The sequence below is a fragment of the Accipiter gentilis genome, chromosome 4 (genome assembly GCF_929443795.1).
Source record: "Accipiter gentilis chromosome 4, bAccGen1.1, whole genome shotgun sequence".
Taxonomy (NCBI): Eukaryota; Metazoa; Chordata; class Aves; order Accipitriformes; family Accipitridae; genus Astur; species Astur gentilis.
This window is the reverse complement of record NC_064883.1, coordinates 19,687,713-19,748,445: the sequence shown is the minus strand read 5'-3', so window position 1 is coordinate 19,748,445 and position 60,733 is coordinate 19,687,713. Positions and strand designations below refer to the sequence as shown.

The window sequence follows — 60,733 nt, the reverse complement described above, 5'->3', positions numbered from 1 at the left end:
CTGTGATGCCTCAAGGGTCCTTTGTTTAGGATGGTATTACAGACATGGGGATGTGGGTTTATTTAAGGAGGATAACTGGATGACAAGTGTTTTGTTTTTCCTTCTCTCAAAAGAGAAATGACTGTTTATTTAAGCAAACAATGCAACGAACATTCCTATTCCATTTCAGAAGAAACCTGGAATTCTGACTACTTAAAAACCACTTTCTGCAACACAAAGCACCATTCCGCTCACAGAGGTATTTATAGAGGAAATTAGCACAACTTCTTGATAAATCTGTTGGATTAAAAAGTGATGCGGCTGGCAAACGCGGTTTCCCTTTTAAGCTGTTTGAGCATTTCTGTCATAACAAACATTGTCCCCAAATTGTGGCACCCTTTCCTCTCACAAATTTTTGAGTGGTGCTGCAACACACTCTGATATGATTCCCTTTCATTTCTGACACCGTTATGTCATTTTATGGATTTGCGCTGACAGCATTTCATTTCGACATCATTATAGCATCTCAACTGACTTTCCACACTGAGCACACCAAGAGAGTTTTGTGATGATACTATACTAAGAACAGTTAGAATGCAAAATAACCCTGCTGAAGAGTAATTATTATGCATGAACATCATCAGGTTTTCTTGCTTAGATTTTCTGCTGTTGCAAAGTTTGATATTTTCTTTCTTATAAAAATGGCCAAGAGATTCAAGGTACAGGTGAATCTACCCCAAGGCTGGAGGATGCAGAGCCTGGTGGGTGCACAGCCTGCCGTATGGCTAGCAAAGGTGGGCACAGCGCTCACCAGGAGTCAGTCCATCGTCTTCACCCTCAGAAGTCAATTGCCTGAGCTGGGGCAGTGAGGTGCCCAGATGCCTCAGCTCCTGTCACAGGCAGCAGAAGGAATCAAAGGGGGATTGATCTGTCAGTGTTAGACCCGTCTCTTAAGACGTGATGAAATTTTGTTGGGACGTGGTGGTCCCAACTGCAGTGGGAGCCTAGAGAAGTGAATTAGCGTCCCTGCCTAACTTTTAGGCAGTTAAAGTTAGGAGAACCTAGTGGCACCCACAGGGGTACAGAAAGGCAGCTGGAGAAAAATACCATGGTGGAAAACACCAAAACCCCCGAAACACCCCAACACATCTCCTTTTATGCTTCTCAGTGCTATGTCTTATAGATTCATGGCTGTGCAAGGCAGGGTGTGCAGGGAGTGAGCTGCCTCTGTGGTGTGCGGAGGAGTCCCAGGTGACAAGTCAAGGCCAGGTGCTTCTCTGAGGCCTCTGTGATAAGGGGGAATTGATCCCACCAGAGATGCTCTTGCAGTGACATCCACACAGGCCAGCAGCGTGGCCACCCCAGGATTACATGTCTCCCTGTCTACTGCAGAGGGTGGCTCTGGTTCCCTGAACCCTGCTGCAAAACCTGCAACTGCACCTGCCTCTTGCCATGCTCAGGTCTGCTCTAAGCAAGGAAGGATACTCAAGCTTATGTACAATTACATTAAAAGTTAAAGAATATGAATTTAGTGGCAGCTCAAATACAGAAAACCTTGGATTTATCAACATGTACAATACTCAAAAAGTCTTAATTCATCTCCCTTACAGAAGTGTGTTCTAACACAGGCCTGAATTACATCAACCAATATATATATATATATATATATATTTTAATTGGAACATTTGTGTTGGTGAGGATATCCAAGGCATGCTTAGGAAGTGAGATAGGTCAGTACTTTCACTGTCATTTTAAAATCAGTGATCCTCTCCCTTAGCTACTGCATTTGGTACAACAAGTAGAGTCAGTCATTTCTTCATGATCATTTGCAGGCGTGGGAATTTTCTAGTCTCTGTTGTATGTAAGTGCCTTACTAACCTTGATAACATTTTTCCTCAGGTGAAACAAGATAATGAATAGCATTACCTCCCCTGTTTGAGATGGAAAAATGAGACAGAGGAGACTTGCTGGAGTCCAGATTAAAGTCAGCTCTTTGGGCTCCTACATCCATCCCACCAGCATACACGCCACTGTCTCCACCTGTGTGTGCATGTCCTCAGGCAGACAGAAAACCGGGGCCCTATTTTCTTCTCCTTTACATTTTGTGTATGTTTGACAGTGTCACACTGTAATGAAGTAGTAGGTTGCCTGAAAACAGTGTGTAGAAAAGTAGAAAACTTCCTGATGTGCTTTTAGTCAGTTAAATCCTCAGTTAAATGTGCCAGCAAGCCCTGGCTGCGTGGGACAGGGAGCAGGAGTGAGAGGAATCAGATGGGAAAGCACTGATCTGGGAATACAGCTCAAGACAGTGGCTGCATGTTTCTTATTTTATATTTACGGCTCAGCTGATGTAGATCAAAAAAGTTACCTGAGGGCAATTCCGATGAGAAATGCCAGGTAAGTGTGAAAGTCTGGAAGCAGAGCACGGGGAGCTCAGCAGCCCAAGCCCAGCCTCAGCAGACATTCCTCTACCTGCTTTGGAGACTGAGCAGCAGTAGGATGTATGACATCAGTGTGGAGTTGTGTGAGGGAAATGGGCATGTCACCTGTAGCCGGACTCATATAAGGCTTGTATTTTGTCACACAATTATTTTTTTTGTAAGGGATGACATTGGCATATTATTAAAGACAAGTTCTATGCTGTGGATGGCTCCTGTATTTGCAAGTGAGTTGATCTGTAGAACAGCAGGTGATGCTGCTGTGATCCTTAAACATGCCCCATGCATCTTACAGCCCAGAGGAAACCACTGCAGTACCTATGGGCCCCCACTGAGCATCCTTCTGCTCATCTGGTAGAAAGGTTTGGTGGTCTAGACAGCCAAATGGGTCCTCAGTTGCAGGGCCTCTCTGCCTACAGCACATGTCTCGTATCTGAACTTGGAAACAGCCACAGTTGCCATCCATGGTTGTGAATGCCCCATCACTGGAAGTGTTCAATGTCAGGTTGGAGAGGGCTCTGAGCAACCTGGTCTAGTGAAAGATGTCCCTGCCAATAGCAAGGAGTTGGAGGTGATGATCTTTAAAGGTCTCTTCCAACCCAAACCATTCTGTGATTGCTCCCCGTGCAAAAGTCTCCCAGGCCAGAAAGGGGTTTTGGTGTTTCCGTGAGCAAGCAAAGAGGACGAGCCACTGTCCTCATAGCTCCCATAGGCATTGCAAGGGAAGAATGTCATTTATCACAGCATCATCTCAGGTTATTCCTGAGCTACTTAAGCTTGAGCAGAGACATACTCATGGGATGGAGCTTGTCCTTCCAAATCCAAGCCCGCGCCTTTCAGCTGCCTCACCCCAACACAGATGTGCTGCGCCCAGCCTCCAGAAAACCTGATTCATGGCTTCATCCACGGCCCATTGCCAGCAAGCAAAAGATTTCCATTGACTTCACTCAGTTTTGTGGCTGGCCCCTGGGACTCAAAACACATTGCAGAAGGCCAGTTCTCTGCTGAATCTGTCAAGGGTCTCCTGTGTTGTTAGAGCCAGCGGAACCTTGCTGGTTGCTGCCAGTGAAGAATTTGGCCCTACGTGCCATTTCTGGCATGGATGTCGCAAGCTGACTTCACCCTCCCTTCCTCTTGTGCTACTTTAGCTTGAGAAATGAGCTGTAATTGAGAATGTAGCTTTTTAGATATCAAAGCCCATTTACATTCATTAAGTTTATGAAATGATGGTTAAAAATAAACCTAAAATGATGTATCTTGAGTTTTTGCTGATAAAAAATATGTTAGACTTTCTGGAAAAGCCTACCTCTGGGATGACTGCCAAGTGTTTGCTTCTCTATTGCTACCATATTTTGACCTCAAATGGACCTTTCTAATTACATCACAAATATTATTGTATCATGCAAATTAGGAAGCTGTTAACATAGTCCAGGATAAAATAGCTGAAAAATAACAGGCTGCAGCCACTTTTCATTACACTCTGAAGGTCTAAAAAGTTTGGAAGTATAAATCCTCAGTTTTGCCTCTTCGAGTATTGAAGAGCAGATTACCTCACAGCAAAGCAAGCTAGTTACTTAAAGAAGCTGGCTAATCCACGAGACGTTATTTCTGTCCTCTTCTGTTGGCATCTTTTGTAATAGTTTATTAACAATGATTTGTGTCCTGTTGAGTAAGCTGTGTTTGTATAACACCATTGGCACTATATTAGCTGAGACCAAGGGTATTCTGGCTAGTTAGTCACAGCTATCAAATGCTTGGAACTTAATTTTCACTCTTCCATGACTAAGCATCTTTAACAAATATTTTGCTGCAGGGTAGAAAAAGTCCTAAATAGTCAACAGCATTGTTTGCAGGACTGGATATGCATTTGCAGCCAGATGAGTATGTTTGATGTGCTCTTGCGGTGGAAACACAATGACATCTACTGGCCAATGCAGATGGCTGTAGAAGTGTTTGCAGGAGGATTATATGCAGAAAACAGTGCAGATTCGACTCTGTGAGGAAAGGGGATGTCATCCATCTGAAAGGTGGGATGATAAATCAGAAGAACATCTGCAGATATCTCAAGTAATACAATGGAAATTGCAAAACTGAAAATACAAGGTATTTTACTTATGTACCACTTGTTTATTGTTTGTTGAAAAACAAACAAGCAAAACACTGGCCAAATCCTATGATGGTGCAAAGCTTCCCTATTGTCTTCAGGAGTGGCTGCCAGATGAAAACAGGAGTTAAAGCAACTTACGCTGGGTGTAACCAGCTGAAATCCATAAACAAGAACCAAAATGCACAAACATGCCTCCTCTGCTCTTGAAAAAGAGATACATGTAAGCAGGGGTTTCTGATAAATGACACAGTCCTGATTTCTGCACCACACTATTAGTGCATTTTTCTCTTAACATGATGCAATCTCTGTAAGTCTTCTGCAGAAAATTATACCTAATCAACCCCAAATGCACGGTGCTCTAGCAGTAAGGTACTTCTCTTGCAAATAGTGTTATTAAAAATAAATAAAGGAGGCAATCAAAACACATCTGTTTCTGAAGGTGTGAATGCTAACGATAGCAAAGAGAATAAATTTCCTACCAGCTAACACTTCTTACGTTCAAAGTGTATCATTTTGAAATCCCTTGTCTTCCATCAGCTCTGCTCCTATAAATTTCAGTTCTGTTGCCTCAACAAGATGACGCAGTTCAGGGGAATGATCACCTCTGAAAATCATCATACTTGATTTCTAAAATACAAGCAAATCAATCTAGAGCTGAGGGATACAGCATGGACTAGATCCAGTCCGGGGTTGTACAGGCTTCTAGATGGTGAGAAGAAAATCTAGGCTGTCCAAAAAGGGCCAATACTGTGCATGGAAGCAAGAGCAGCAAATACGAGCAATGCGTTGATATAAAGCTCTGCATTAAAGGCAGTCACCCTAATCCATGGAGACCTGAGTACTGATGTGCGTTGATTTTAGCGGGAGTCAAGAACGTGCTCAAAGTGAAGCATCATCCTGTAGGCTCTGTTTGTACTATAAGCGAGGGTCCAAAGCTCTGTACAATTTTGTATGTTACTCTCTCACTTAGATTTCATCCCTTGGAGAGCAGAAGAGGGAATGTGAGCAAAGGGGTAGGGAATTGACCCTAATGTCACAACCCCACTGCTCAACAATGGGCTTTTCACAGTGCTGTTTGGAAGGAAGAAAAGAAAAGGGGATGGGGGGGGGGGGGGGGAGAGGGAGGAGACAGGAGGAGAAAAGGCAGAACACAGAAAAGAAAAAAATGGTAAGGTGTTACTGGTTCAGTCTGTGATTATACCGATCTAAAAATGGTTTTCCTCATAGCAATAAAACAGAAATCAGTGATAAAAATGATCTGACAGTCAAAATATTACAGAAAGTTCTTACCAGACCATATACAGCAGATGTATCCATCTGTATATTGGATTTAGACATGCCCTGCAGGAGATGCAGAGATGCTAGCAATGGGACAGCTGTGGGCTGGATTTCCCTCCTCAAATAATTTCAGAATGTCAGAATTGGCATTTAATTCCTGACTGGCAGCATTCAGAATACAGGACAAAACAGGAATGTGTGTATCTGCGAAGCTGCTTGTTTGGAGATCACATCCTGGGTTTTGGTTCTGAATAGTTATATTGTATTGAGAAAAAAAAAATCAAGAGCAAGAAAAAGTCTTCCATATTTTCTGATATGTGTAACTTCTTTAAATAGAGCTATTATGGGATGTGGACTTTCATGTTAAACACAGTGACACCTAATAATGAATAAAAAATAAATCAGATGCAGATTTCTGGGCTGCTGTCCTATGTTACCATGCCATCCATGACTTCTGCAAGTGGTCATGTATGTTAGTGATTTTCTTACTGCAGTAACTAAACGAGATGAAGCCTGAAAACTATAAGCGTGACACTTGTGTCCCTGTTTCGTGCTAATATAAACCCTCTGCCTTTTATGCTGGCAGGTGGGCGCACATGTGTATGTGTCCGTGGGTGTGTTCCACAATAACTCTGGGTAATAATCAAACACTCTGCGGAGTCCTCCTAGTTATTCTCTTCTCTTGTTTGACTGACTTACATTTCCCATGTACTTGGTTACACAGGAACTGTTAAAAAAATATTTGTTCAGATAATAAAGGGTGGGGTTTTTTTTCATCCAAACCCCCAAAATCTGCTGAGTCTCTTGACCAGCAAGAAAACAGTCAGTGGTAACCTTTGCTCCCCCTCTGAAAAGCATTGCATTGCCTGGGTTATTTGTTTAAAGGGACACCGTGACGTCAAACTGAGACCTAAAGATAGTAATTGTAAACACATTTTTTTTTAACAAACTGAAGACTCATGGAGATATTTCTATGTTTATCATTTCCAGTGGATACAGGAGATTTTGGTGTATCTTTATTACAAATAAACATCTTCCACTCAGCCAATGCATCCCAGACAATGCAGACTTATGCTTGTGCATGGGAGTCAGGGAGAGAAAATGATGAGAAACTAATTACTTAAACCTGAAATGAATCAACCCATTTTGTTTGTCCAAGTTGGGAGAATGAGGAAATACAGAGAGGCAGTTAAATACTTGAAAAATATTCATAAAGTCTCAGAAAATAAAGGTGGGAGGGTTAAGCACCTTGGTTAAAAACACAGATGGAACAACATTTGTCCTCAGGTGTGACAGATCACTGCTACTGCCAGTTGAACAGTGGGGAGGGGCCTTTTACATAATTTTCTGTTTTCTTGTTTTCAATACAGAGGTCTGCTTGCATATGTGGATGTATAAAGATGTATATTCTTCACATACATGTGTAGAGATGAATCAGAGAGCTTTGCATGGACAGAGCTGCAGTCTCCACCCGGACTCACTTCAGGAGCAAGCTGGCGTTATTCACCTTTGGGTGCTCACTTTGAGACATCCTGGAAGAACCTGCTTTTCGGAAGCAGAGCCTGTGCCATCCTTAGGACACTTAATTCAGTCACTAGAAGTGGTGAACACTTTGTTTCCAGCCTTAGAGCATCGTCTGCCAAGCCAAAAGACAGAACTCCTCTGGGACACGCAAAACTGGACATGGGAAATCCCAGGGTGAGGGATGAAGCCAGGAGAGGGAGGTGAGGCTGCTGAGGCTGCTCTGCTCTTGCCTTGACCTCTTGTTGGCCCTGGGTAAATCTCTTCATTTTCTTTAGCAAGCAGGCAAAAAGGAGACACTTACCCACTGAGGAAGGGATGATTACTAGGTAGTGAATGAGCAAACTGTGGAACGGGTAAACAGCATAGCCATATTAATTATTCATAGCAGTTTTCAGTCCTCATCTCCTTTTAAACATGCTTTGCCCTGTGGCAACGTTCAGCTGCCTTCCTCTGGTCCTGCAGTGTGGCGCAGTGCTGAGATTTGACTTACCACCGCCTGGAGGTGAGATGGATGGAATACAAAACTTCTATTTTGCTAAATGACCAAACACAAATAGCCATCTTTGACCCTTTTCTATCCTTCTCCACCCTGAAAAGACCAACCAGAGAACAGAAGAGGACGCAAATAAAATATCCTTAAACTTGTGAGCATCTCCCAGTTGGTGGTGTTCATACGACTTTTGAATGTTTCAGCATATCTTTAGTTCTCTTTGATTCTTCTGAGGTTATATGGGTGGTTACTGGCAGTATTATACAAATACCGTCTTCACAGCTCAGCAATCCTTGGATCCAGATTTGGAGTTCAATGTGGGTGGCATAGGAGTAAATGCCAATAAGAAGGCTAGGACAGGGTTGTTACAAAAACTAAATGACTCAGTGTAGAGCCTTTGCAAGCTGCAATTAAAGAGCCAGAAGAATATTTTGTAACTACTAAACTGTAAGGGGGAAACCTCATTTTTTTGTAATGCTGTTTTATTTTCCCTCTTTAATGAATGCTTTAATTTTGCCTTAAGACATATTTCTGTTACTCAACATCAATCAGAGACAACCAGTATCTTTCAAGTCTTTTGCTGCCAGGGGCATTTGCAACTCTGCTGTGGGAACATCTTTCAGTTCATTTTAGGGTTAAGATTTCAAACCTCAATAACTGCATGTTCCCTTTGTCAAAAGAGCCTCTGCAGTGTATATAGAAAGATTTTACTAAACTTCCCATAGACTTTACATTGGTTTTGTATGGGTAACTTATCACACGATGATGAGGTATTGTCCAAAAAGTTTTAAGTAAAAGCTGTCACATTGACACAGTGTGAATTAATACAAAGTTGTGCAAACCTCAAAGATAGTATGAGCTATTGGCTAAAGCACTGAACTGAGACCCAGGAATGTCTTAAATTATTGTCCTGTCTCTGCCACTGTCTTACTGAATGCTGGCTTTGCAGGATGTCTCAGTTTCTCAAGTTTCCCATCTGTTGAATGGGAATGTAGTACTCACAGGCAGCCTCAATGTAGCTGAAGGCACATTTTGAAATGCGAGCATGCAAAGCAATCGGTGAGTGTCAAGTACACATGTGCAGGGTACAGTTTATATTGTGGGAAGTACTGGGATGAGTTACCAGAAAGAAAAAAAAAGTCACCATATTAAAAACCTTAAAAAATCTGATTACAAAGTAAAACAAGGAAATATGTTTTTAGTACATTACTTCAGACCGCTACAATAACAAAACGGTTTTGTGTGCACTCATGCATGAGTATGTGTGTATGAGCATACATACGTGTGCTTGGAGGGGCATGGGGGTGTATGTATATGTATATACATTTATATAAAAATATGTATATGCATATATATGCACACACTACTGGTGTGGCATATCTGTGGCATACCTATTCGTTTTCTTCTATAACAGCACATGTATCATACAGACAATAGCTGAGCAGGAATTGAAAGCATTTACTGACAAGAAAAGTGATTTGTGTTCTAGAATCAGAAAAGCAATTTTTGACTTTGTTTTACTCTTTTCCTAATCAATCAGTAGTGTTAAATATTTCTAAACTGTTTATTTACCAAATTTCAGTAATGTCATTCAGTAAGCTCAAGAGCTGAGCTCAGTATCAGACCAATATATACACCTATTTGATGGGATTCATACCTCCAGATTTTGCTGAGCTGTTCATGAAAAAACAAGAATCAAAAATTGCTATAAGCAGTTCCACAGAGAGGGAGGAATGACCCCAAATTTGCCCCGCGAACTGTCCTGCAATCATTGTCACAACTGAGTTTTCAAGACAATCATCATATCCCAGTGGATTTCAGAGCATATTAAATGCAGTCCTTCCTTGGAAGGCTGAAAAGAATGAACATTATCTGAAGACCTGCTAGACCAACTGACTTCAGACCTGCATGGATAATGTTGCCCCTGGCTCTGATGAGGTATAACAATTTTCAAAACATGTCAGAGATGCCTGTGGATTTTAGAGCACTTTGAAATCCAGGTCTTAAATGAGAAGTTTTGCTCCCAGGGCATAACTTTGAAAACAGAGTGCAGGAAGACAGTAAATGAGTCACAGCAAAGCCCTCTGGAAGCTGTGAAGAGCACAATTTTGATATATGAAGCTGAACAACAGAATGGATACAATTCTTGTCCTTTTGAAGAATTTCAGGCTCATGAAGCATGAGATGTATGCTTGTGCTCCTCCATGCATAAAAAATAAAAAATGATCCCTTGAACATAGTAAGACTTGCCAGATATTAATGCTGGGATATTTTTTAAAGTTGGGCTTCATTTCAGGTATCCATTTCTTAAACAACCTGATATTTGAAATATAGACTGTATCCTATCAGCTGTCCTACAGAATGCTGTTTGCACTATAAGCTGCAGAAGTACATCATTGCACCGTTAAACACTCTGCTTTCAAGACTTGTTGTCAAGGATTTTAAAATATAAATTATTTTTTCTACACTATTAAGTTAATATAAAAATGTTATAATTTATATATGGTAAAAAAAAACAAAATAGGAGAATAAACAATGCTATTGTACTTTGTAGTTGCTATCTCCAATCAGTGGAAAGTCTCCAACTTTTTTCTTTTGAAGGGATTGTGACCATCCTACTATCTAACATGGTAGACTGAAATAGTTGATAATTTTTTTCCTACAGCTTGCTTTTGCAATTGAAGGGCTTTGTGCTTTCTATAGCACCTGGAGCTGCTACTGCTCCACAGCATACAAGAACAAATTATCATTCAACATCTCAGTGTAAAATCAAAGCTCAAAGAAGTAAAAAACCAAATGCCACTTTCACAAACCAGTGAGGAGTTTGTGATTGCTAACTTACTTGTTTTTCAGTCGAAAAAATCGTCCTGTGGCACCTTGTAAATAACTTTTATTTTGGTTTAGGAGAAGTGCAAAGCCGTAATTCACAAAGCAAACAGCAATAAACTCATTATTAAAACCCATATTTCACAGATGTGATCATTTCAATACTAAGAAACGCAGCATGTCTTTTGATCGCTACCGATCCTGCCTTCAGGTGGTTTGGGAAGGGGGCGGAGGGTGGAATTGATGAACAGTGATAGCACTGTTGGATGAAATGGGTTTAAGGAACCTTGAGTATTTATGTTAAAGCTGCCTTTTTTCATGTGGTATCCTATAGTTCCATCCTGAATCTCAACCATTAATACATGATGTAATATCAAGAAACCACAAAGGAAAATCCTGACTACCAAGAAATGTAACCTCAAATATTACCAGATCCAGTGAATAATAAACCCAGGATGAGTAACCATCCAGATACTCCCCAGCCTGCAGTGGGGTGCTGAATTTCAGGGTAGGAACACAAAAAACAGACATGAACAGTTACAGAGCTACACAGTTTCATGTTGGATTTATTCTCCTGATTGATTACAACATCAGAAACTGGATAGAGACAAGAGATGCCTATCCAGCGCTTCACATCAAGGGTGATGCCAAGTGTTTTAATGCAAGGCCAGTTAAGTATTCCAGTACCTGGCCAGTACGTTAAATTGTCCTGGACAGACTGGATGCATTCAGAGGGCTATCAAAGGGCTAGGAAGAGCCTGAGATGGGAAATTGTTTTACTGATAGCATATCGTTTATGCCAAAATGATGAATGACGGATAACGCATGCTTCATTTTAAAGAGCAGACAATGATCTGGATTTGTGAAATGCTAACACTTTTATAGCAAAGCCTTGAACCTGAAGACCCATAGCCTCTGAGGAAGGTAAAAGGAGAAATCCAAGCATCTTCAAAGGATGATAAAATTAATCTTTGGCTTCAAATTTTGTGGCTCAGCTCCGATTTCTGCTGTGAAGCATGCAGCACAGTCTGGGTGCTCGAGCTGCACGTCCTGTGATCAGTGCAGTCAACTGCTTCATTTCTCTCCCAGTGGGAGGGTATGGACTCTCATACTGGTATGACCCATAGGGCTCATGCTTCACTTGTGGCATGTACTCTGTCAGCTATATATCTTAAAAGAACGAGAAGGGATTTCCAATTGATCTGTGATTGGTTTACTCAGTGGAGGGAGGGAGGGAGGGAGGAAGAGAAAGCATAGTCTTCTTCCCAGTCCCCTTTGCCACAGTACTACTGCCAAAACTGAAGCAGCCACACAGAGAGCTGAGGAAACTTTTAAAACTTAATTAGGGAAGAAAGCAAACAAAATAATACTATAGTGTGTTTACTTAGAGCTGCAATGCTGCCAGAGAAACCACATAGCTTGCATTTGTAAGCTATGCTTTTCATATAAAACATATTTAATTAAAACAGGAGACGGGACAACAAGCTTTCTTCTAACTTTGTTTAAACACATGTTTATGTTGTGTTTTAAATTCCCCTTGGGTTAATGTGAAGCTGGGCTAAAATCTTAGAAGTGATGTAGCCTAGCTAGTTTTATTCCCCGAGTTTAGACTTTGGGGCCCAACGGCGTGTCGTCTGGAGCTCCCAGGATCCATGGACGCTGTTGTTCAGAAGCAGCTCACTTGTGCTCCCCTCCTGATGCTCTGAGGCTGAGCTATGGTTTTGCGTTCACACACATATGGTCTTTTCTGCAGCTTTTAAAAATATTATTTCGTTTGGCCATTTTTTCCCTTGTTAGGTTTTCCCCCTCTGTTACAACCATCAGCATAACAATTTCTGTGCTCTTTTTGTGTTCTTCTGGAAGGAATTTTAATGGATTTGTGGAAGCATCTTTGCATGGCTTTAAGTTTTACAATGACTAAGTAGACCGGAAAAACAAAGCTTACCCATGAATGGAGCACACTTTATACTATATTTGAAATAACAAAACATGTTCTTTCAAACTGTACTTGTGTGAATTAACAGGAGTATATTGCATCCTTTACAGAATTTTAATGTAGTTGAACAGAACAGCACATGGCAGAGTAACCAAGTGGATTAGTAGTGTATTTACCAAGAAGATTGTTCATAAAAGGAGAAGACACACAGTGATTCTAAATATTGACCTTTTCAGTTTCTGTTTGAATTTTCAAAAGTAGAAAAATTGTTTTGTAATATAGGCTACCTTTTGGGTGTTTTCTCTGAAAGTTGAAAACAGTAATAGCTCAAGGACAAAAAAAAGATTTCCAGCTCACAGCCTGATTTGGCACCACTGCCTATATATGAAGGTGGAGGATTTTTCCCCTAAAAATATCTTGCCTGTCTTTACATTGAGTTTTGATGCTCTTTAAACTTTCTAGCCAAAATTTTAATTTCGGATTAGTTCACTGAGTTGAACTCTTTTAGAAAATTTCAGCTGAACAGTAGGTGTTTCTGAAAATGAGATTAAACCCTCATAGGTTCTTCACAATCCTTCTTTCTTTCACAACCACTTACCTGAGTAGTGCTGGTGCCTCTGTGCTTTGAAGTCTGGCACTGGACTGGGGAGAGGAGAGTTGCAGAGAGGAAGGTGGGGAGATGGTGAGGAGGAGGGTCCATGTATAAGCCTGCCACTCCTCCAGCATAAAGCTGCCTGCATTTGGCTTGCTGCAAAGCTCTGCTCACACATGTTCAAGCATGAACTTAATAGAGTTTGGCAGCTAAATTCTCTGAAGATTTCCAATACACTTGGCATCTTTCAAGACTGCAGGAGGCAAGCAGAGCTTCCTCAGGAATTGCTTCTTTTGTCTGTCAAAAAAATCTGTTTTGGATGATACAGATCATATGCTTCAGATGAAAGAACAAGAAATCCTGCAATGAATGAACAGCTCAAGCATAAGCTGAACCAAAGCAGAACTTCCTTTTAATGTCCAAAACCTATCAACGCGCCAAGCATGCAATTGACTGAAGTCCAGAAACCGCTGGCTGACTCTTCCTTCCAAACTTGTCATGTACTGTATTTATTTCATAAGAAATACTTTCTATTATTTGGTTTCATCCTACTATGAGAGGCATACATGAGTACCTGAAGCCATCCTGATGAGTCATACCAAACAGCATTTATTATGGCATCTTTTTTCCTCACTGAAATGGCACTTTTGAATGAAAACCATCTGTCCTGCTCTCACTGTTCTGTCCTGCTGACCAGCCTGGGACACACCAAGCACAGCCTGTGTGAAGAACACTGCTTTCACCTGGGCCAGACATGGACAGGCTGTTGTCTCTGCAGCCAGCAGCAAACATGGCTTGTATCTTCATCAGCCTATGTTCTCCCAAGCCCTGGGGAAAAAGCCGGTCCATTTTTTAACAGCATCCATGTATAATTTGCACGTCCAGCTGTTTGGTGGGTTTTGAAGCAGACCGTCCCATGCTAGGACTGATTGAATCAAGGACAAAGCTCTACTCCACTTTGACAGAGGCAGAAGCATCCTGTGAATCTCCAGTTACCCGTAGCTTTTCCTAAGTCATTTACGAAACTACTCATTTTGCAGTTGTTTCCCACAAAGAAGGGATAATTCTGCGTCTTTATAGTTTACGAGGCACACTGGAAGATGCCACAAAATATTCAGCAGGCAATTTGTGCCATCATAACAGATCTTTGGCTTGGCTTCTGAATCAGAAATGGCTGCCTCCGTCTGGAATAGTATGCAAAAAGGAACTGTCTTGAACCTATTTGAATATTTAGAGAGTTTATTAATACTTTCATTTCATAGTTCTGAACTATGAGAACTATTCATAGTTCTGAAGTATGAGATGCAATTTTGTTGTGATCTCTACAATGCAAAAATAGGAAACATGGGACAGGACTACATGCTTTTTTATTTTAATAGCAGGAAATCAGACTGTACTTGAACATTTACCCACAGTTTAGAGAAGATTGCAGATTTTCCTGTTTTTTTAACAGAAGACAATACAATTTAGCTTCTTCAGGACTACCAACAGCTTTGGAAAGGAATAGCATGTCATTGCATTCTATATTTAATCATTAATTTTGATTCACAAAAAGAACTCCTCTCAGGATGCTCTTGATAATTTTAAAAATTACAGCAATTATAACAGCTCAATAAATACTTCACCTTCATCTTCTTTAGTCAACCCATTACCGATGAAAGAAAAAAATAAACATGGAAATGTTCCTCCAGTCTTTCTACATTTGGAGTTAGGACTGTAGCAAACAACATGGCCACTCTGGCAGATTCACAGGGTCAAAATCTGTCTTCTACTTTTTATTGATTTGCTGCTAGCTCAGAAGGATGGCTAAGCAACTACAGCACTTTGCATTTATGCTTTACCACAGATTTCTTGTGTATCCTTGCGAAAAGGCTGAGATGCTACTCACACAGTCCCAGCCACGTAAATAATTATTTCATATATCAGCTAAGCCACTCTGCCTGGCTTTGTGCTGTCCTATGGCAGAGCTGATGCTGCCTCTCCAGATCCAAAGGCACTATGGAGTATGATGGTACAGGGGTACTCTGGTATCTTTGGAGGATCCGCTCCGACTTTAGCATAACTAGCACTGAGCCAGTGCTCAAAAGCCCAGTTGGATACAGAAGAATCCTTTATGGGGTATCTAAATCACATATACCCCAGTACATCCTTCTATTGACAGCTGAAAAGAAATAGGGAATAATTGCCTCCACTTGCCCAAAAGGGGTGGGATGAATCCCTCTCCTGAGGTACCTCTTTCTTTGGTGTAAGCTAAGAGGCACTCCCAGGCCATGGAGCACCAGCAGCACAGATGCCCCAGTGCCCTGCACAGAAGCAGTGCTGCCTGGAAGCATGGGCAGGTGTCTGCAAGAGGCAAGCAGAGGAGTTGCACTCATGCACATTGGCTAAAATCGTGTCTGGACTCAAGCTGTGGCATGGAGTACTGAAGATTGAGAGGACATTATATGGAAATAATGCCTCTAATATCTTATTATATCTTAACGAGTTCTGATGGTGAGTCCTTTTGTGCCCATACACACTGGATATGGTGTTCAACTGCCTCTGCAGCCTCTCCACATTCCCTGATAGCGCAGAGGCCTTCGAGGACTTTGGGATATAAAAATTGTTAATGGGCAAAGGCTGACAACTTAGCCTGTTATCAAACAGCCTGCTGAGCCTACAGCTCTATCTTCTGCTCCATGGGGACTTTACTGGCAAATTCCTTGCTCCTCCGGCAGCGCCTAGGGAAGGCGCAAGGAGGAGGCTCAAGAGCTGCAGCTGAAGCAGTCCAGAGGTGCACTGATGCTGCGGGAATCCTCCTCTTCTGCCAGGCAGGAACCACCTGCCCCAGAAGATGGGCAAAATGGCTTTTGGTCTCTGTAGACAGAAAGATAAGGTGTAAAAAATATTGAAGGTTACAGAGCTGACTGACGCATCCTGAGCATTTAAGCCACAAAGCAAGTGCCCAGTAGAGGGCTTAAGCAGGCCACTAAGGGAACAGGACTTCTAAAAAAACCCATAGTAGGGATATAGCAAGGAGAAAGCTGTTAACATTAAGTACGGTAGTCATTATATTCAAAAGATTTAAATAAATTCTGTGAATGAATGCACCCTCAGATAATTCAGTGGAATTGCATTACCACAAATAAAATGGATAAAGCAAATCAGTTTTTTAACTTCAGTCTTTTAAAGATTTGAACATATTGAAGGACACAGGGGTAGACAAAACGCATAAAGTCAAAAAATCCTTCCCCAAAGAAACATCTGCAGAACATACAGTTTGAAAATATAGCAAAACCAATCAATTTGAGGATCAGGCCTCCCCTGCCATCTGCCCACCCTGAGAGCATCACAGGCATGAAGAGACCTGGAAACTGCCGGTAACAAAAAGTGAGACTATAACCGTTTTCTTTTATTTCAGTAACTTTTGTGTTACTGGGAACTTCAGTATTCCATCACTGAAGTCCTTGGGAGAATAATAAACATCAAGAAATGGTAGTGAGCAAAATAGTCTGTAGTCTGCTCTTTCCTCTGTTGCTCACATGTAATGACTTGGGCTTCTCAGGAGGCAGTACATTTTTGTTATGTTTCTGAGTATCCTGGGGAAGCTTAACGCTCCCTGGGCCCATAGAAATGTTTCTTTTTTGTTTTGTAGCGCCAGTGATTTGACTGGCCGGAAGGAACTTAACAGGCACCCGTGATGAGGCAGGACTTTTGCCACTGCTGCCACCGCCTGATTTTAAGACTCTTTGCTTTTTTTTCAAAATATCCATGACTGTTGACATATGAAGATTTTTCCATGTGGGTGGGTAGGATGTGATGTTAAACAGCTGAAAAACCCTTAGGGAGAGCTGGGGACTTGCAGCTGGGTCTGTAGGTGGGAGGTAACAGAAAGCGGGAGCTCGGTGGTAACAACGACGCGGTGGCACAAAGCCCCCAGCAGCCCCACGGAGGCAGTAAGATTTCTTACTACGTCTTGTGTCTCAGCCATGCTTAAAGATGCAGATAAATCAAGTTTAAGCGTATGAAGCTTGGTTTTAGTGGACTAATTCATTCGCGCCAGATTCCACCCAGGTATAAAGTGCACAGTTTGTTCGTCTGGTGGTGAAAACGGAGCTAAAAATTAACAGTTTTTTTAAATTTTTACCGTGATCCCTGCCATCCGCACGCACCTTTTCGAAACAACGCGGATTGCTCATTCATCCTCCGCCTTCTTTAAAAGTAGTATTTGCAACTGAATTTCTTGGCAACGTTTTAGGCACCGTGCGGATGAACACGGTGCAGCCGAATTTTCCGCAGAAAGCGGTCTCCGAGTTTATTCGGCATGATTTTCTGAGGCATAAAGCAGAGCTTTAGTTTCAAGACGCGCTGATACTCTGGTCACTGAATCGGCAACCGGCACGCTCCGCCCGCCGCCAGAAGAGCCCCGGCCCGGCCCGGGCCGACCGGCCGTAAGAGCCTCGGCCCGGCCCGGCCCGGCCTTGCCCGCCCCGGAGCTCCCTCGCCCCGCCCCCGGTGCGGCCGCCTCAGGGCTCCGCCGCCGCCGCCGCCATGCCGGGCGGTGCGCGGGGCCTGTACCGGCGGATCCTGCTGCTGCACCGGGCGCTGCCGGCCGCCCTGCGGGCTCTGGGGGACCGCTACGTGAAGGAGGAGTTCAGGAAGCACAAGGCCGCCGGGCCCGCCGAGGCCCAGCGCTTCCTGCGGGAATGGGAGGCAAGTGCCCGCCGCCCCGCGGGGGTCTGACCGGGGGGGGTGGGGGGAGGCCGCCTCCCGAGCCGCCGGCCCGTCGGGCGGCTGCGAGCCTGGCTCTCGCTGCCGGCGGGCGCCGCGCAGCCGCCTCCCGCCTCCCCCGGCCGGCAGCTGGCGAGGCCCGGGCGCCCGCCCCGCTGCCCGGGGGGACACACCGGCCTCTCGCAAGGCGCCCTTCAGGCGGCGGCCGGAGCCTCGCTCGCCCTCTCTGCCCAAGAGCCCCGCTGTTACCTGTGGCTGCGGCAGCAGCAGCAGGTCGCTGGGCTTGGCGTTGTTGCAGGACGCGTGTCACGGAAGGGGGGGTGGAAAACGCCCGTTGGCGCCTTCGCCGCGCACTGCCGCCGAGGGGCCGGCGGCTGCGGGTTCGTGTGCTCGGCCTCGTTCCCCTGGCACCCTCCCCTGAAGGGCAGCTCGCTGCAGGGCTACAAAGTCCCCTGGGATTCGGCGTCTCTGGGCAGCTGGTCTCCGATGGGTCTCGTTTCCTCGCCTCATCTGCGCGCGATTGTAAGAGCTATGCACGCACAAGTGTGTGGGACAGAACGACAACAATTACGTAATTAGCTATACAGACATGTATGAAATATGTACACGAAATGATCTGTATAATTTATAACAATACACTATATAAATGTGCATATATAGATTTAACTACATTTGTAGCTAATTGTATAATTACAATAAGCTAAATACATAGGTGTAAATAGCTTCCCCGTGAACTTGTATTTAGTTTTTGAGTGACAAGTTTTTCAGAGTGTTTCCTAAGGAAACAAGTCTTAGGTGAACGTTGCTTCTCTGCTCCCCCCCGGCCCTGAACTCGGTGGCTGGTTTCACCAGCGACAGAAAAGCAGGTGGATCACAAATGGTTCGGATGTAGCAAGTTTCAGGAGCAGCAGAGGAGGGAGACTCTTGAGGTGCTTCGTGCCTGAACTCCAGCAGGTGCTAGCATATTAATAGACCCCCAAAAATCCACACGGCAGGCACATGTTACAGACACATCACAGAGGAAAAACCTCAATTAAAGCATGAAAACAACTGCAAGAGACAGATCTACAGACAAGCTTCCCGTTAATTTTCATGCTCGTTGAACTACTGGTTTGATATTTTTGGATCTCAAAACTATTTTCCTTTCTGTGGAAGAAAATTGTATTCTGCTCTGCTCTGGAAGCTGGTTAGCATAGGTAGCGTCCAGTCTTTCCCTGTCTACCAGCAGAAGGGTAAGGGGGGGCAGATCTGACCCTTCCCTTCTACCCGCTGTGGCTGAAATCTTGGGGCTGAAGCAGCTCTGTTATCCTTGTGCTAGGGCATCAGGAGCCAGGAGGGAGAACACTGTCTGGTATTCTCTTCAGAGGGAAGGGATAAGTGTATTTTAATCGCCTCTTGCCAACTGATAGATCCTGAAATTGGGAAAGTTTGTATCTACCTCTCAAATGCCTGATACTGTTGTAATTCTCAGTTGCCATTTGCTTGATATTGCCAAGATGTTTCTGCATCGCTGCTTCCAATTTTAACGTGAACTAAAAAGACAAGTTGCAGGTCGCTATTTTCAGTGCTAAAATCTTCCTTCAAGTAGTTTTAGAAAAGGAAGAAAATGTTTACACTTAAATGTGTTTAGCCATTTCTGTGAAGTAAACAGATAGTGAAAATGTTTCTTGGTTTTAAAATGTTTTAGAAGTAGATTATAGGGAAAACTGGGAAAAAAATTAGACTACAAGGAACAGAAGTTGAATTTTGTAACCTGACATTTAGTGCTATTAGCTATGATATGCTCAAGGAAAGGAAACTAGTAACTGCTTTGAGTGTGAGCATATAAATAACTTTGCAAGTATGTCTGTCTTCTAACAAGATGCTGGGAGATATTAGCACATAGTTAATGTGGGTCTTCTCATCTTTAATTTTTATTTTGTTCAGGGATTTTTTTTTGCCTCAAATGATAATCTCTTTCAAGGGTGGAATTTAAATCAGCCTCTGACATTTTTGGCCTGTGGGACTCACTCTGCATCTTGCGCTATGCTGTGGTTCCCAGTCCCTTGAAGGCTTGGTAACTGAGGAAGGTGGACTGTAGACAACTTGGATTAGGTAACAGAGAAAGATGCTCTAATTAATTTTGGAGTCCTCTTTGCACCCTTTCTGGGCAGCAGGACACTCTTTTAATCAGAAATAGGCTGGAGGCTCTGGAATGGTTCTTGCAGAACACACCAGTGTAACTGCGAAGCCCCCAGTTCTTGAACGGCATAGGAACCACAGAGTTGGCAATGTGCGAAGCTGTGATGTGCTACTTCACACGCGTGAACCGTAACTATACTTCTTGCCTCCTGGGTCAACCCACCACATTAACAAAACAAAACCAAACAAAGCAAACAAAAAGCCCCTTCAAACAAATCACTACAACATTAATACAAAATGATGTTCACATTCCCTATTAAGTTTTAGCCATTTTGGGAGGAAAAATGCAAAGTTACAGCTCTGTTAACAGTATTTTGACATGTTGCACGTGTCAAACACTTTTCTTTCCAATTTGCTTGCTCATTAAGGTACGCGTATACCTTGCTGTATGCACTTTAGTGTCGTCGGTATTCAACTTCCATCTGGAAAAGTTCTTTCCTTATGTCTTCTGTTGCATGCAGGGTGTCTGGTACAGAGTGGTATGATGTCTCATGGTACAGAAAAATAGTATTCATAATTTTATATTAAAATAGTATATCTTAATGTATATTCCCCAGAGGGCAAAGATTATGGATATGATGATTGCATTGATGTTTCTTGACTTGGAATAAGAACTTCAATATGAAGTGTAATCTTAATAAGCCACCCCATATGCTTTTTGAATGAAAATTTCCAAGGATGACTTATTTTAACATGAAACTACTTGACTTTTGTTAAAACTCTTAAGGCTTTTTTTGGATAGTCAGACCTTCTGTGTGTGTTTGAATATACTAGTTCATAGTCTGTGTTTGTGGTATGGTTTTTTGTCCTCCAATTTAATTTGTATTTGCTAATTGTTTAGTTAACTGGCCTGGCATTTTAATTGCTTTATGGTTGTACCAAATGATATTCCCCCCCCCCCCCCCCGCCCTTGGTATTTAGATCATGTTGATTCAAGGGAACTGGGCACATTGATTGTCAAAGAAAAGCTGAACGAATACCCTTTATTTCTTGTGAAACATGGTGAAAAACCTATAGGATTTTGTTGTTAAAAGCATTAAAAAGAACTATTAAAGGAAGCTTAATTTTACAGGGCATTCAAGCAACTGTAGCTTCTAATATTGCCGTCATTCTTTAATATTAGGTTCTGTTCTGTGGCTTTTGGGAAGAACCCAAATCTCAGTGCAGGACCTGAATACTCAGCCTAATTCTCAAACAGGGGTACAGGCACTTTGAATATCCTTATAATCCACAAAAGCACAGCTGGAAAAATTAAAGGGAGATTTCTAAGATTAACTTTTAAAAGAAATGGGGGGAAAAAAGAGGTGAAAAGGCTCCCAAATGTTATTGTCTTAGAATGTGAATGTTTCGTATTGTTTTCATGTAAGGGAGATTAAAAGGAATCCCCTTGTTTGCCATGCACAAGAATTGAGGGGTTTAGTGTTAGAACCCAACTGTGTAGATGGCTAATGTAATTTTATGGGAAACCTAAACTGACCTCTTTGGGTTTACAACATAGGGCAACTATCCTTTGAATATTCTTAGAAGAGTTCTTAAGTGAATAAGACCAATAGAAGTAGTCTGCAAGTATGTGTACATTTATATAAAAGTAAAATAATGTAAATTTTGTGGTTTTCCTGTCATTGGTGCTGGATTGATAGTTTGCGTCTTAAAACTCCCTGGAAAGTATTAAAGGAGGATACAAAGAAAGCAAGCTTTGTTGTTCAGGAATTATGGTTGTTCAGGTAGATTCAAATTAAGTATATAAATTATTAATAAATGTTCCTTTCTATTTTCTAAATATTTAATATTTTAATTAAAATAATTGGTACTCATTTACAGGAGATGGCTGATATAATTAGATTGATAGTGATTATTACCTCGGAATGCTATTGAATTAATGTTGACAGATATGACAAGTGAATTAGTTCAACAGTCTTCTATATCATATGGTGGCTGGTGAGAATGCCTACTTAAGAATAGGTAATATTAAGATAATATTGATTACTTTATTCCAGGTTAAAAATGATATAATGTAGAATATTCAACTAAGTAATTTCAGTAATCATTTGTTTTACACCATTTAAATTAATTCTTCCTTTAATTTTTGAAAATGACCATTTCATACTTAGCTTGTTTAAAAAGCCTGACCCGGTAAATGGGAAGGTCTGAACTATCTTGAGATAAGCAGAATAATTCTGCAGAATTACATGACATTTTCTCACATCTAATAGATTGAATAAATTGCCTTTGAAATGCTTTGGCTGCTCTTGACTCTGAAAGCCTTTTTATAAGCTTTCAGATGAACTGAGACTGATTTGGGAGCTGGCATCTGCTGTTGTATACTCAGAAGAAAGGTGATGTTTTTTTCATTCCTGATAACAAATCTAGGCATTGTATTGGTAAAATTAAGGCAGAACTGTATCTCTTTCTGTCTGGGGAACCTGGTCACGTAGCCTCTCAAGAATGGCTATTTTTTTAAATCAGTCTGATGCTTGATATGATACAAATAATTATCATTCATCAAATTTGTTTTCATTTGCCCATGTCACTTGCAGTATTTAGTTTGCTGGGATGGTTGTGGGATGGTCTCATGATATCTCCCAGGACTTAGTTGTCCTGATTCTTCTTCTTCTGCTTGTGAGTGGATACACTCAGAGAATTTTTTGCTTCTTAATTCTTGGGTTAGTATGATCTTTCCTCCCTTCTTGATTTATTTTTAAGCTTCTGGCACTCAAAAATACATTGAGATGTTGAAAGGAGAATTTGAAGAGCAGATAGCCAAAAAAAGTTGGGACGGGTGGAAAAGGAAGCTGTGGCCAGTACTGGAGTCAGACTGGGATGGGAATGGGACATCTGGGTTGCCCTTTGTACTGTCTTTCAGCAAATGTATAGGTTGCATAAGTCTGAAACTGCTGCTGACTTTCTGTATTCTGCTCTCACTTCCAGTGAAGTACATTATATAAGTGATCTTTTCTTTGCCTGACAAAAAAATACATTTCTTTGGAAGTGAAATATGACTTTAAGTTTTTTGCCATTTTATGACTTTAATAAAAGTTGTGAAATAGGATTTAAGAGTAGTATTTCATTGTAACATTACCGGATACATTGGAATTTGCTTTTAGTGATTTTTATGGCTATCTGGATGAAAACCTTCTTATTAAGAGTAAATTCCTACTGAGACTTATGTATTTAGCCCCCACTTAGGGTGTTCACTGGGTATTAATTTGTAAGAACTAAATTGGAGACAATTTCCTCTATTTTCTTTGATATTTCTCAAAAGGCAGGAAAGAATTTCTCACTTTTCTGAGAGCCGCAGAGTTGTGGCTCATAAATTGAAGAGCATGTAGGTTTCGGGTATGACCAGCTGCAGGAAATCAGCCTACTGCTCTGACCTGGCGTTCCTGGTGGCCTGCTTTGCTGTAAGATTTGAAGTCTACCTGTGTAAGATGGCAATTGTGCCTTGGTGCACCCATGATTTGGTGAGTTTCCTGAACCAGCATTCATGTGCAATTGTCCCTTTGGCCAAAAAAATAAAGGTTTACCATGGATCCCTATAGCAAAATTTCACGGTAGTAACATCCTTTCCATATTATGGCATCACTTCCATCCTTTCAGTGGTCCTTCAAATTTGGGTTTAGAAGCAGGACCTGGTGTCTGCTCCTCTTCCATGGAAAATCCAGGTGATCTGGGATCTTTCTTATGCAGAGAGACCTGGGGTAACCTGGTGGGTACCTGCTGGCTTGTGTGTGGTGCATGCCCATCATGGGAAGGGGCATTTGATACTTCTCATTTGGAGACCAGCATCGTTCTCTTTCAGATTTATCCGCTCACTGCTAAGCCAGTGATTTCTTGTTCTTGGTTTTTTTCCCTGTGTACATATTGATATGAGAAAGCATTTGATTAACTTCTTTTGTTTAACTTTGTTATGTGTAAACACGCTGCGTTTTTTTCGTATTTCAAAAATGGTGTGGTCTGGGGTTGATGGAAAATAAGACTTAAAGGCAAATGTGAGGTTTTGTTTTAGACCTTTACTGTATTTTCCAAATTCAGAATTCCATAAGCTGTGGCATCAGTACTCTCAATGCTTCTGTCCAGTTACTATGCCAATTATCTCTACATTATTGTATCTATGATTGCATGTAGCTAGTCAGATGGCTGTCCTGATAACTGTGCGTGTCTGCTAGTTGAAGATTTTATTCACAACTGTTTTGACACAGCGGGAAATAATATCTGACTCATTGGGGTCACATCAGACAGTAATGTCAGTGACATGCATGTGCCGGTCACCTCAGGTTATAATACATTGCATGGTAAATGCCATTGAAGTGAGGGAACTTTGTATAAATACTTGGTGTGCAAATAGGTTTGTAAATTTCAGATGATTTGATCATTGCATGTGTTTGTAAAGTATATACCATGCCTTTGATATTTCAAGTATGGCATTAATTAAACCTCAACTGAAATTTCTTGGCAGAGCACAGCAATTTTTATTATTTATAATTTAGATTGAGAAGTTTAAATTGCTGTAGAAGTGGGGTAAATCTCTAATATGCGTTAACAGTTTATTCCTTGCATTGAGTAGCACTGTCTTGGGAAATGAGCAGGGCATATTTATGTTAATGCTCTTAGATTCAAAGACACGGTAGAAGTTTTGTGGATGCCTGCTCATGGACTTTCCAAGTGAGTACAGGTTTGTGAGCCAGTGTGTGATTAGATCCCTAAATAAAGAAATAGGAATGGTCAGACACAGTAGAAGCAGAACCAGCAATGGAGCGTTTACAGAATTGTCAGTTTAAAAGGTAATTCAGGTTTCCATCTAGTGGTGGTATAAAATTCTGTCCAAGCTATGAGACAGCATATGCATAACCATGCTAGCTAACACACTGTAATACTTGTGTATCTGTTTGAAACTTAGGAAATCGAAAGCCTTTATTATGTATAAATTATATACATAATAGTACGTAATTCTCAGGGCCTCTAGAGTTTTTTGAGTTAGAGCTGTAATGATCAGGGATCCATTATTTTGGCAGTGCACATTCAGATCCCTGAGTACTCTTTGATTCTAACAGTTTATCTTATTTGCTGCAAATTAGCCTGCTTTTTCAGTGTTCCTTGACAGCCATTTCAAAAAGTTTAACTTGGGACAGGTTACAGAAAGAAAATCTATGTCTTAAAAAGTTGTCTTTAAGTTGTATGTGTGCAAGTATGAGTCTTTTTAGATTTGTTGTTTCCTCCTAGACTTTAAAAAAAAAAAAAGAAGAAAAGAAAGGGAGATAGATTGCTTTGCCCCCATCCTGATGTTCCAGCACTGCCTATTTTTATTATTTGAAGTACTTTACAGTAGAATTTAGAGAACCTTTAGAGAAGGTTAGGTTTTCAGATGAAGATAATATCGAGGTAACTAATCCGTAAATCTTTTGAACTTTGTTGTATTTTAAGACAATGTTGTGGGTCAGACAGACAAACAGTATGAATTGGAATTGCAAATTTATAAGGATTATATTTTATTGACACCTTCCTTCTAGCATTTGTTTGGTACTTGTGTGAATATTGTCAGCTTGTAGTGTTTTGTAAGCATGGTAGGTTTTACTATGTTTTCAGTGCATTTCCACTGTCAACACTATAAACACTGCCAACTTTCCACAAGTGCTGTCAAGTACCATATTTTGTAATTACTGCAATAATATTATGAGTGCTGTAATTGCGCATACTGTATAGATGTGCTTTTTCTGTCCTGTGTAGACACAAAATTGGTATTTTCTGTGAGTTAAAATGGAATCTGGAGCACATCTGAATAATTGTTTCAGAATTGTTTTTTATTTCTTTCAACGTAATGTGAGGTGTCCGCACAAGTAGCATTATACAAATTGGAGGATTTTTAAAGCCCCAGATGTGTGTATAACATCAGAATATAGAGCTGTACTTGGGACACGCTGGTGCGTTTGGACCTATTAAGGGATGAAGGCTTTTTTTATACAGTTCACTTATATTAAAGTCAGTTAATCAAAACCTTTTTTTGCAGGAAGCTGAACCTCAGATTTTGACTTCATAATCTTGTATTTAGTAGCATCTTTATCAATCTTCATGTTGTTTTAGCTGTCTTTCATAATGCCAAGAGCTTTGGCTGTTTTAACACTGAAGCCGACTATCTATAACCATACATCTTCTAATTGATGTACTGCTGTTTATGCGGCTTGCTCCTGGGAATACAATGAGCAGAAAATTTCTGCTGAAATACTTTTATTTCTGTGTCTCAAAGCTGCTGATTTCAAATTGCATTTTTTGAAGGATGTGATTTGGAAAACATATTGAATCATAGTGTCTGATAAAATGTTTGAATTTATAGGTCTTTAAAGGTCATTTCCAGAAGTAATGTTAATGAGATATTTCTAATGAAATGTTCATTATACTAAAAGTAAGTTAGAAGTGATACTAGAAGTAGAGTTACTGGGTGTTGGTTTTTAGGCTTAGTGATATGTGGGGAGCTTGGGTCCTGTTAATATGGTCCTTTTTTGTTGTTTCAGGAGTATTAGTGAGAGACAGAGCAGACTGAGGCAAAAGAGAGCATGATGCACTTCTTTTCCCCTGCAGTAACTAGCCAAATCTGTAGAATACCTTCTGAATTAATCTTGCACACATCTTTCAAGACTGGCTAGCAACTGATCTTAAAATGTAGGTGCATATTCCCTTGCTCCATGGGAATTCCTGAATGATGTAAAATTGATACGCTAGTTTTATGCTATTTTATACTATTTTTTTTCTTCTTCCTGAAGTATTCTGTTCCATAATTTAGAGGAAATTAACAGATCATTAGGTCACTGGAATATTCTTTTTTTCCTTTTCTTTTTCTGAATCTGAACCAGAAGCAGCCTGGTGGAAAGGTTTGAACTTGAATCACCATCAGCATCGTTTCTTTGGAGATGCCATGACTGAAGGTATTGAATTGTGTTGGTAGTATTGATATATACATGGAATGAACCGGAGCAATTGGTTTATTTTCTGAGGACCACCAAATACCATTTATCTCATAATCAGTTTCTTGCTTTTTATGATTGCATAGCGAAAGCATGTGGTCTCTGTAATTGAATTGAGTTTGTAAGCTGTTTGATATATATGCAATCTGTATTGAGGGAAGAATTCATATTACATTAGCAACCTTTGAAACTTCACCTTCTAACTGAAGTCTGTAATGCCCTCACGTGTAGTCTGATAGCTGATTTCTGACTCGATAAATGAAAAGTACCCTTTATAAGATTGCAATTTTTGAGGTGTACACATGATGGCAGCAAATACTTAAATTGAGAAGTCTTGTTCCTGTACTAGAAACAGGTAGACTATTGAATTTTCTGATATAAACTAGAATTTTCACAGATTCAATTCTTGTTAAATTATTTATTAAAATACATATTGAGATTTGTTAACGCACTGCTGCAGCAGATTTTGAGAAGGCTTTTTAATTCAAAAACTTTACCATGGTTTCTACCTGGTTTAGCCATAATATTTTCATAATGTGCTTTCTAGTTTTGATTTGCATTGGGGTAGTTTGCTACCCAGGTAGTGAAACGCAGCAGCTACCCCAATAGTTTGCAGTGTTTAGCATGGCTACACTTTGATACCGTAGCAGGGAAAAGGGCACCTACAACACTCTGTTTTCCCTCAAAGTGTTGTCCTGGCATATCTGGTTCCCCAATAGTGCTGAAGTTTGCTTTTCTGAAGCCCATTTTTGTTTTTCTCTATTGGAGAAATATATCTGATCTCTCTGCAAAGAGATATCATGTATTCCTCTTTCACGCTTCCTTTTTTAGAGTGCTGATCTCTCATTTTGTGATGATTTTTACTCAAATTGCTTTTAACAATTGGATTTGTAGATGGGTCAAACCTGCAATGGAGAACCAGCCTAAGATAAACACCCTCCACTAGCCTTGACGATATTTAAAAAGTTTAAAAAAATCCTCATCACATTCTAGGAACTTTATAGATTGTCAGCGTATGACTCTACATTTTTCAACAGATACTGGCATGGTAAAAGTCCCTTTTTCCCTGCATTTGGAAAGTTCTTGGAGTTCTTCAAAATCTTTTTCTCATAGTCTTGTGATTAAATGGTCCAACATGATAACTTTGCTTCGTTCACTTATCTTCAGGCTTTTCTCTGGCATATTTATCAGCTTAAATACTTTCTTCTTCCTGTACTTCTTAATAGATGTGTATTTTAGACATACTGTATAGTATTTTATTCTTTATTTTTCCCCATTGCAGTCTTTCTTTCGGAGTTCTCATCTTGGAATCTAGATCAGTAATGTAAATTTTCCAGCAAGTGTTCTTGGCCCAATGAAATACCCGTCGTACCTCCATCAATGATTGTGTCTAGGCTGTGTCTTGGACTCTGCGCTGAGGCATGCAACTCCCTGGTTTTCACCTGTAGGCTTCTAATGTTGTGGGGCTGGAAGGGGGTTGGGAAGTGCTGTGACCAGGTCATCAGTGGAGCAATGGGGACACCAGGCTGAGTCTCTCCGTGAGCATGGCTTGTGTTTGCTAATGGTGGCCTCCCTTAATTTCTAAAAGTCTACCAGTTGGATGATTGTTAATATTTCAAATCAACATTGGGTGATGGTGGTTGGATAACCAGCTAGTTATTTAGCCGCAGATCTGATGTCAGATGTCATATATTGTGGCATACGTGACATAAAAGCACACCTTTGCTTGCTACTATGGTATCAGGAAGGGAGATAATTATCACAGTAGCTTTCTGGTCTGGTTTCATTTGTCTAACCTGGCAGCTGAGAAGAGTCATTACAAAATTCTGAGCAGCCGTACTAACCCCCAGTAGAGTATGCCCAGAGGAGATGGAGCCTTGGTATGTAGACACAAAACTCTGTTTTTCAAAGTTGTATTTTATTTATTTTATTGTTTTCATAAGGGCTCTATTGAGTTTTAAAGTGATTATATTTTTGGAAGCATACAGTAATAGCCCAATGTGCATGTTTTTTTCACCAAAAGAAAAACTTTATTGTTAATAATGCCACGTTTTAGATGCTCTTGCAAAGTACATTGGTATTGCACGATGCTATTAAGAGTACAAAGTTTTCTTTAAAAATGAAAATAAATATAGTATAAAACCGTATTTATTCCTACTTTCATTTCTGGACATTTGACATGAAACATTTAAACTGAATTTCCTTCTCTTTTTTCTGTCCCTTCCAAGACCAATATGGTGTGTGTCAGCCATCCACCATGATATTTTAGGCCAAAAAGCTATAGTTTGCTACAGTTACAGGAACTATGGCTTATAAGAATAGCATGTCGTGGAAAGGGTAGGTCAGCTTTAGGCTGTGGTACAAGCAAGTTGCTCTAAAATTAAGGATATTCTGGTTCATGTTGAAATGACTTGTTCTGTGTATGTACTTCATTTACAGTAGTTTAAATTTGATGTAATGCTTAGAACTAATTTTAAGGTGTACAGCTAATCATGATATTCCATTGCTTTCTGGGTCTTTTGAATTTTTAAATTCAGTTGATTGTTTGCAATGAAGCATGCTAGCAAGCTTTTTAACATCCATTACAGTGAGTCATTGTAAGAATTTATTTAAGAGATCCATAATGTGAAGAGTTTTAATCAAATAACAAACATATATTATGTCTTTAGTGGTTTACAAAGATGAGATCTTGTATAGCTGTCGGGTTTTTTTTCACTAGTTCTGCTGCTGATTGACTAGTGGAAAGAAATTTCATAGGCAGAGCTAGCAATGTCATTCTGGTTCATGGGCAATTCAGTACCATCACTATAACTGAAAGGAGTTACATTGTTAAGAAAAACATCATCATCCTATCAGTCAAGAAGCAAGTGAAAGTTGCTTTGTGAATACTATGAACTCTGATTTTTTCCTTTTTTTTTTTTTCTTTCTTTTTTAAAAATTTTATTTTATGGTGAATCTGATTTTTGCAGAGTGCCTGTCTGCCAGCAGATGCGTCTTCTCAGCAGGAGACTAGTTTTCCAAACTTGACTGGAAAGAGGAAAATAGTTGTGGTAGACCTTTGTTTTTAGAAACACTGATGGCAGTTTGCCTGGGATTGTCTTTGTTTTCCTTGATAAGAACAACCTATGCTATAAACAATTAAATATTTGTATTTTACAATGGAGCTGTTTTAAAGTTTTGTTTCCTGCTGATGCATTAAACCCCAGGGCTGCAAAAATGGCAATACATAGAGTAAGATGCCTTTGTTCTTCAAAGTTTTGGGTAGAGCAGTATTTTAGTTGAATAGAGCATGACCCAGAAATCTTTTAGGACTCAGGAAGCTTCATTATGGAAGGATTTTGGGTGGTGGAAAGGTGTCTGTATTGGGATTGCTGAAAAGGTGTAATGAGGAGGATGACTTAGAAGCCCAAGTCTCAATGACTTGCAATAGGACAAATCCTTATAAAACCTTTAGGCATATTGAAAAACACCTGGCCAAGTTGTAAGTGCACCTGCGAAGAAAGAACTAGGAAGCCGCACAGTGAAAATATACAAGGGAATCCTGGGCAAGAATATTATGTTGTTTGTCTTTTCTAAATTTTGGAAAGACATTATCCTGTGATTAGATGTCCTGGGACATGAATAATGTTATATTGCTGTCTCCAAACTTTAAACAACCATCTTTTTAACGTCTGATGTTTCGGATGTGGGTGAGGCCTGTCTTGGCCTCTGTAGACATCTGCACTAGAAGACTATTTTGATAATTGGTGAATATGGTTGGACCAGCAGACCCTGGACTGAGGTGATGGATGCTCTTTCCAGCCCTGACACCTTCTGTCTGTATGGATCCAGTCTGCCAGTAATAGAAGGCTTCCTGGTATGGCTAACTATCCACCTGTGTGTGTTGTTGTAAAGGGTTTAGTTTTATTTTCCAGGTGAGAAAAGATCTGTTAACAATATATATATATATATATATAATCCACCCCCCACTTTAAAAATAATGCAGACCACTTTCTTGTTCCTGGTGGGAAACCTGTGATGATCTGGGATGCCATTTGAACCCTGGAGAACTAACTGTGAAAAAAGCCATCTCTGCCAGTATCATTGTATTCCTGTATGTTTCCTGGGAAAGGTCTCCTTTAAATTGTAGTTTGGGTTCTACTAGAAATGCAGCCCAAGAACCTGCAGGATCGGAGCAGACCGTGTGTCAGTTTAGACACGGCCCATGCCCTTTTGCTGCTGTCTGGTCCTTGCTGCTGGTTTTACAATATTGATAGCTCTTGATTTTCTGGAAAGGCTGTAACTGTAAGATGAAAATGTTTTGTTTTGCTTTGTTTCTTAAAATTTAATTTTCTGTCTCTGAGATGTTTCAAAACTAGGATGTTTTAATTATCTTAAGTGTATGTTTTTTCCAGTGGTAAAGATTAATTTCTGTGGTCATTTATATTCAACCTACTCGCATGGAAAAATATAAAGGGATGCTTAAAAATGTTTCAGTCCAGTAGAGAATAGCAAAACAATGAAAATGGAAAGATTAAAGTGGAAGGTCAGTATTGACAATTACAGGTTCTTCTCCTGACTGTATATTGTCTGATTCCAGATAAATAGATATTAAGCTGTTTTGTAAGAAATGGGGAAACATGGAAATAGTGTTTCTGAACGCTTACTAAGTGGAGTTGAAAATTTGCAAATAGAAGACAACTTTGTATCTTGCTTAAGGAAGTAAAATACTTTTTTTTGTTGCATTCAGTACAGCACAGTTTTAGACAGTAACTTTTATCTAAACTACTCATAAGTATTGTGTATGGATGAGACAGAAAACTAGATACACAAGGAAAGAGAGGGAAAATAGAAAAAAGAAAATAGTGGATTTTTTTAAATTGGAAGTAAGTTGAGGCATTGCTGTACAATAGTAAGGAGGAAGATAGTAAGGATTAACCCACCAATCTTGCTGTTGCTTACCTTACTAGCAGGTGTGGAGAACTTGCTGCAGGTGAGGTTCCTTTCAGCTCTTTTACTGAAGTATGAAGGTGAAGTCATTCACGTATCAGAGTATTTAGTTAGGAGAAAGGACTCTTAATTTTGCAATTGAAGGACTCAAGCATTACCTGTTCGCAGGTAAACCTTTGTATTAATTCTGCTTGATAACATATTGCTAAATCCGGTCCCTTTCAGACGATGTACTCTGCCACCCAGAGTACTCACAGGCTGAGTGAAAAGGTTTTGGAAAAAACTATCCCAATACAAAACCTGCACATCACAGAGGAGATTCTAAGCCAAAAAAACAAGCAGTGTGTGAAATAAGCATTTAACTCGGGAATACACCTCTTGCAGAGCACGGTGGGATCTGTTAGGTTGACTGTTTGGCCCCAGCACTGCCAGGCTGAAGCTGTGTCTGTACTGCTGAATTGATGTGCCTGGGGCTGCTTTGCAGCTGGCAGTGGAACAGCCCATGTCCCTGCTGTTAAACTCTTATCCTGCAGAGCAGGGTGGCCACATCCAAACTGCCTGCTGGGAGCAGTCCCCAGTCTGTGCCAGCTCTCCGGCTGGGTCTGGGAGTTGTTTAGGAGAAAGCTAGTTATCCTTAATCAGAACCTGTGCCAGGGCCTGTGGCGCCAAGCTCCCAGGGTGGGTGGTTGAGGTCTGGTACCTTCTCAAAGTGTTCCCTGGCAGTGTTTTAAGTCATTACTGCAGGCAGAGCTCTGACTTCTCTGCTGTCAAGTGCAAGTGCTGCTTTTTTTCTGGATTCTTTCTCTCTTGCGTTATCAGATTCTCATCAACTGTTAGATTTATCTAACTTTCTCCAAATCAAGAGTCGTCATCTCTGGAACAGTGTGCAGAACTGAGCTGTTCTAAGAAACAAGTTCTGAACTCTCTAGTGCTATTCTGTTGCTGGTCTGGTAAAATAAGGGGAGACTCTCTAGGCCTTTATGACATTGCATGTCAAAGGTGGGCGCTATGCCTGTACAGCAGCAATTGTGAATGTTCTGCTCTGAATATGTGGAAAATATATTATTGGAAAGAAAAGAAAGCAAACCCCCCCCCCCCCCCCCCCCCCCCGCCCTTGCTGTCTTTCTAGGCAGGAGGGATTGCCAGACATGTGTCTTGTTACTCTGCATCCTAGATCTGAAAAATGTTATTTGAAAACTACTATTTCTTTAAGATCTCATTTCTGCTTCAGTTCAGTGAGAGTATTCACTAGTATTAACACTTTCAGTGAGTGTCAGCTGTCATTCATACTTGCTCTTTGCATTGATAAGGCAAGTAAGCACCCTTTTTCATCATTCCATGTTGCGTCCTAAAATTGGAGCAACTCAGGTTCATGGATTTCCTTTGTCAGAATTAAGGTGAAATGACTCCAGGGGAGTTCAAACAACAATCAACATTTATTCGACCTAGCTAACCTTGCCCAAGTACAAGTGAACTTATCAATATGAACCTTGCAACATGTCGTTAAGCCGCTGTTTGAGAAGAGAAGGGAAGTGTAGAAAAAGAAATGGAAAAAGGAACATGAAATGTATCAGAAGGAGAGCCCTCCCGTTGAGTCACGAGGTTCAGAGCAGACCCCCTTGCTTTCTGGACTCCTTCTCAAAGAGGAGCCCAAGGGTGGCTAGATCCGCTTCTAGTCTCAGACTTGGTCAACGGTTTATGTTTAAAAGGATGAGGTGTAGGCACTGTGGAAAAGAGAGAAGGAAAAGAGGGAGAGAGAGAAAGAAAGAAAGAGAGAAGAAAAGGGTTTCACCAGTCCTGGGTCCAGCGTTGGTCCAGCCAGTGTGGAGATCCAGGTCCAGAGGGCACATGCTGAGAACTCGTTCTCAATTCTTTTATAGTGTGTTGGTCGATGGTCTTGACATGCGCAGTTCCCATTCCTGGAGTTCTCTGGAATTGGTTGGTGAGCTTTGCAGCGGGGGGGCGTTCATTGTGGAGTTGCCTCTCTTTTAAGTGGTCATGCCAGCAGAAAGATAGAAGTACAGTCCCATCCTCCATGGGGCCTCCTCCTCCAGGGGCATACACTGTGCTCCTTCTCCTGGTCACTTAAGGAATTGCGGCTTTGGAGAAGTGCAGTCCCACCCTCCGTGGGGCCCTCTCCTCCAGCCACCTTGTCCTGTTCACAAAACTCCAGCGTTTCTACAGAGGCCGTTTTCTCCACCAAAGTTCTTTAACGAATGTTTGAGACATTGACTATAATTTGTCAGACTGTCACATTCCGTTTTACTGACCACCTTCTGAAATGTCATGGGCCAAGTTTAAACTCTCATCGGCCACAGAAGATGAGGCTATGACATTGTGAAGTTCATTGTGTGCAGTGCCTGTAAAAGAGTGTTGTATGGGTGAAGAGCAGCCCGAAGAATCCCAGTTAAACTTGTTTGGCTAATGATGGGTGTAGAGGACTCCCAAGTTCCCTGGAGAAACTAGAGCTACTGTCATCTTAGCCAATATGTCAAGGACAAGTAGACAGAAAATACACTTTGTTTCTCTTTGGGTAATGCCAGTTTGTGGATTAGGGCATTTCTAATTTATGCTTTGTTGCTGAGCCTATTTGGTGAACTGATATCTTTAAGATGTATTGCATGTAAATTTTGATCAGATACTTTTTGGGTGCTATTGCATAATGTGTATTGTGTTTCAAGTGGAAAGGAGGTTTTGTTCTTTTCACTTGTATATTGTACAAATAAAGCTTTGATGACTGATTTGGTGAGGAAAATAATAAATGCAGTCTGTATTTCTTTTCTGAGAAATAGCTGACAATGAAGTTTTGTGTTTGTTATGAAAGAATAGGATGGAAACTAGCTTATGCATGCATTCAGTAAAAGCTTGTGTCCTGATACAGTTTGAATAAATCAGCTGATTATTGAACAATGATAATATTCTATTACTGATCTCTTAAGTATGTGAACTTGTCTGTCTTAGTGAAATTTGTAGTTGGTTCAGTTGTTTTTATACATTTGCCTTGGGGGGACAAAAGAGCTGTTTGTTATATAGTACAAATATACTACAAATATACAAAAATATATTCAGTACTGGAACATTTTAAAAAAAATCTTAAATCTGGTAATCCTCAAAATATAATGTCAGCTCTTGTCAGTAAACTGAGATTTGTATTTTAAATATTTTTTTACTTGGGGATAGTCATTAAAATATAACTTGGGCTAACCTTGGCTTTTTAATGAGCAGAGTAATAAAGCAGAGGTAGCCTGGAGGACCTCGGCTTGAGGGACCTCGGCTTGAGGGACCTCGGCTTGAGGGACCTCTGGAGTCCCCTACTCAGAGCAGGGCCATCTTAGATCAGGTTGCTTGGGGCCTCATCTGGTCACAAATCCTTGTGATTTATGCTGTTTGGTGTAAAGCATGTGAAGAAAAGATTCGACTTACAGTATAGTTTTCAGATGTTAGCTGAGAAAATTCCCAAAGCAAAACTAATTACAATGATAAAAGTCAGAAAGTTGTAATTTAAATCAACATTCACAACTAAATGGTACTGAAGTACAAGTGCTGAGTACTCTGAAAGTACGTGATCTTTGACACACATTGGTATCCTTTGCCATATATCTAATCGCTTGTTTTCAATCCAAGAGTAATATGTCCTGAAGAATTGAAAATCATGCTGTGTTGGGTTTTGCCTAATAATTTGTTTAGTTTATACATAACTGTAACTGTGTAGGTGTGATGTGGGCTGTGTGTTTACATTTCAACAATATGTTTAGTGTGCTTTAGTTTAGTTTATCTGATATTACATTGAGATGCAAGTCAGCCATATAAATTACATATGTGGCTGAAATGAGGGTTAATGTGCTAGACAATATGAAGTATAACTGTGATGGAAAGACTTTTATGGCAATTAGCAAGGGATTGGAAACCAGTATTATACTGGTGTGAATGGTGTCTACATCATTATTAATTTTTATGGTTTTTTTTAATAGCTTGTGCACTTATTTGCACAAATACATACTTTTAATGCACAGTAACAAGTAAAGGTAGGAATAAATTAAGCGTATGAGCTTGTGCAGCTTTTTCTCTTGAAAATCAGTTCCATGGTATCCAAAAGACTTAGTTCCTGTCTTTCATGGCATTACAACTTTAGGATGCATTAGCTGAATTGGTATCTAACAGTGCTTCACTTGAATTTATTTAGTAGTCTAGCAGAAAGCATGCAACAGTGTGTAACGGATTTAATTGCAGTGTGAGTGAGCACTTTGAATTTGTTTTATTTGGCTTTGTCTTTTTTGTCACCTTCAGATGTTCAACTCTGTTGTGTGAGACGAAGTTTTCGTGACCCCTTGTACTATTTAGCATATCCCATTTGTTGATTAAGGCTTTTGGTACAGTGATGCTTCTATCACTGGCAAGTTACCAAGTTACTTGCCAAAGGTTTTCTTTTTCCCAAGTAATGGGACTTTTTTGTTTGTTTTCATTTGTGATTAGATTGCTTGTAGGCAGCGTTTTTGAGGGAAGGTAGGATCCTAAAGGTATTTCAAATAGGTATGATAATTTTGACAGCAATTGTGGCAGAACTTACCCAGGAAAATTCTCCACCCACCTGAGGAAATAAAGCATTACTAAGCTGGGTTCTAAAAAGGAAGATGTTGCGCAAAGGTGTTATTTGTAAATCACTGCTATACTGAATATAGCAAGCAGTTCAGTGAAGATGAGGAGATCTGTTGTATTTTTTGCATAAATAAATACAGTAGAATACAAATGATCCCATTGCGTCCCCCTCCCTATTGGTGTACAGTCTTCTTTTTAGTGTTTTCCTCTTAAGAAATTAAAAATTGTTAGAATGTTATGTTTTGACGTAGAGAAGATAGGTTATGTTTTGTGCTGGTTTTCTAGGGCAGCAGTCAATAGTAAAGGCTAGTCCTGCACTATAACAGCAGGTGGACTTTATGGTTGAATTTACTGTAGTGCACGTGCCTGTGGGTCAGAGATCCACAGGGAGCTGGGGTGAGCTGGGAAGTGTAATATGGTCAGGACACCAAAGCGATGCCTGGCTGTGGCCATGGCCCTGGGACCACCCCGTGCAGATGCCTTCAACGTCTAGCCCATAGGGACAGTTCAGCGAGCAGCCCACAAGTGGGTTTTGGTGTAAACAGCTGTTTATTCTAGTCTGCCCATCTTTTCTGTGACAGAAATGGGGCACGTGCGGGTAGAGGAACCCTCAAAATCTGACGCGTTCCTGGGCAGGGCCGGTGCTCAGAGCTGTGACCTGCTGCATCTGCGTGCTGTGCTCACCTGCTGCATCTCCATGATACTGGTGAGTGGGAGGCATTTCCACTACCTCACTAAACAGATTTAGTTTGACTAGTCTAAACTCTCCCTTGGACTGGTGGCTTCATAAATGCAATAGGATTGATGTTACTTGGAGGATTATTTTTACCCCCTTTGCTGCCCTCCCCCATTTAGCAAGCATGTTTTTTTTTTTTTCAGAGGCACGTGAAACATTCTGCAGGACAGCAAAGCATGTTGTTATTCATCTCCCTCTTAAGACTGAAATAAACCCCTGCTCATGAAGACCCCATAATTTACCATCAGTGTGGTTCAAGGGGGAGCATTGCTGGGTGGTAGGTGATGCAAATGTTATTCAAGATTATTCTGCTGGTGTCTTCAGGCAACTTATTTTAGAGTTTTTTCCTTTTTACTATCTTGGCCTAACTATAGTGAATCCTGTGACTAAATTAAAAAGCAGAGTAGCTTAATTGGGAGTTTACCTTAAATAGCTAGCTCTAAAAGCCATCTTGCAGAGTGGAGAGCGAGACATGAAGTCATCCTGATTTTCATGTAACTGCCTGCTTGCAGGCAGAGGTACACAAGACTTTCTTTTCCGTATTTTCTTGGCTAGCAAGCAAAATTCATTGTCGTATAAACAACTAAAAAATAATTAAAGTTTTTATTGTTCATATAGCATTGCATTGCTTTAAACAAGTCCAGAGTAATTTTAAAGCCATGCAAATGTAAGTTGAGATAATTCCTTAATGTTGAAAAGTCTTGAAACACAAATGAATCCTCTTGAATACTTTTAGTATTCTCTGACTGGCAGAAGCCTTGAGATAACCTATTTATTTGCATCATCGATGGATGGCAAGCAGAGATTTTTCTAGAACTTATGATCTAGTCAGTTTGAAAACTCATCCTGATCACATATAATAGAAAAAGGACTTGTTTCTTAATACAGTATAAACAAACAGTGCAGCAGTTTGACATTGATGCTAATGATAAAAGTATCATTGTATTAGTGTGGAGAGAGCCTCTGAGTGGATGCAGATGTACCATACCAAAATGATTAAATGGTACCACTTAACTCAGAGCAGAAGTAGTTTATCTCAGGGGTTTTTGACATAGAAGCAGAGCTAATATGCTACGCTTTCCATTCTTGATAAGTTCTCTACAAGCAGGCTGCTTCTGCTCCAAATGCTTTGCCTGTAGCTGAAGACCATGGTACTTGGCTGTGAAAGCACCTGGGAGGCTGGCAGCCAGAACACAGAGCTAAGCTGGCTTGATTGCTCTTAACGTGGTGCATTTGCGTTTCTGAAAGGTTGCCCTGGTATTTTCCTGGCTCTGGTGTTTTCGCATTGTTTTTTAAGATGCTTTCCTTTAAATTATTGAGGTAAATTAACTTCTATTCCAGTTCAACATGTGTTTTTGCTTGGAATAGGACAGCCTGTGGTTGCACAGAGGAAAAAAAAGAGGTTCTAGGTGGTGAGAATTTTAGGAATAAGTAGGCAGTCTGGATTTTTGTTGCAAAAGCTTAAGTTTTTAACTGAGTGTTCATTTCAAAATGAAGTACACGCAACTCTAAGCTATTTGACTTACTTGATTTCCATCGCTTTATTACTCCCTTACTCTGTTTTCCCTGTCATTTGCTAATTCAAAGAAGACCCCTTTAATAATTGGGAAACCTCCTGTAATAGCAGAAACAAAAAAGAAGGACTAGAACAAGATTCAGGTGAGTTAATTTTGAAGTATTTGTTGTATTGAGATTACAGGAGAACGTGTTCAGGCTTGAATTTGATATATATTCAGTCTCCCCCAAAACAGTACAGAGTATTTTATGGAGTTTTTCAGAAGTGCTTTCCAGTTGGGTCTCTATACAGTACTTCATTGAATTTTGAAACTTGTTCAGCAGATCAGTGAATTTTCCTTTTTCCTTTTGTACGCAATCCCTCCAGTCTTCTGTGACTGCCCAGCTCATACTTGCTGTATTGTGACAGATGCTATAAAAATCCTCTTAAATGTCAGAACCATTGGATAAAGCGATAAATAGATAGTGACTTGCAGGTGATTACAGAAGTTTGTGGGTTTTTCAGATTTGGGGTCTATGATGTAGTCAGTAGAGATACACGCTCCTTTATAGCAGCACTTGAACATACTGATGACAGGTTTGTTTTCTTCAGTTAACTTCTGTGGCTACTTCTGAAGTAGTTCAGAGACTGTGTAAAAATTTGCAAGTTAAAAACCCTTGGTAAGATACATAAATTTGTATGCTTTAGAGTTTTTTGAACTTAAGAAACTGCTAAAAAATTCAACACAATTTTAGAATTATGTTTAGAATGGGAACTTTTAATTTCTCTGACCTTTTTTGTCTGCCCTGTTGTATATGAAGACTTTCTGGCTGCATATAAGTTATATCACAATATTTTAGGAAAACAAAACAGAGTAAGAAACTTTTCTGTTGTAATTTTGAGAGCAGTAAAACTAAAGAAGAAGGGAATGTGATTTGTTCTATTGCTTGGAGGATATGGAAGACCTTTTAAACGATTTGTATTATAAACTTAATTTGTCAGAGGTACGTTTATATGTATACAAAGTGTATATCTGGTCTAAAACTTGAACATGATTTAGCATCTTTTGCTGCAGCAACAAGAACTTTAAAAATTTGCACTGGGTCTAGCACAGAGACTAATGAGTTAATCTTCTTTGCCTTTTATTAAGTACTATGAGGTACATGTTTATTGCTGTAATAAGCCTTCTTTCCACAGAGTTAGTTGACAAATATAAACCAGTATGTTGTTAGTTGCCTTAAGGAAAAGGATGTCAGTTACATCAGTATGCATTTATTTTCATAGAGATGCCCTATTGCTGCTATTTAAATCCAAGAAGGACTGAACTGTAACCAAATGATTGTGGTCAAATACACTGACTTATTTCTATAGAGTAGGACTCTCAAAACTACTGGACTAAATATCATACTTAGCTAAGTAACGCCCTTATAACAATTCACCTGTATTTCCTAGTGGCAGTATTTTTAAATTTTTGAAATAATAGGAATCCACCTGTATGTCGGCTTTCTTTTATTGATGGCCAGTCCCCTGTGTAGTGCTCTATGAAGAGCACACCTCAAAATGCTTGTGTCTTGTTGAAGAAGCAGGTAGATAAACTTTAATGACTCCTTGCTTGTCTGTTTTAAATGTCTCCACAAGCACCCAAGTAGGGCTTGTGTCTCTCCCCTGTTACTAGAAGGACTTTGGTAAGACTGGCCAAGAAAATCAGCCTTTCACTCAGTATTTTCTGTTGCCAAATTAGCTCTGCTAAATTAGTATCCCATGTATTATATTGAAACAGTGAATGTAGAATATGTTCCCTTAAAACTGGGGAAATTTCTGTCTGTTTGTCCTAAGAGATGAATCTGACTTTTAAACTAATGACCTTCTGGTCTATTTATTAAATATTGCCCATGACTTTTTACTTAATTCATTCAAGCACATTATTCTTCTGCAGGTCCATTAAAGTAAAAAATTCAGTGCAACTTCAGCAGAAAGGTTATTTGTGGTGTCAGGGAAATCAATGCAAGATGCCTATTAGTGGATTAAATTTTTGTTTATACTTGAGTTTTTTTTTTCATTACTGTATTAGTTTAAGGTTTTGGCTCTAATGAGCATATAGGAATGTGAATAATGGAAAAATAAGAATACTGAGTCTCTTGGATATATATGTACACTTGAAATGCTTCATTGGGTATAAATTGAGTAGAAGAACATGTGTGGAAAGTCTTTCAAGTGTCATCATCTGGGATAGTAATCTTTTGCATGTTCTTAGTATCTAGCAGTCTGGAAACTAATGTGGTTGTCTTGGAAACAGGCTTTATTTTCCTTTTGCGAATATCTAGATGCAAAATCATTATCTTCCTTGAAAATCTGGAAGTAATACTTCTGAAAGAAGTAACTGCAAATTTAAGATGCTTGTCCTCTATTTAAAGAATCGATACAGGAGTCTGTAAGTGATGTTTGCATTGTGCGCTTTAATTATAATTGTGTGGTTATGTTGTTAAAACAGTCTTTAGGGTTTTTTTAGGTAAAATGCCTGTGTTGATATTTATCTGGGAATTACCTGCAGTGAAGCACTTTGCCAAGATTTCCTAGCTTAATATTTAAATAGAAATATTACAGTATAACTGATGCATTGAAGAAGTTCCTATAAATGAAGTGATAGTATCGCTCACAGTCTTTTCCCTTGCTTTGCTTTAAATTAACAGCATGTGATAAAACCTTGAATATTCTGTGAGATTGTAGCATAATATTCACCAGGCAAAACATCAGTAGTAGACAAAAGTGCATGGGACAGCTTTTTTATCAGCCAAAGAGCTTCCATGCACAGCATAAAATGTCAAAGCAAAATAGAAACTGATTCAAGAAATAAGTCTTTCAAATTACTGAGGATTTATTAGGATTTGTATGAAAATATGAAACAATGTTCTTGAAAGAAGTTTAACTTTTCTGGTGTGTAGCTTATTTGTCCTGTCACAGCCGTCTTAGAGATTCGTATTACTAACAGTGTAATTTCATCATAACTTCATAATAATTTTTACAGATGAACGTCCAAGTTTTGTTCTTAAATTGTTAACTAGATTAAGTTCTAATGGGGTTTTTAATATATTTCTCTTCCAAGTATAAGTACTTCAGAGAAGAGGTGGTTTTTTTTTTTTTTTTTTTTTGTTTTTTTTTTTTTTCTCTTTCATAAAAGAAGTCTTTTTTTTTTTTTTTTTTTTGGTGGAGCTCACACTTTGAATGATACAACCTGTCCAAGGAAAGAGAACCATGACAGGATCTTGTCGAGCCATTGGAACCCATCTGCGTGACCATCTCTTTCATTCTACCTCCCATCAATTCCTCCTGCCCTGTTTCTTGTGCTGCATCTACATTTCAGATTGATCTCTCTTTTCAGAACATAATTGGTAATTTTATTTTTTTCTTAAATGTTGCTTTTCCTTCAAGTATGTTCTGATTTTTTTTTCCCCCTTTCTTCTTCCCTAGAACAAGCTCAAGCTTTCTATTTAAGGCCTGAGATGAAGCTTATTAACGTAAGTGGTGAGGATCTTAAAGACTATGGTTGTTATCAGATGATGCAAAAAGCTTTTAGTGACCTAGATTTTGGCCCTGATGTACAATACTGATGTAAGTATTGTGCATCCAGAAAGAAATAATTAATCACAGCTTGTTTTTCCTCAAATGACAGTAAAGTCATTCTGATGTATTGTAATGATATTGTGCTCCATTTTGGACTTAATAGCATTTATATATGGTTACCTTGACAGTCAGGCCACAAGCTTCCCACTTTCATCTCAAATTATGATCTTACAAGTCTTACATGGAAAAAAGAACATTAAAATAGCATGTAATTTAAGCTATAAACAGGAGTTAGTCCCTGAGCTTTTTTTACATTCCTCTAAATAAATGTCATTTCTTCCAGTTTAACAATATTAGTAAACTGTGTTCAAAAACAGTAGTCCATTTTATACCTTCCTGATCAAATAATAATTCTATGTGCTGATTACCAAGTATTACATAATTATATTCCCTGGCTCCATTTTAGCCGAACAATTTTTCATTCTGTCCTCCCAAACTGCAAACAAGCAAGCAACAAAAAAACCCGCAACCCCTTATATGGTAGCAGTTCTGTATAGTTACAGTATGTGCATCATTGTGTTACTATGATCACTACCCTGAAATTTGGTCGATAGCCATGTATTCTAGCATCCTTCCTGAATCTCCTGTGAAAACATGATATTGTTAAGGTTCTTATGGCTTTTGCTTTCAGATTAACTTTTAGATAACTTTGAAGTTTTCTGGTTGTTCCCATTCTTTGTGATCCAGTAACTTTGTCCTGGAGAAATCTGTTTTACCTCTGTGCTTTGTAATTAGAAAGTGTGACATGGTCTTTCATCCCTAGAAATTAAAATATGCATAATTCAAAGTTTTCTAAGGGTAAAAAGGTACTACAGGTTTTTTTTTTTTTTTTTGCATCATGTGTTTCACTTCAGGATGTCGTTGAGTCTGACATCAGCAGTGTTAACCAAAGATAAAACAAACTCCAGGGGAGAGATTATAGATTCATTCAAGGAGAAATGGTATTTTTGTTGCCTTTTGTAATTAAAAAAACCACAGACCTAAACAACTAATGAACGCCTTCCTTCTACCACAAGAAAGGAATGAATTTGACTGAAGCCAGTCATTTACAGCCAGTGTGAGAGAGAGAGAGACACGTAGTTGCTTTTGCAGTGATGAGACCCACATCTCTGGAGGACAGCATATCCAGTCATCGCATCACGTTTAAGACCGAAGCTTCTCTCTCTGATGCTCAGCACAAAGACAACCTCCATCTCTAGCTTCAATTAGGCTTGTAACTTTTAGATCATTGCATCTAAATTACATCCCATCGCAAGTGCTAGACTATCCCCTTGGCTTGAAATGGCCTCTACAAATCTTTCCATCTAATAATGGACTGAAATACAAAACAGCTTATCCAAACTGCTCTTCACACAACTTGTTTTTAGAACTCCTCATTAATTACAATTGAGTATCTTTGTTAGAAAAGGGAGGATTTTATTTCACCTGCATTGTTTTTCTTTGGGGGTAGGAGATATATCCCATAGTGAGATGGGTTCTTCACGCTCGTGGTCTTGAAGGGTGCTTGAGGAACCAGTTTGGCCTCTGGCAAACCATGTAATTTTTGTACCATTTGTGATTAAATGAACTCTGTGTGCTGCTCTGCTCTCCCTGTCTTTCCTTCCCTTTCTGGAGCGTCACTGTAGTGGCTGCCTCAGCAGAGGGGCAGGGACAGTGGCTGTGAGTTACCAACTCTGGTTTAGCCCTGCTCTGGGATTTTTTTCCCTTGGAGGATTCCTCAACTGCCCTGCTCTAGAGGTGGTGATGCATAGGGGAAGGACAGGGATCTCGTCCTGGGAGGAATGCAGTTTGCACTGCTGCTGGACTAGAAAACAATGCTTTAAAAATTTTATTTTTGTTCTTTCACATGATCCATTCTTTTAAAAAATTTGTAGGAAAATATGCTTCCCTTTAATTTCCAAGAGTGCTTTTTTTTTTTTTCTTTAAAATAGAGTGAGTAATGTTTCAGCTTTAATAAAAGTAACTCTTTCTGATATATTTTTTGATTCTTACGTATATGTGCTTAAAGTTTCAACTTAGTGTTCTTATGACTGATCACATAAGCTACTCAGTCTGTTTTTTAAGTGTTTGTGTTTTTACACATAGTAAACCTTTGATAGTAAACCTATTTAATATGTTACATCCTAACTTCTGCTTAACTGAACCCTTCTATTATTAATGGAAAATATCAAGGATTTCTAGAACATGTTCATGCTGGGAAAATCTTCCTGGTTTTGAAACCCGAAAACTTAGTGTTACTTTGCACAACTCTGCTTCTCTTAGTAGATAATAAACATTTTGTTGATGGATTCTGTGCTGTGACATTGGTAATGAAGGAGATGCTAGAACAAGAAAACATGAAATGCTAGAACCTGAAAAATGTTGGTTTCTATCATAAATAAGCTTGTTGCTAGTTTTATATTGTATATGCCTGTTAAATTTATAGCATAATCATATTTTTATGACAATCAACTTGTTTTTAATGCTTTATTTAACTGGAGCACCATGCTGTTTTAGAGGCCTTACTGTTGCCTCAGAATGTGAACATGGTCTGCTGCACTGGAGCTGGAGCGTCCGTGGATGAAACATTTGGCCTCATACCTTTTGGATGCTGGTGTTTTCCAGGGTTACATGTAAAGCCCTATAGCATTTTCAAAAAAAGAGAATGATCTTTGAGATTTCCTTCTTGTGCTCACATTACAGTCAATAAAATTTTTTTTTTGTAAAACCACCCAGCAGTAGCCACTCACCCTACATCCTCCAGGCTTTCAGCAGGAACAGTCTTAAGCCAGTGCTGAATGTTCGTGCAAGTTCCTCTTGCTAAGAGTTGCCTCTGGTTTGCTGTTACACATGTAATGGATGCTCAGGTGATTTAAATGCCAGAAGAGAAAGTTGGTTTTTTTTACCTTCTGTCAAGATTTGCAGTAGGAGCTGGACATGTTTATTCCCCAGAGCTCCTCTGCCCTGCTGGGTACCTCAGAGTGAAATTCCCATCTTCGTTCTGTTGCCCTTTCCCCAGCAATTACTATTTTAATTTTCCATGTAAGAAACTCTGATAATGCCAGCCATATGTCATTACCTGCTATCATTCAAATACTATTTGATGAGTGTTTCCAAAAGCAGGAGGAAGGCTTACTCACCACCCTTCATGGTATATTGACTTTTTTCCTAAGTGATCATGGTGTGTCCTTTACAAAAACTGTCTGATTGAAATTGTCTGATAATACATTGTTCCTGTTGTAGTATGTGTGACTTCACATAGCTGTTTATTCAGATTAAGTAATTTATTTGACAGTAGTCATATTTTATGCAATTTTTAAAATGTTTATGGGCTATTTTAAGTGGTCTTATAGGGTGAAGTGTAGGTTCTTATGGCTTGAGGTGTACGTGAGTGTATGAAAATATCCACTGAAATTGTGTATTAAGCTGACTTTAAGTGTGGCAGAATTTTCCTGGGTTTGTTATTACATTTCTAACTATACTTACAGCGTCAGGTAAAATACGTGAAGATGCTCTGGAATTTCATGAGGTGTATCTCCCATTTAAAAATCACTTCTATAAAGATTTTGTCTTTTGCTGACACTCAATTAGTTTAACAAACAAAACAGTTTTGTAGTAAAAAATACAGTAAATCAGTTGCAGAAGTCTGTCTGAATGTGCATAAAATAATTCATTCAGCATACGTTTCTTCATGCTACTGTCCTGGCAGCATGTGTTTGATTTTGCTCCTAGTAGTAGCAGCAGAACTTGAAATGCTGCAGTTTTAAGTGAAATTCCAGGGAGTGAGGAGTGTGGCCTTTCGGACCATGCTTGTTTTTTTGATGTCACCCTGAGAAAAATAAAATTTAAATAATTTGATAGGGTTTTTCAGTGCCTGACTGTGCCCAGTTTGTTTAACATGTCTCAGAGTAGCAGTTTCTGATCTGGCCCCAGTAACGTTGTCTATGTTATGTTATGTTTATGTTATGTCATAATGATAATGTGTTATCATTAATTTGACTGCAAGCGGAGATAGTCTTTTTGGAATGGATGAATACGTCGGCTTTATACTTTAACTGCCTAAGGGAGATAAAAATTTTAAACCTTTTTTTAAGAGAAAATCTGGCAAGAAAGTGAATCATACAGGTACTGTGAACAGACATGTCTATCCTGACTTTTTCTATCTAAATTAACCTTACAGAGATTTTTTTGAGCGATTGTCTAAAATGTTGCATTGTAGATGTTGAGGAGGACGTCAAAGAAAATAGAAATGATGATTACTATTCTTCCCAGTGAAAATGGGCAAATGGGCTGTTAACCCATTTAATCTTATGATTAAATTATAAATGTCTATCAGCATTTTGTATTTGCATGGGATATAAATGTCTATCAGCATGCTCTGGGCCAGGTGGGAGTCTGTACATCTGGGAGTCAGGGAGTGGGGTTTTTGGTTGTGTGTTTTTTTGCTTTTATTTTTGTATTTAATCCTTTCTCAACTTTGCAAACAACACAGCTGACATTCTTTCTGTAATGTGTGGTATTTTAAGACCTCAAATGTCACCCATCGCCTTGCCCTTATGATGAATTTGTGCATTCTGTGAATGCTTATGAATCAGAGAGCAGAGGAAAACTGTGTATTCGCTTCAGTGAATTTAAATAAAAAACCCCTGTGGTTACTGATCACAGCAAATACTCACCTTCTGTGTTTTTGCAGAAATCACTTGGAGGTTCAAGTATTTAATCATGTCATAGGATTTGAAGAGAGCCTAATGGCTGTATTCAGCATGCATACTGTAGGTGTCAACCTGGTCTGTAGGCAGAACCAGTATCTCTGAGGAGCGCATCAGAACATTCAGGTGAGGCATCCGCCTCCCTGCATTGGCGATACAGAGAGTTTTGGGCTGCCTCTGCGGTTGTGTATACTTTTGGCAATGCAGGGACCTGTCCGGTCTGCACCTCAGACTGTTACCCTCCTTTAGGACTGGGACGGATAGTGGGAAGAGTGGGACTCTGAGGCCGTCTGTGATCCGGACGGCCAGCATGCTGGGATTGAATACCGGATAAATCAGCTGTCTTTTGATGGTAAATGGTCAGGAGAGGTTGTCTTGACTTGAACTTGATTCTGATCCTCTTTGTTTCTGGTGGCAGTCATATACATGGGGCAAAGGCTTTTATTTACCTTTCAGGTGGTGGTTTGCTTTTTGTTTTTTCCGTGTAGGTGCCCAGAACTGTACAGCTGGTGCAGGCAGAGGATCATTGCGGTAAGAGCTACTTGCAAAGAAACAGCCTAAGAAAACCAAAGGTGCAGAGGTTGTCCCTGACTGACCTGCCACACTTGACCATCTGTGCAAGGAGGAGAGCACCTGTGTGCTTCTGCCATCCTTGTGGACACAGAGCCTGGCTCTGTGAGGGTACAGGTTTACTTGTCTTCCATTTTGTGTCTCTTTGGTTCTGTGAGCAGGATGCAAACCGTAATTGAAATAAGATGCTGTCCTGGTTTTGGCTGGAATAAAGTTAATTTTCTTCCTAGTAGCTGGTATAGTGCTGTGTTTTGGATTCAGGATAAGAAGAATGTTGGTAACACACTGATGGTTTAGTTGTTGCTAAGCAGTGTTTATACAAAGTCAAGGACTTTTCAGCTTCTCATACTGAAAGAGGCTGGGGGTGCACAAGAAACTGGGAGGGGACACAGCCAGAACAGCTGACCCAAATGAGCCAAAGGGTTATTCCATACCCTATGACATCATGCCCAGTATATAAACTGGGGGGAGTTGGCCAGGGGGCACCACAGCTTGGCGATTGGCTGGGCATTGGTCAGCAGGTGGTGAACAATTGCATTGTGCATCAGTTGTTCGTTCAACTGTCTTTGTCTCAACACATGAGTTTTACTTCCCCCCCCCCTGCCCTGATTCTCTCCCCCGTCCCATTGTGGGGGGGAGTGAACAAGCGGCTGTGTGGTGCTTAATTACCGGCTGGGGTTAAACCACGACAGATGCCCTTGAAAAATCTGCCAGGGATTTGTGTCATGATTGACAAAGGAGTTTTGTTACATTTGGAAGATGTAGTTATATGTAAAATAAAATGCAAGGCAGAAGCAAAGTAATTTTCCCTTGTTTGGGAAAGCTAAGCAAGGGTTTGTTTCAGTTCTGCTGGTAGGGAAGATGACATTAGGAAGTAGTTAAATTCTGTATCTATTAAGGTCTAATGAAAACCAGAGCATATGCAAACATGCTGCTCCTCCTTACTGCCTGAGAGGGACTGGGATCATCATATTTTGTGACCAAAGTTATACTGAAAGAACAAATGTTAGCTTGTTTTTTTTTTTTTTTTGTTTTGTTTTCATTACGCTTTTAAACCTATTACTGAACTTTGGAGTTCAACATATTAAAGTTCATGTGCACTTAGCAAAATGGTGCATTTTCTGTAGAGAAGCCAAATCTTAAATTACAGAACTACGTACCAACAAATTATGTAGTACCTTTCCACAAATCACTGATCACATAATAACAGTATGAATTTCTGAGGGAACAGTAATGTGTTAAACATTTAAATATCCCAAGTTTTGTTCATTCCTCATCTGGCATCACAGGCAGAGAAGGTGTGATAAGCCATATAGTTGATCTCTCCAGTGCTTTTGTAAAGGACAAAACATATTTTCTTTGGTGCATCACTGCCTTTTGGTAAAATGAGGTGAGAAGGTTACATTTTCTGTCATGAGCCAGCCAAAACTCAGCATGTTTTAAGGGTCCAAGTTTGAATTTTTGTTCACATTACAAATCAATGTGAAACCACCACTATTGCGGCTTTCTGGCATGTACAAAACATTTGTTCAGATAGAAGTTGAGTGGGGAAAAAGAGCCAGTGGTGACACATCCAGATGGGAGCACACTGGAGTGTTGCAAAGCAGAACACCTGGCATCAAGGAATAGGGAAATACAGTCCATCACTGTGTCTGGATGGAGAGCATCTGTGAGAGTGGGCGTTGCAGCTTTGTTGAGGACCATCACTTCTGAGATCTGGATTCTTTAATGTTGATGCTTTGTGAACATGGTGCTTTGATGTTAGATTAAAAAAAAAAATAATGCAGACTTTTTACCAGTAATTAATTTCAGATTTTTGGAAAATATGATTTTCTAAAGTTTGTAAAATTGTAACCTGTCTTTAAATGGACTTCAGTTATTTCTAGGTACCATAGCCCATGCCTGCAGCAGTAGCCCCAGGCTGCTCCCAGGTTAATGGTGGGAAGGACTTTTCTCCCACTGTGGAACCTGCACTGGTAGGACATCGCATGGAGAGGTTCTCAGGGTGTGTACATTTAGTCAGGTCTCTTGATAAGATGTGGAGAGTTTCACGTTGCTTGCTTTCAGTATTGTTTCTGAATTACGTGCTCTGAATGTTGTTGTTTGGTATAATGAGAGTTTGTTTTTTGGAGTCCAGAATCAATACTGACTGGATTGTTCTGTGCAGAAATTTGAAGACAGAATGAGGTGAAATAGTTAATGTGTAAAATGTTGGTGTGTTACTTGTCTGCTGGCAGCTTCAGAGATCACATTTCTCCATCTGCCTTGATAAATTCTGTAAACCACGAAGCTGAAGACTTTTTAACCCATTATCATTTTTTACCTTGTTGTTACTGTTTGATTCTTCAGTCATTGGGGAAAACCCCCTGTATTTAGTTCTTTCTAAACCTTGGACCAACTCTACTATAAGGTAATACCACTGAGGTGTAGGATTGCTGCAGGTATTAACTGTAGTGTCACTGTTCCTGAATGCATATGTAACGTAGAAAGGGGAGAGGTGATGTAGGGGGAGCCACCTCAGTATTATGAAACTCTTGTTATGTTATTTATATATGTAATATATAACACAACATGCTACCCCTACAGATCTCTGTAGAAATGAGGAATCAGTTTAGTTCAGAGTCTGTATTAAAGATTTGCTTTTGTTTGCCCCGGTTTGTTTGATCTATTTTCTTTAAGTAGCTATGAATTAAGCTTTGCAGAAGGACTGGTAAGATCCTGCTGACTAGCGATGCTTGCCATGGTCCATAAACAATGTAGTGTATTTATGTTAGTAAATGTTGTTGTTTTGAAATTTATCACATGCTTGTGAATAATATTTTTCCTTCTCACCTACTTCTCTGGAATTATTAGACATACAGCTGAACTAGTGGCTTTAGTAATTTTGCTGGTAATTGGATTAACAATTCAGTATGCAATAATAAGGCTTCTTGTAGCTCAAAATTGGAAATTAAAATAATGGTTCTATTTCATTGCTATAATCCTGTGCTTTTGAATACTCCCAATATTTGACCCTTTATTAAAAAAAAAAAAAAGTCATTTCCATGTAACACAGTTACCATTCTTATTTACTCAGAATATAGTTTTTTTTAGCTCAGTTTCTTATACTATATTCAGTTGTGCTTGAAACTTTAAGGGCACTTTAAGGGATATCTTACTAAAGTAGGAGAGAAGCCTGTATTTTTTCCAATAAAAATTAACTTTTGAAATTAATTTCTTAATTGTGGAGGGTTTTTTTAAGTTCCTCTTAAGAAAAATGAAAGCTTAGGCTCCCTTCCAACCCAGTGTTTAAATCTGTGCTTAACTTTTAAACATCCCAGTAGGTTCACTGACTTCAGTAAGTACATACGCCACGAGGCTTTTGACAAATTCACTCACTACAACTTCTTTGGAAGCTGCTGCAGCAGGACTGGTGCTGGGCAGAGGGAGCTGAGGAGCACACAGGATCCGTGCTGATGGGCTTTGAACACAGCGGTGTCAGTGGTAGCACCACTAGCCGAATTGAATTTGCAGAACCGCTGTCCTTGCAGAACCTCGAGTATTGTAATTTAGAAAAGTCGTAATGGTCAAAGATTGCTCCAAAGTAGTGAGAAAGCAATTTTCCAGCTATGCCCACATTACTGGTGTGACCTGTTGATCACTTCCGTTTCTGCCCGTGAGCAAGTCTTGCTTTCATAATGGTCCTCAGCCTGGTATTGATGTAATACATACTGACCATTTTGCCTATCCACTGACATAAATACTGTTACTTAAGTAAGCATGGTCCCAATGCTTTCTGTTACAACAGGATTTGAACAAAGTTACGTTCAAAGCAGTACAGAAAGGGGGTTATCCTTTTCTTTTTTTTTCCTTCGGGAATGAGCACACAATACAGAGGTATCTGTCCTTGAAGCCCCTTCTTATTCTCCCCTAACTTTGAATTTTGTGAACTAAGTTCTTCTAAAACTGGCAGAATGAGAGAAGTCTCACAGTTGCTGAATTCCTACCACCTTTGGAGCAAGCAGTCCAGGGCTGGGTGCAAATGACCTTAACAGTTCCCAGAAATGCGGAGAGTGGTTAGGCAGAAAGGCTTTTGGACATTTGTCTAATTAGAGATTGCTTTTTCTAATACTTTTCTTTGAGAATAATACTTTTCCAGATATATCAATTTACAAAGTGAATCCTATTGATATTCTGCTAGATAGAAAACATAAATTTTAATAGTTATAACTACATAAATATATTTCATCTGTAATTCTGTTTTGTTTTCAGTAGTAGTATATGATATGACAAATTGTCATATGATATGCATTTTAAACTATCTACATAAAATTGACTGCAGATACTAGAAATTAATAACTTTTCTTTCTTACAAAAAAAGTTTTTTTTTTTTTTTTGTCATTTGTTGTTGATTAATAGAATGTTGTAGAAGATTGAGTAAGAGTATGTTATTATGGTAAAATGGTATTAAAAAAAGTTGACCTGAATCCTGCATTTGTCATTTTTGTGACCTTTATATTCCTTCCTCACTAGAACTATGCAGCAGTGATACAGCAACAAATTATTGAGGACAAACAAAACTTGAGAGAAAAGACTTTATATGGAATCCAGCTCACAGAAGAAAAACTTAATGACTTCCGTGATGAACAGATTGGGCAACTGAAGGAACTAATGGACGAGGCTACCAAACCTAATCAAAAAGTCACCATTTCTAAAGACTCGGAACACAAAACCTAAAAGGTTTTAAAAATTGTTTTAATGCATATGGAAGCATTTTGAAACTTCCTTTTCTAGTTGGACTTGAATGTTGTTTCTGTGGAATAATGGGTGCTGCTGATGCCATAACTTGTCTGAAATGGATGTCTCCGGCTGTTTGGCTTTCTATGCAAGAATAAATGTTAAAATGGAATAATCACAACAATTTTATGTTAATTGCAATATTTTTTTTCTTCTAATGGAAGGTGGAGACTTAAAAATTCAGTAAAAGTAAATGGACATTTTTAAATTAGAAAGTGTTGGGGTTTTTTGTGTGGTTTTTTTTTTTTTTTTTTTTTTTTTATATTGGCACCCATAGGGCAAAGAATCTTTCTGTTTGTATGTCATCTTCTGCCTTAATGGAAAAGATGCAATTAGCATTTGTTTTCTGACGTGGATTCAGTAGACGAAGAACAAAGGTATGGTACTACAGTGGGTTTGTTTCGATGGAAAGAAATGAGCAGTGTTAGAGAAACATACTGCTGTTGAAATTGAAGGTTGGTTTTCTTCTTGAGCTTTATTGTGAAATGTGCTTTAAATTAAAAGATGCAGTTCATTATTAAATTGACCTTGAAGGAGCCACTGGCTTATGAAGAAAATTCTGCATTTTTTTCAAAGCTAGACTCAGATTATTGTTAGTATCTAAAATTTTTAAAGCCATTCATGAGTTGGTTGTACTGCATTTAGAATTCAAAGGCTCTTTAAGAGCTTAGTATCCCATATTATTCAGTATTTCTTATAGACCAGAATTTGTACACTCCTTAATCACAGAAATTATCCTATTGCTAATAATGTATGACAAACATTAGTAATTTATTTGTAATAGGTTAAGTCTTCCTCAGGACAGTGCGTGCCTATTGTAATACTCGTACTATTGGGACTAAAAAAAGTTCTGTTTTTTTATCTGTTAAGAAAAAACACACCCCTTTCTGTGCGGAAGACAGCTTTCATTTCATATTCCAAACCTAGTTTTGTATTATTAGTTTTGTTCTATTTCTGGACCTTTCCCTGTCTGTTACCCACAGCGTGTTCAAGACAACATAATTTCTTTCCTCTTGGGGGATAACAGCTTTGACAAGTAAGCACATTTCCATCTGTCTCAAGTTGTAACAACATGCCGTTTGCCAAAGCTACGCTCCTGGATCCTAACAGGGGGGCAGTTTGGGGAGCAGCCTGCTTCGCTCTCCCTTACCTTTCCTCCCAATTCTTTGCTAGGATTTTAGGTTGCAGGTTGCTCATTTCCATTGAAAGTTCAATTGCAAGACTCCTGTGTAAGGAACGCTTACGGTTGTTTTGCAATGTTTTCCTCTGGCCGCCCCACCCTCCGTTGCCTGTGCTGTAGGAGCATCGTTTAGCCTCAAGGGCCTAATCCAACCAGGATCGAAGGGCAGAGATGACATCCAGACTGCAGGGCTGGGGTTTGCAAGTCCTGGTTCTTGGTGCTTCAAGGGCATGGTTGGAGAGAATGGCAGCTCCCTTCTGGCCTGCTGTGTACCTAGGTCTTGCCCCAGCATCAAAGTGGGAAGCGGATGGGGTGTGCATGCGGGAACCTTGAAAGTTGTTTCTGGTACTACCGTTCACACATGCCTAAAGCTTTTTTCTTTTTAAACTTCAAACGTGTAAAAATCTAATCCAACTCCAGAGTTTAGAGCGTAAGGATGTATTCTGTTGCACTTCCGTCAGATGTACAGTAACCAGTAATTTGCATCACTAGATCTACTCAGTTTTAATACCAAAAAGCAATGTTTGGGTGTTGACAACAGAGTTTGTTTCCACTCCTTGACTGCTGGTACATGTGTGCCTACTTTCCAGTCAATATTCAAGCTGCTTCAAATCTATTTCAAGTACTGCAATTTAGAGCACAGTTATTTTTATCAACACATTCAATGAAACTTGTTAGTTCAATGAAACTAGTTAGAATACTTGTTTTGCATCAATCTACTCATGTATGTACCTAGATGATGCACATTTCTAGAGGCTAAATTAATTTATAATGAAAAAGTGCTATTTGGTGTGAAAAATTTAAGCTTATAATGAGACCTAAGGTGAGCTGGAGGTGAAGGTAAACATCGTTACATCCACAGTCCCTTTTCTAGTAAATCCAACAACTTTTTTCTTTCATTCCCAACAGTAGCTTGTATTTTGTACAATGTTTGTATTCTTGCTTAGAACAACTCTTACAAAAGCCAAAATTCCAAAATAGGAATGGAACATCTTTAAAAATTGTTGGCTTTAAGACAGCCAGTGCTAGTAGTAAGGCATGCTGTGACCTGAGCAGTGCTTAGGCAAGTGGTGGGCATGGGTGGCCCCACAGCTTTGCAGCACCAACACCACCATGCATTAGTGAAATTCTTTGATTTACAAGGGTGGTTAATGGCAGTAAAGTTGAGGAAGACAATGGACTTGTCATCCTGTCCACAGAAGGGTAGAGTGACAAAGATGCTTTTTCTTTAATTTTATTTTTTTAAGATACAGGATACTTTTTGTGGGGAATTTTACACAGGGTTTGATGGATGATGAACAGAGGAAAGTATCCATCAAAATTACTTAAAAACTACAAGCAGCGTGCTATTTCAAATGGCTAAAGAGTTGCTTAGAAAAAAGTTACTAATCACCTTATAATGAAAAATAGCTATGATCACTTTAGAAATGAGTACAAAGGTGTAAGCTGTGCTCTTTCTGTGTGTTGGTATGGGTTGCTGTTATACAACTAAACACTGAAAAGCACCTACCACCCTTAAAAGACCTCTCTCCATTCTGCTTATCCATTAAGAAAGATCCTTTGTATTTTGTTGATCTTGGATCCATTTGGCTCTTCTAGAACTAAAAGAGAGTGATAAAATTGACTGGTTAATTTGGCTAAACCTTATCTGTGATAACACTTTATGTGATCGCCTGGCTGCTGGTAGGGGTTGGAGGGAGCTGAAGTTTTAGATAGCTGGAAAAGGCATGAGCTGAAGTCTTGTCAAAAAGCAAACAATTTTCAGAAACCTGTCTCATTAGAAATTGCCAGTTTTGATATGCAAAATACAAAGTTATACATCTTAAAAAGAATAAATAAAAATATCATTCTTTCAGTGTTTTATTATTTCTTTGATGTTGGTTTACGCTTTTTTAACTGGCTGTCCAGCAAGAGCTATTAGAATGTGATGTTTCTTGCTTAAAAATAAATTAATAATTTAACATCCTGAAGGTAGGATTTATGAAGGAGTTTCATTTCTCAGCTATTTGGACTTTAATCTTTTTGAATTATTAGTGGACTTTCTATTTCTTCATCTTGGTATGTATTTATGAGAGGCTGGTTATTTACCGATGAGGCAGTGGCCAAGTTTTCACTGGCTTCTAGGTAAAAATATTGAACAATTAATGAAGGAGCAATACCATGCCTTTCCCTGCCTATTATTATCTATGTTAATTTTACTCTCTATAGCCAAACTAATAGCAGAGGAAGGGCTGAATCTCTCAGCAGACTGATTTACTCCAAGTGTAAACAGAGAGGGTACTGCTCTGCTGAATCGCTGTAAAAGGCATCTCCCATTCTAGGGCAAAAGAAGTCTCTACGTGCCATCCTGCTTAACTGTTGATTTTCAGACCTCTGGGAAAGGGTCTCAAGGTAAATTCTTCCTGCTGGAGGGTATAGATGCAGCAACACAGGTTTTGCAGGGCTTGTGTGATAACAGAACTGCCTGACCCACCTCCTAGCGATCCGTGACCCGGTGCTGGAACGGGCTTGGTGCACCTGCCAGTGTTTGGTACCCAAGAGCCTCACGGTGAGGAATGGTGGTACTGGGAATTCTTCCCCTTTGAACCGCGTTGGGAAGTTCACTGTAAAGACTGATGCAAATCAAATGGCTGGTGTTAGAAGTGACAATAATTGCATTTGTAAATGATCTGCTCTTGTGCATGGAAGTTGCGTACCTGCTGCAAAACCACTGGCTTTGGTAGGAACGTTTTCAGCAGTTTCAGTGGCCACAGCTCTGCCCTGGGAACAGACTTGACAGTGCTGAGTCCTTCCAGCTTTTCCAGTGGTTTGTGTCTACTGATTAAGGAACATGGAGATCACAGAATTTAATTTTATTTGCATGCAACCATTATATAATACAGAGTATTCTTTGTTCATAGAAATTGAGAGCTATAAATCAATGTATAAATTCAATGTATAAATGACTAAGAACTGAATGGTTTTGCCACTTCTAGCAGTGTGTGTTATGAGTAAATGTCAGGTGTTTCAACAAGCCCATTTACATGATATATGATCCTACGCAACAGATACTTTTGTCTGGGGAGTTCAGTGTTTAATCTGATCTCTAACAATTTCAAAGCATGTACTTGAGACTATGAAATAAGAATCTGTTATTTATAAAATGACCTTTAGTTACTGAGTATCTGTCAACTTGTTATAAACGCTGAGGAACATCGAGACAAGTGTGTATTACTACTGTAAAGCCCTTAATAAGCAGTTTGTTGAAATACCACCATTTGCAACACCATTTCCAGCACAGATGAGCCTTCTGTTTTATGCCAATTACACTCCTTGAGGGATGAAGTGAAATTTAAATCATCTGTTAAGTGAGCTAACGTATTTACTGTTTTTTCCCCAAAGGTTCCTGTTTCTGGTTTTGACTGGAAAAACAACTAGTACAGAATCTAAAATAGTGGTATATGTTTATCCTGAGAGACTAACAGCAAAACCAGTAAGATATGTAGAGGAAAGTAAGCTGGCAGTACTCTGTTGGGGTCATACCAAAGGCAGGGTATCACTTAGCCTTGCTGTGGTGGAATAATGTACAGAATCTACAGCATAGAAAGTCCACCAGAGCAATGGAAACTGGCCATGCTCTTCCCTTGTGGAGTAGACCCACATAAAAAATAGGATGGTGCAGTCAGGAATCAGTGAGTAACCCAAGTGGACGATGGTCCGTGGTAGATCCTTCCAACAGGCTCTGCCAACCAGGCTGGGGATTAAACTGTGTGTGGCCGAACCCAAGGCATGCTGTCTGCCAGCATCCCATCCTAGGCATGTGGCCCTGCTGGGGTTGAAGGTGGCTGTTAAAAGAGTGAGTTTTCCCTTTTTGGGTGCTGTAGAGAGGTAGTAAGGAGCTGTGGAGCAATTCAGATGATCACAGTCTACGTTTCCTACTACATCCCTCCTGCTACATCCCCTCTACTACTCGAGTACAGGTTAACAATACTGTGCCGTCTCAGTGAAGTCACCTTTGATTATGATCCAGTAAGTTAAACGAACTTTTTAAAGCTGAAAAATATATCCTGTTAATCAAAGACCCAGTTAGAACTGATTCGAGAATTTCTATTTCATTCTATTTAATTTTATAACGTGAACACATGCTACTGGGTGATGGGAAAATTGACCTGATCTAAATATCTTAAAATGACAGTTTCTTAGCCTCTTGGTCAAGATCTTGCAATCCTTTACCACTGGAAAACTTCAACTTAAGGTGGTGATGTACAGTGCTCCCAGAATGTACCCTCGGGTACAGTAAAAAGGAAAAGTAAAAAGGAAAAGTTATTTGGGGCTTTTCTTTACAAATGATGAAACTCAAATCTTCTGCTTTTTTTTCTGAATTAAATTATGCAATTCCTGTTCAGTTCAGCTATTCCAGATTAACATAGTCAATTGGAAGATCAGCTTGGAAAAGAAATTAAGTACATTTTTATGTGCATTGAGATACAATAAAGTTTGTTCACATGCATCTGTATTTCAGCCTGCTTTTGTCGTCCTTCTTGTCGTGCTGTTAATTGCTGTTTTCATATGGTGGGACTTTGCTCAGATTGTGAGAAACAGTACCTTTTAGACAAATGACCTTGGATGCCTTAATGACGTGTGACTAACACGCGTTGCTGCAGCGCGGGCAGGAGCACGGCGCATACAACTGCACATCCGCGGCCCCTGCCTGCTGCTCGCCGGCAGCCCCTGCACAGAGGAGGCTGGCAGGCAGGCAAGGAAAGAAGGTTTAGGAAAAACTGGCTTTACAAACAAATGGAAATGTCTTCCAAGCACCTCTTGGTACTTTAAGGTATTTTCCCCTAGAGAGGCCTCTGCCCAGCGCTAATCCATCATGCAGAGCGCCAAAGCCACGGCAGAGGTCTTGGTGCCAGAGATTGACTGCGACTGTGGCGTCCAGTCTTAGGCTCAAAATTTCCAATCTGTCCTGGGAAATTCAATTTACCCATCACAGGTTCCTTGAATTTTTCTCCTGAATGTTCAGCAATTTTAGCATTTCACGAACACACAACGAAGTGTGAAAACCACATAGCTGCAGGAGACAGCAGTTGGCGACGGCTTTCGCCTTCCCTGAGCTCGGGTGCGCAGCATCGCCTGTGTGCAGCGTGCACTCTGCATAGCTGTGGTGGGTTCACAGCAGTAGCCTGGGACAAGGTAGTTGCTTTGATTTTGGTGTAGATACAGCAATGGGGCCCCATATTCTTGGGGGAGTTAGTACAGTGTTGCCTTCCTGATCCCACTGTGGTGGGACGGTCAGTCTGAGGAAGAATGGCACTGTATTATGTTTTCTCTTCTCCATCATTTTCTTTGCCCTAGGTGACTTGTGCCACAGGAGCGTGCCTTACTGCATGCAAGTCCTACAAAGGTGAAAATGCTACTTCCCACCTGCCCTTCCCAAGCCCCTGTCTCACATCCTGGAGCTCAGGAAAGCTGCTCGGGTCTCACTTGGCCCGTGCTACTCATCCCAGTAGCCTGCTTTTAAAATTCTGCAGCGAGCAAGTAATTTAGGAAACGTTTTAACCTCTTGCCGGGCCTCAGGTGAGACTACAGGGTTGCAATTGTAAAACTAAGGAAGGAAAACACTTTTCATTGTTGCTATGGAGACTGGAGTTTATGTAGTGATGACTTGTTCTGTTTCCCCTCTCCTTGATCTTATGCCAAAAAAAGAGAACAACACAAAAAAGTCACTGACAAAACCTCTGGTACATGAGATTACAATTTGAGTGACCTCTCAGCAGTATCGCAAAGGAAAACAAAGGTGACAGAAAAAGGAAAAAAAAGGTCTTTTTGGTAAGACAGTCTTCTTTTGCAGAGAATGAACTAGGAAGAGGCTAGAGAAGGAACTGGGGCCATAGTGGACACAAAAATCACCACCTATTGTAGGTCCTTTGGAGGATCCAGTGTTTCTCATCCAGAGCTACTGCTCTAGCCCCTCAGCTCATGCACTCTGGTCACAATCAGATGCTCAGACAACAGCGTGACACTTTCTAAGAATAAGACCTATCCACAATTTCCTCTATAATCCATTTCTTTGGACAAGAGGGATATGAATTCTGGGACTTTACCTTCTCCTAAATGGCTGTGGGTGAGATTTTCCCTTGCTAGTCCACTATCTGAGGCAAAATCTGCTGCAGGAACTGCATGGCAGTGTAGCGAGACACAAACACATACCTACCTGTTCCTTGTCGGCCCAGGATCAGTACGGGTATGATGGCACTGCATGAAGTCTGTACCCTGCTCTATGGCAGATCAAAGCGTGAAGTGTGTCTGATCACACTGCTATAATAAATAGATTATTGCAGTATTTGCTTAGGCACAGTTTTGAAAGCAGCTCTAAAACTTGAAAAAATAACACATCTTAAGCATAATAGTGCCCTTTCCAAAAAAATCCACAACCATACCCACACCAAAAAGTGAGACTCTGCCAGACTAAAGCTACTTTGATGTCACAGCATTTAAGCCCTGGAGCAGAGGCACAAGGCATCCCTGACATAGTGGCCAAACAGGTTTCAGAGCATCATGGAGAATTACCCCTTTTGGTTTATGAGCATTGAAGTCCTGTGCTGAAGAAGCAAAGAAGGTGGCTGCACGGCCCCATTCCTAACTGTTCAGATCTGTCAGCAGTCAACCTCTGGTTGTCATGATTCAGGACATACCTGAATCCCTGTGCTTTCCAAGAGTGATGTGTGTGTTAGTCCAGAAACAGCAGCCCACCAAGTGGAGATGCTCCAGGACAAGTAAATCAGATGGAATTAGCTTCTCCATTTTCTCTTCTTCTTCTCTGTTCACACTGGCTCTGCAAAGCCACAGCTGGCTCCCAAAGCAAGAGGTGCCCTCCTGGCTATTCGTAAACATCTTCTATAGCCTCCATGCATTAAGAGCAGCCAGACTGAGGGTGTATGGACTTCTGTGCTCACTGGCAGTTATTTAAAGACTAGCTAATGGCTTTCAGAATCAAAAAAACCAAACAGAAGTGAAATGCCAGGAGACACGTTATAGGAATTTACTAGTTTGATCCCTAATCCCAAACTGTGGTAGGGATTTTACTAGGTATCACAATAAAAGCTCACTAAAAGCTATACAGTGAGACAAAGCAAGCAAGAA

At 39.9% G+C, this 60,733-nt stretch overlaps 1 protein-coding gene across 1 annotated transcript; it reads left to right on the top strand.

Moving 5' to 3' along the window:
- Positions 1-15,168: 15,168 nt before the first annotated feature.
- On the top strand, positions 15,169-55,578 carry SDHAF3 (succinate dehydrogenase complex assembly factor 3). The gene is given in 3 exon segments (XM_049798920.1): positions 15,169-15,181; positions 17,513-17,862; positions 52,165-55,578. Coding segments are annotated over 3 exon segments (567 nt in total). The 3' UTR covers positions 52,369-55,578.
- The last annotated feature ends 5,155 nt before the right edge of the window (positions 55,579-60,733 follow it).